This window comes from Ruditapes philippinarum, unplaced genomic scaffold (genome assembly GCF_026571515.1).
Source record: "Ruditapes philippinarum isolate M1 unplaced genomic scaffold, ASM2657151v2 ctg11_1_1_1_1, whole genome shotgun sequence".
Lineage (NCBI taxonomy): Eukaryota > Metazoa > Mollusca > Bivalvia > Venerida > Veneridae > Ruditapes > Ruditapes philippinarum.
The window spans coordinates 476,874-548,962 of NW_026857918.1; positions in this window are offsets into that span (position 1 = coordinate 476,874).

Consider the following 72,089-nt stretch of genomic DNA (forward strand, 5'->3'; position numbering starts at 1 on the left):
AGTTTACAGTATACGAACAAGTGGTTATAAGTAGCCACGACGCCACTCGTGAGAATACTGTTTTTAAAGTTAGTTCACGAGATGAAATTATTTTTTTTTATTTTATGCTAAAAGCAAATTTGAATGAAGTTTCCTCAATATTAACTTTAATAATAAAAGCTGTTTTCCCTACTGGTAGTCTCATTTTTAGTCGAATTTCTCAGAAATACAAGAAGTCTTGGGATTAGAAATAAGTTCGACAATCACCGTTAAATGACTATGATATTATTTATTTTATTCAAAAAATATGAATGATCGCTTGTTTTAATAATAAAAACAAACAATTTTTAGTAGAAGAAAAAAACTTATTTTTCTGTTATTTACAGTGAATTAATATTAGACCAGGCTGTGTGTAATGTAAGCGGCCGCCATTTTTAAATGTTGTTTATTTCACGGGAGGAAAATATTTGTGTTTGATTTAGAGTAATATCATTTAGATTTGTTAGTCATACATCACTTTATAAGAAAGAAAACGTATTTGAGGATTGTTACAGACAATAAACATGCAAAGTAATGGTAAAGTATTCATAAAAAGTTAGATAGCCATGTGACAGCAGTAATTGCAGAAAATCGGATAGCTTTCAACATCCGGATACTGGTACACTTTGTAAAAACAATCATGCTGTGCAATAGGTAAACGTAATATGGATGAAATCAATAGGATAATCGTTTACAACAGTTCCATTATCAATCTTAATACTCATTTACAGTTGAACGTTCTTCTTGTAGGAACATTTTGAAAATATATAAATGAATGAAAAAGAATACGGCATCAATGTAGACCACAACGATATTCGAAATCCGGGTTTTAGTATTGCCAATAAAGCTAAGGGACAAGCTGTTAAACTGAGCCTGCAATTTCGTGAAAATAATATCACAATGCACATGCTTTTAACATAAAGTTATTAAATACAAATATAACATCATATTAGTTTACTTGATTTTTACGAATCAAAATAAAACTAATTAACACAACATGACATTAACTGCTAATAATAACAGCTCCTTCTCTAGGCCAAAATAAAAAGCATTCCATAAGAGACGACGCCGCTCACCGGCGTCGCCAATAATTGTTGACAGATGTGTAAACATTGAAAAAGTGACTTAGAATTTGGAAAACATGGAACTGTTGAAAGGCTGTCGACCTAATGACTGTCGTTGCTTTTCAAGTTTTCATATTGTTTTAGGCAGTTAATGCTCGTAGGATTCTTAAATATGCCCAAATGTCATCAATAGTTTTACCGGATTATAATCAGATTTGATATAGCAGTATAATATTCAACGAGCAACATCAATAAATATAAGTTTTAATGCCGGGAATATATCGACGATATCCTTTTCTTAAATTTTCTTAACTTTCTCATAACCACCTTGCCAGGGAGATACAAGATTTGGATACAAAATAGCGCACTTTACTTTTTGCGCCTCGTGGTGACTTATTATTTGTATGCTGAAAGAAATAGCACATCATTATATTCCGTATTATTCTAAAATATGAAAGGGTTGTTTCAATATATATTTTGATTACAATCATTAAACAGAAAACTGTTATAATTAATTACACGTGTATTTGTTTTTAAACCTACTGACCTGCAATTATTTGGTTTGGATTTTGTTGGAAGTTAAGTATGCAAGAAAAATCAGAAGGAATAGAAAATCTGATTGTTTAAAAATTAACATTTTTCGTCTTGTCTGGCTCCCTACTGGTAGTAGAAGCATTTTTAATTATTGCAGCTGAGACTGAGACTTGATAATGATCAATACATACTCCTAGTTTAAGATGATTATAACACAATTTACGCAATTATTTCTGTCGTCTATCATATTAGAACCATTGTTTGAAATTTTGTTTTAGTGTAATCACGCCATTTTTGCTTTGACATAAGTAAAATGTTCTTTTGCAGTAGCGCAAGTAATTGTTTTCCCTTCTTTACAAGTCAGGTGTCAGCAATGTGTTTACAGTAACACGGATAATTGCTTTTGTTATTTACAATGAACTCTACTGATTGCTATAATGTACTGACGCAGACATAAAAATTATCTGCATTACTGAACTGCAAGCAAGCCTTGTATAAATTGTTACATTTATATCCGCTTACATTCAGATATCTTGCAGAATGTCTAGAAGTAAATAATTGCCATTGACAAACGTCTTCCTGTCTTGTCATTTGTTTGCAACAATGTATATCACAAGTACATAGAAAAAAAACTATAAGGCACGATTTGTCTAAAGGTGTAGAGAATGCTTTTTTATAAACTCAGCAATTTAAGGTAAACTATAAAACAGGATAAAAAAAAGATTAAAACATTGTCATTATGGTCGAAATTGACCTTTGACCTTGTGACCCCAAAATCAATAGGGATTTTCTACCCAATATGGACAATCATCCTATAAAGTTTGAATATTGTGGGCCAAATGGAACTTAAGTTATACTCAATAAACTGTTTTCAATTTCAAAGTAATAGTGGCCTTGACCTTTGACCTTGTGACCCCAAAATCAATAGGGGTCTTCTACCCAATACCTACAATCATCCTATGAAGTTTGAACACTGTGGGCCAAATGGAACTTAAGTTATGCTCCGGAAACCAAATTGCTAACAGACGGACGGACGGACAGACGGACGGACGCCAGGGGGTATAACATAATATGTCCGAAATTCTTTCGGGCATATAAAAAGGAAACAGATTTATAAGTAAACATGTATTTTAAACCATGCAACATGCGTTTGGCATGTCTCTTTTCATGTCCTTCCCCTTTGTGTCCTAATCTAGGAAAAAAAGACGGTGGGCAACCCACCAAGACAATCATGTTGTACAGACGTCAAATATTGCGGTACCCAAAAAAAACGTAAAAAATAGTTGCAATTACAAACTACATTTGTGTGGTAGACGGAGTTTTGTGTGATGTTCTCTTCAATGAACCTGTATAGGGAAATGTATATGGTTCGAAAGTCCGTCTTTGCAATGTCCCGGAATCGTATAGTGGACTTTTTTCTACAATTAAATGTTTGGGAAAATAAATTCATCAACTTTAGCGAGTTTATATACAATTATATTTATTTGTCAATTAATAACTTTTTTACCTGTCCATGATTTATACAGGAGATCTTAAGGTCGAATGTTCGAGGTTACGATAGAATCGTAGTAATACCTCCTCGAAACATTCCAAAACATTCCAAAACGTGACATATATAGGCCCCACCGTTTGCACGGGTCAGTGCACGTTGGTGCTTATAATCCCAGCCAATAGTCTTCTTGTATTAAGGTAACTAGGGTTACCGAATGGGAGTAAAGTTTCCGTACAAGATCGGTAGCCATCGGCATCATGCAGAAGATAAATTGACAATGAAACATTTGGCGGGAAAAAACGTCGGCTACTACACACCTCCGTTGTTTTTCTTTAAAATATTTTCAAAAACATTTTACTATATTTTACAAACATGATAATTAAAAAGTAAACTTATACAAAGCAATATAATACAATAATAGGTAACCACTATCTAAATGAATACAAAAAGAGTAAAATCCTAGCCGTATGAGCCGAATGAAACACTAGAACCTTTCTATTTACACCCAATAACGCGAAACACTGTCTATATTTACATTTTGAGACGAAACGCTAAAAATGTCTATGTCGTCTTCATCATCCAGAAACTTCTCTTCTGTTTGAAGCAACGGATACCATTGTTGTTTCAGACTCTTGGTAACATCCTCGTCCCTACAAACCAGGTTGGTTTTACATACCAGAGATGGGTCGACCTTCGGTGTGCTTCTCCTCTTGATTGCCTCAGCCTCCTTCCTTAACCGCTATTCCTGTTCTGCAGGGGTTTTGGAACGCCCGAAATGATACAATTTTTGTTCTGTTCCCTTTTTATCTTCTAGAAATGTTTTTTTACGGTATTCTGTCTGATATGGAGCTTAATTATCTGCTTCGATATAGCTGTGCTCCCACAACGCAACAGATATAAACGTTTAACGACTTAATGTGAGCCTTCTCCCAACAAGTGGTTCCAAAACCTTTTTGTGAAAGGTCGTATATTTATGGCGGAGACGAACTTCTCCGGTGCTGTGACCATAGCAAGTGCCAAAGCTAGGATGGGGATCAGGACTGTATGCACAGAAACTATCTTCTTTGTAAATAGGCCTGTAACTCAGACAACATAAGAATGTCTCATCATCGAACATGTACTGGTCAAGACCTTATTTAGATACTTTCAACCTCTGGTCGGATACAGATCTTGTTGTCCATTTTTTAAAGTGATAAAAAAGCATTAATTCTTTGTTTCTTTTTTATTCTTTTTTATTCGTGAATATGCCGAAGATTTAGTAAAATTTTGAAGTATTAAAAGAAACATCTGCATATGTCAACCTTCTACCAATCAATGTGGCATGTGTCATTCCATGAAATAAAAAATGAGTGTGTCCTAAACAAAAATTAAAGAAATGTTACTGTTTCCTTTCAAACTTCACTATGGAAATAATTAAGGTTATCAAGACTCTTTAAAGGCACATATGCCTCGGAAATGCATACATTTTTCAGTGCGCAGAAAGGACGAATATGTGTTACATAATGTTTTAATAATATATTTAGAACTTGCGAGATGCTCATAATCTGAATAAAATAATGTTGAATGTGAAATAAATTGTCGTAAAGGTAGCAAAATGTAAGCAAAGTGATATTTTGAGTTCCATACAAAATACTTATTAACCATAACTGTACTAATTACCAAAACACAAAGGAAACGAATGATAGCTCAGTATGACCAATGAGTAACATTTTACAAACTGTAACAGTAAATTGTATAGAGCTAGGGAATCCTAAATTTTAGCAGCGACACCAACCTTGCATTAATGTGTGTTGTTGTTTTTTTTGTTTTGCTTTTTTGTTGTTTTTTTTTTTTTTGGAGGGGGTTGTTTTTTGGTTTTTTGTTTTTTTTTTTGTTTTTTTTTTTTTTTTTTTTTTTTTTTTTTTTTTTTTTTGGGGGGGGGGGGGCTTTTATTCAGTTCTTTTTTATATTTAAGATTTTTTATGTACGTTTATTTGATGTCCTCTTTCAATGTAAACTCAAAGCTGATATAATGGCAATATATATTATCATAACTCACTGTAGAGAACAATTGAACAAGTTTTTAGGCATTTAAACACGTAACGGCCTAAATTTATGTGGGTTATAAAATTCTAAAAAAAACTGTAGAAATAAGTGCTTATACGATAACAATCAAGTGGTGACCGAATAGTCCAGAAATTATTCATAGAGAATCACTTGCATAAAATATCAAGTTTTAAGTAAAAACAATTAACAGTAAAATAGAGAAAAACAGAATCCCTAAAGAAAGCCCAACACGGCAAAATTGTAAAATGTTGCAGGCTCGGTTTGAGCCTGTTCATGGTACTGGAAAGTGCAAGTTACCGTTCACGACCCCTAGCACCGGCTTAAGCATAATTCAACATTTAAACATAAAAATGGTGAAATTTTGAATTTAGAAACATCCGCAGATGTGTTCATACGGCGGTTATCATGTAACCTTCAATGTGACACAGTAGTGTCATTCCATGAAAAGCTGCGTATGGTCCCCAAGTAAAAGAATGTGTGTGCCCTAAACGAGAAAACAATAACAAAATGGAATTTTGAAAGGGGATCTGAGGTTATGAAGCCTGCATATCACAGACAAGACGTCAAAATACAAATTTAAAAAGCAGGTAACATATCCTTAGGGTGATTATACAGTATCCAGGTAGGAATACTGGAACCACCCAAGTTGAAAAGTGCCAAATACAAGAAACTAAAAATACCATCTAAAATGTATACACAAAAATAATGTCGTGTTGAACGATCTTAAGGATCGAAAATATAACATCATTGACTAAATGTACGGACAATTAAATGACAATATGTTAAACATCTTGTCAGGCTGAAAGGTTAAAACAGGTAGCAAGTGGCCCTGTACTAATAAGTATAGCCTGGATCTTCACTGGTAAAGAAATGAAGAAAAAGGAAAACCTGAAGAACGCCAAAAAAAAAACAAAAAAAAAACTGAAAATGTTGCAATGTCATTTTCTGGCTCTACACTGGTAAGATTTGTCTTGTTTGATATTGTCGAAATATGTCAATCATTGTTTCCACTATCTATCCTATAGAAACTCTAACTTTCTTCTTGCAACAAAACACTCGCGTCTACAAAGTCAAATAGAAATAAGCTGCTTAGCTTCGCACGAAAAATGATGAAAGGAAAAATGAAAAAAAAATAATATATTATGAGGACATTAGAAAGGTTAAAATATAGTTAACTTGAAACTCATTTACTCCCCATAGTTTCTCAATCTTTATTTGGTTTATACACAAGTGTGTCTGGCATTCTAATGAGAAATATTGACCAAAATAATCAACCTGTCAGGAACGCCTGTCAACAACAGTGGTGTTCTTAATTCACTTCTGGAGGCAATAACCTACTTCACAAAATTGTAATAACATGGAAACTATCAACCTGAAATATGTCGGCGTCATTGAAAACACACCCAATATCATTAATAGCTTTCTATCGCATGAAAGGAAAACAAAAGTACAAGGAAATGACTTTCAGCATCATTAAAAAGTACGTGTATTCTATATGATTGAATCAAACAATCAAAGAATATTATCATTTTAAATTTTTCTCTTACTAGGTATAACATTATACAAGCATCACGAGGGATTCGAAGTATCTTTTTATGTAATTAATGGTTATCTATATCTTGGTCGGTGACTGATACAGACCGACACTAAGCCAGAGGAAACACTTTGATGATGATTTATCATTATAAATATGAATATGTTTCGTTGGGAGATTGTTGTTGCGCAGTTTCTTTGCAATTTGCTAATTATGATACGCAATTGATATGTAAATGTTAATAGCTCAAATGATTGAAATTAGAAATATACAGTTATTATGGCCAGTAATATGCTTTATTAGATTACTGTTATTTTATCTAAGTATCAATTCCATTAGGTATATGATTGTTTTATTTGATTTTTGTCTTGATTGTTTCATAACAATTTAATTGAAGAATGATGCTTTTGTTTAACAATTTTGAAATGACATTTTCTAAATAGTTCCCTAATGTATTCAATATGTAAGAGACCAGATTATATCTTATTCAATTCTCCGGAGGTATAGAACATCTTTTTACACAAGTGAAGTATACTGAAAATGACATTTTTCTTATTTCTTTTCTGTTTACTAAAATTTCACTTCTGACATAGGTGTGTTGTCTAGTGTCAGAAAGCTATATAGTTTACTTTTTTAAATGTTAAAATTATATGTCTTCCTGGCAGCTTTCATATGAAAAGGTAACATGTTGTCTTCTATCTTTTTCTCCATTAAATATGATTTTATATCCATGTATCGTTCGTATTCGACTGTTAGGGATGTTGCACTAATTCATTATCCCTCATGTACAGACTCAATCAAACCGAGTCTGCAATTTTCAGGTAATTTTGTTGTGATTAATACTTCCGAGATTTTTATATTTACTACTGTCATTTTCCTTTTGCTCCTAGACAAATTTCATTATATAGATGGCCTCTATCCCTGTTTGAAATGAAGAATGTATATCTTTGACTTAATTCAACAGGTGTAGTCTAGTTACAATATATAATGACTCTGATGGACTGTGACAGAAAAAAAAAAAGTAGAACATAGTTTTCAGATATTTTATAAATGTCAAAATATTAACAATAATTTTGGCGATGTCAGCATTCATTTCATTTCAAAGTTTTTTTTACTTTTTAGTATGACGGGAACAATGATCTACAGTTTTTGAATCAGGAATGTTATCAGTGTACAACAACATTGTGTTTACTTTTTAAAGCGTGGTCACCTCAATAAGCTTAAACAATCTGAACAAAAACAATAAGTTGGACATTGCATAGGCGGTTTCATTTTTTTATTCATAAGAGAAAACTGAGAATGCAGCATCACTCGTTCCCATCTGTACTGCTTCATGATGAACATTAGTAATGAATAAATAGTAAAAAGCAAAAAAATATTACTACAAGTCTGAACACAGCACTTGACACAACTATGAAAAACACTTCCCAAACTTGCCCATGACAATTGCATGCCAACAACAGTAATATCAACCTTTGTTCCACGTTTAAATAGTTCAAGCTGGACTGTTTTAGAAATTATTATTGTCTACAAGATATTTTACCAAATTTGTTATAAAAGTTACAAAAAATCTTATAAATAGAGCGACCAAGCACCTAGGACGACGACAAAAATGTCTAATATGAGTACAAGGTCAATTACTAGTTCAGATTAATCCGTTTTTTTCTATTATCTTTAAGCATAGATAACAGATCTGCTTTGAATTTGAATTGTTAACAATTGGCACATTTTCATATGAGTATTTCAAATATTGATAAAAACAAAGGATATGTATCATTTGGATAAACACCAATTCTCGTAATATGTGTTAAGCAACGCTGAAGTGAAAGTATATTTTTTTGTTTAAACATGTGTTTTGAATAGGTTGATTTATTATAAATGAGCACATACGCAGAAAAGATTGAGATTGCCGCACTACATAAAAACTAATTCAAAAACAATATTTTGATTTATCTACGTTGTTACTTCAAATATATCATGTACTATAAAGGGTGTTTTCCAAGGTAACTTGCCAGTTTTGTTGAAATTCCTAAATAATAACGTTTATGAAACGTTTTGTTTATTTATGTACTGCAAATAACACTTTTATGGCGCATACATAGACATTTTAATTAAAATTGAAATGTTGCGATCCAAGATGAAATTCTCATATTAAAAAGCTGCTACCACAATCGAAATGCTGTATGTCGAGTTTGTCATATTTTGTACAGGATTGTATAATAAAGAACATTTAAATTGAAATAATTTGTAACAGCATCAGCCAATGATCTCAGAGATGTCTTGCATATGTCTACACTATTCAGGAACCATACACAGTTTTGAACTTATCCCTGTTGAATAACGAAGTAAACATGTCACATTTGAATTGATTATGTCCAATATTAATCTAATAAATTTTGCCAGACAAGCTAAACAAATAAAACAGTTAAAGAAGAGTCAAGTAAGATGAGAAGTAAGCTGTGAATATTTTAAGAGAAAGACATTAGCACACTTTATGATGTTTGCATTACATAATATTTGCTAGCAGCTGAGCTCTGTGTGACTGAAATAATCCGATGAAACAAAATGCATTAACATTGTTAATAGAGAAAAGGCTTAAATTGTATGGATTGAGATGCAAACAAAAGTCTTTAAAAATGACATTGCATGATTTAATCTTACGGTTTAAGTGTAGTGTTTTGTTTTTTGTTCTGTATATATAAGTACTTGTTACATGCTCTTATGTTTCTCAGACAATTATTATATAACAAAGCTTCAGTGAACACATAAACTATGACTGAAAATTAGTTTTATACTCGCACAATTTATATAAATATGATCTTTTTTATCCTTCTTTCTTGCTTGTCCACATAATGTCTCAAAGAAATTTTTTAAAAATATGTCAAATGTTTTATATGAATTACGTCAATAAATTATTTGTGATAGAAATAACAACCTTTCCTTCATAACTATTTTGCTATAGTATATAAATACAATTGTAACATGGAAATGACGTCAATTTAAGAGTGCAGTTTATGCATAAAATCTGCCAAAGTGACGTCATTTTGGAGTCAAATTTTACCCCCATGCCAGATAAAATTTGCAGCATGGGTAACACTTCCGGAACACAAGTCTAAAATGCAATGGATATTCTGTACATCGTACTCTACAATTCTAAAGGGTTTCAAACAAATATTAATAGCAAGTGTTGGAAACGTGTGGAAATTATGTTGTTTGTTATTTGTTTATAACAAACTTTTTAAGGTAATTCTCTTCTCTTATCTAGAATATATTTATCGGTATTTGTAACAGCAGCAGCCAATGATCTCAGAGATGTCTTGCATATGTCTACACTATTCAGGAACCATACACAGTTTTGAACTTATCCCTGTTGAATAACGAAGTAAACATGTCACATTTGAATTGATTATGTCCAATATTAATCTAATAAATTTCAAATAAAACATTCCATAGCAAATGTACGGTACATTAAAATGGACTGTTCAGTGTTAATTGACTGTACTGACCAGTAGACAATGTAAAACAAAAACAACAGACATACAAAATCTAGATATACATGCAGGTTGGTGTGGCAATAATAAAATAAGCACCATAAAAAGTGATTTTAATGCAAATAACACTCTTATATTTTGAATTAGAAAATATAAATGTTTAGAAATATTCATTTATACTTTATTGAATTATGAATTCAAGACATGAATTAGGAAATTTCCTAGCGCATATTAATAAAGTAGATAAATGAATTGTAGACATCATTTGCTTTTAAAGTTAATAGAAGAATTATGTGGCTCAATCTTTATAAGTAAATTGAGTTAATATGATAAATCAAAAGTATGCAAGAATAACTTGCAGGCGTTAAATGCAAAAAGATATGAAAAACAAGATCAACAAGAAAGGGCGGCGTTCAATGAACGCAACTCCCACACGATCGCGCAACACAGGGCCACCGGCAATGAGCCCAGCAGGACGCCAAACTAAAGTCATACATTTTTAAATCAAAATTAGCCAGAGTAATATAACAACACTGAAGTCAAATTAAGCTTTGGTTAATTTTATTATTTTTATTCCGATTGCTTTTTATTTTCAGTTACATAAAATGTTGTTTATTTCTATTTTAACGTCTATCAATTAATTTTATAAATAATAAATTGCTAATTAAAAAGTTTTCTGAGAAACATACTTTAACAGGAAATACACAATATTTATAGTTATGTTTTAGAAACTCATTACCAAGAAATCATATTACGCGGAAATGAACATTTCTGCCAGACAAGCTAAACAAATAAAACAGTTAAAGAAGAGTCAAGTAAGATGAGAAGTAAGCTGTGAATATTTTAAGAGAAAGACATTAGCACACTTTATGATGTTTGCATTACATAATATTTGCTAGCAGCTGAGCTCTGTGTGACTGAAATAATCCGATGAAACAAAATGCATTAACATTGTTAATAGAGAAAAGGCTTAAATTGTATGGATTGAGATGCAAACAAAAGTCTTTAAAAATGACATTGCATGATTTAATCTTACGGTTTAAGTGTAGTGTTTTGTTTTTTGTTCTGTATATATAAGTACTTGTTACATGCTCTTATGTTTCTCAGACAATTATTATATAACAAAGCTTCAGTGAACACATAAACTATGACTGAAAATTAGTTTTATACTCGCACAATTTATATAAATATGATCTTTTTTATCCTTCTTTCTTGCTTGTCCACATAATGTCTCAAAGAAATTTTTAAAAAATATGTCAAATGTTTTATATGAATTACGTCAATAAATTATTTGTGATAGAAATAACAACCTTTCCTTCATAACTATTTTGCTATAGTATATAAATACAATTGTAACATGGAAATGACGTCATTCTAAGAATGCAGTTTATGCATAAAATCTGCCAAAGTGACGTCATTTTGGAGTCATATTTTACCCCCATGCCAGATAAAATTTGCAGCATGGGTAACACTTCCGGAACACAAGTCTAAAATGCAATGGATATTCTTCTGTACATCGTACTCTACAATTCTAAAGGGTTTCAAACAAATATTAATAGCAAGTGTTGGAAACGTGTGGAAATTATGTTGTTTGTTATTTGTTTATAACAAACTTTTTAAGGTAATTCTCTTCTCTTATTTAGAAGATATTTATCGGGTACGGGAGCCTGGGAGTTTCATTTTTTACTTATTAATAATAAATAATATTTACTCGTATTAAGTACATTTTAAAGTTATAACTTATTAATAAATATTATTACTTCATTTTTTAATATTTTTTGTTTCGTAGTTATTTCCAAGTATGCTAAGCAGACATTGCTCCTTTGAAACTGTGGATGCCCGTTAGTGCCTTTATTAATACCCAAAGGGTCACTAGTAAAACTGGAAAAACATTAAAGATTTTAGCAACGGCAACTTATTTTTAATCAAACATGACCGTGGTATTGAAATATTGTTTAACGAAATGAAGATTTTAAAGGATCATTACTTTTTAATTCAGGTAATGCAGGTAGGTCATTTTTGGTAAGGTTTCACATCTTACCATAACTGTCATGGTCATATGGCGACTTTCCAGTTTTACTTGTTAGAATGTGCTCCGTATCTCTCCCTAAAGTATATGTGTTCCGTATCCCTTTTAAAAGCACTGTGTTCCGTAGCATTTCAAATAATGCAAAAACAGCGCTGCATTATTGCAAAACATCACCAAGAGTAAATCATAAAAAATCATATATTTATCTATAAAACAGTGAGAAAAAACAGGCCCAAGTGTTTTCGAAAAAATAAATAAAATATATAATTTTGAAGAAAAAAAACACTAGCATTATAGGTATTATCAAATTTTCGTATATTTTTTTAGATTAATTTAAAAATGATAACATTTGTGTGTACCGTATCCTTTAAAATAACTGTGTGTTCCGTGCTATTTAAACATAACTTTATGAAAGTATGCTTAAGATCACTGCATTCCCTAGATACATTGGACAAGAATGTCTTGCAGGCGTTAAATGCAAAAGAAAATATGAAAACAATATAAACAAGGAGAAGTGACGTTCAATGAACTCAACCCTCACACGACCTAGCAACACAATACCAGCGGCAATGAGCCCAGCAGGACGCCAAACTAAGGTCATACATTTTATAATCAAAGAAATGATTTTCCATACTTGGCAGTCAAAGATTTATTTTATGTTACAATTATCTTCCTAGTTTAAATGAGAACTGTCGTACTATTGAGGAACACATAACTTATCGCTTCCTACCTTTTCCTTCCGTTTGAGTTTCATGATGTTAAAGTTTATTTTCACATCAATTTCAAATATGTTTATTTCTAAATATAATATGAAAATAGCAGACACGGCTATATTGAGACTGTTCATTAATTTAAAAGATAATATTAAATCTCTCACGCCCCCTAGCTCCGGTTAAAGCGGTATTAAATCTTCAACACAAAGAGTGACCAGAATAATATAGCAACACTGACTATAGTCACTTTAAGCTTTGGTTACTTTTATACATAGTATTTTTATGTACCCTTATACAAAATGTTTTTATTTTATTTTTTAAGTCTAGCACTTAATCTCTATAAATAAAATATTGCTTATTTATATTTATATAAGCTTTCTCAGTAACCTACTGAAACAGGAAATACCCCAACATCTAATATGAAAAGTTATGTTGTAGAACCTCATAAGTAAGAAATGATTTTAAGCGGAAATGACAATAATGCCAGACTAACTAAAAAATAGAAACATTTAAGGAAGCTTCAATAAGCTGTTAAAATTGTTAAGAGAAAGACATTATCACACTTTATGGTGTTTACTTTGCACAATATTTGTTAGCAGCTGCGCTCTGTGTAACTGAAATAATCTGATGGAACCAAATGCATTTACAATGTCAATAGAGAAGGTATAAATGGTATAGACTGAGCAGCAAACAAAAATCTTGGAAAGTGGCATTGCATAATTCAATATTACGATACGTAGAGTTTTTCTTTGTTCTGTATTTATATACAAGTACTTGTTACATGCCCTCATGTTTGTCATACTCTTATAATATAAGGAAGCTTCAGTAAACACATGATGACTGAAAATTGGTTTTATAGTCACACATTTTATAAAGATTTATAAAATATCTCAAATGTTTAAATGGTTTACTTATAAATAATTATCTTTATTATCTTTCATAATTATTTTGCCACAGTATATAAATTGGAACAGCGAAATGACGTTATCGTTCTCGTAAGAATGCCGATTATGCATAAAATCCGCCAAAGTTACGCCATTTTGGAGCACAACTCATATTTTACCCCCATGCCAGATAAAATTTGCAGCATGGGTTACTCTTCCGGAATCACCAGTCTAAAATGCAAAGGATATTCTTCTGTGTGCAACTTATTCTACAATTTTAAAGCATTTCAAACAAATGTAAATATTAAATGCACTTTTTAGGTTTAAAGGTTAAAAAGTTTTAAACCTTTAGCCATTTTGTTATTTGTTTGTAACTAAATTACTAAAGTTATTCTCTTTTTTTTTCTTCAAGCACTTGTTCTACATTCGCAAGCCCTTTTTAGTCTTCTTGTGGCAATAATTTTATACAAACAATTTAAAAAATATTTTTAGGGAGCTACTTAAGTTGGTGATATAATTTTCCTGTTTGGCAGAGACACATATTTGTAATTGGAAAGATAAATCCAGACAAAATTTAATTGTGTATGTTTCCCAAAGGAATCATCAAGTACTTCCAAAATGATTTCCTACCTATTTTTAATTTGAGTACGGTATTAATTTCCAGACACTGAGGTTACTTGTTGCTCTGCAGGGATTTAGTGATGCATGGTGCTTTATTTTCAATCATTTCTAATGAACTAGACTGCTTAACCAGATTATATCCTGGGTAAACAGCGTTTCACATAGATATAAGCCCATATTATTACCAGCGCCTGGCAAAATTAAGTTCTGAGTCAATCTGAAAGGAATATTTTTTAGAGAAATAAATGACATGATATGATTCTTAACAAAATGTTTATGATGGAAGAGGGTATGTCAAATATGACCGGGAAAATAACCTGCATCATAATTTTATCGAATTGTTAATTTTATAAAAAAAAAAGAGATTTGCATGATTCTGTTTGGGTTTTTTTTCTTTTCTGTTAACACCTTGAAACAAATCACTGCAAATTATACATATCCTTCAAAATATCCAGGTTATTTATGCACACCTGACAATCTAGATTTCATTATACATCCCTATTTAATTCTACATGTACGAGACCCATCAATTACATTTCTAATGACATTACACAGAAATACGAACCCTAAATATTGTACAACTTTTACCAATCTATATTATATTCACATACCTTTTATCTTATTCTAATAAAGTATACATGAACTGCAGTCCATCTTTGTTTATTTTGCATCCCTATCCCCTGCAAACAATTACTATTGATCGCTAAGTAATGAAATATTTTTCTTATAATTCTTCATTTTCGTTAAGCCATCGCTATTAAATCTACATGTGTTGTGATTTCTAAATATAATGTAAACAGTCTTTTAATTAAGTTGTACTGTTATTCATTTCTATTTTGATTTATCTAGAAACCTAATTCTATGTATGCCTTGCAAGCCATCCCTGTTCATTTTACATGCCCTTCAACCAATCTATGTTTATTCTACATGTACTGTGACCCATCGCTGTTATATTCTACATTTACTGTTATCTCTTGTTTTACTTTACCCATGGATGTTTGTTATACATTTACTGTAATCTATCCATTTATATTACACATGTACAATAACCTACTGATAATAGAATAATGTTAAAAGATATTTTTACTTTATATGATGTTAAAGTTTATTTTAAACTAAACTATTGTTTAATAATAGATATATTATTCTTATTAATCTTCAGAAGGAAATAGTTAAAAAAATGATATTTGATTGACCAATATTCTGTTTATGATTGTTACTTGGACAACATTTAAAGATAAACAATATATAAATGTACTATTTAACTTAGAAGATTGGTCAATGCAAAATCTTCTTATTTTTAATATAGTTAAAATATATGGAATAGCAAAGTTGATAATCCATTACGGAAAGCATCAATTCCCAAACAAAAATATACAAGATAGAAATTGCCAAGAATCTGGATGTATGAAATTAGATCTTAGAATGTCTTCAATTTTAACGTTAAAGGTAAATTCCGAAAGATATTACAGAAACTTTAAGATCGATAAGTCTGCTGTGAACATGACGATTTTCTGTAATCTGAATGAAGTTAAGTAACAAATGAATAAATTGTACAACACTCATCTGCATTTTGTATTACATTTTTGTATTAATAAAAAGTTTTTATACGAGTAATGTTGTTCGCTTATTATCCCGGTATCTTGTAAGTATACTATTATACTCAAAATAGTCATGGCTCCAATGTTATTCTTTATATTGATGTTTTTTATTACAGTTTCCGTAAATCACGAGAAATTTAGCAGAAACTAAATTGAACTTACCATGATACTATTTGCAAACTTCAAGTAAAATCCTCCCATACTTTTTAGTTTTGTTTTTAAACAGAATAAACAAAGTTCAATGCTTCACAAGTTGACATAAACGATGTTTGCAAAATAATGCATGTTAATTAATTTTTTTTTGATTCATAAAGTACACTAGTAAATATTACATAAAACAAGCAAAGATGTAATTTATAAAAAAAATGCCTGTGCATTTAAAATTAGGAATACTATATTAAAACCTCTAGTGCACTATTTCAAGCAAGAACGGACACGTGAATAAAATCACCGACGTTCATAGGGTTAAAGTAAAATCTTAAAAAAAATCCTTTTCTTAAACCAAAATTGTACAGCTTATTTATTTGGAATGAACTACAACTAGTAAGGTCCTAAATCATGTTATAATTACGCAAATCTGTCAGATTTATTGCACTTGTAAACCTTAATTTCAAGCAAGAAAAGTAAGACAAGAATTTCAAAGAAATTTATGAAGACACGAATTGTCTTTGTGGCATGATGTTGCCTGTCAGTTTTTGTTAAATTTTTGTGTCAACGTTGCTTGATTGTTCTTTATTGGTTATGTTTAATTGGGTTTACGTCACACCGACGCATAATAGTTCATATGGCGATGTTCCAGCTTTACTGGTAGAGGAAGACCTCAGGCATTATTTCAGGCACGAACGGGTACCTGAGTAGAACCACCGACATTCCTTAAGATAGCTGGATAGCTTCCTCACATGAAAGAATCCCTGTCAAGATTCGAACCCACAGCGGTGATGGGAGAGTGGTTCGAAGTCAACGACCTTAACCACTCGGCCACGGATGCTCAGTAAAAGTGGAAATTTTTATTTTAGCAAGATAAACAACCTGTACAAAATATTTTTTTACATTTCTTTAAAAAATGTAAGCATTCTGAACGAGTTATTGAACATTCCCATTTACGTTTGATTCTTGCCACACAACGAAAAAAAAGCACAACATAATGATAACCATAACGAGAAATGTGCGTGTTGTGAAAATATTATGTGTTTTGTTGTCTTTGTACCGTAGTTTCCAAAGTCGGAGAAGAAATGTTGGCATAACGTAGGAGTGGTTTATAATTGGAAGATATCTGTACGTTGTGAGAAAATTTGTCAGTTATGCACAAATTTTAATAATTATAAATTTATATTATTGTACTTTGACTACCTGAAATTATGCAGATTGGAAATAATTTGAGTCATACGTTAGACATAACATACATTTGATTAAAGCAAAATATTTCTCGCAAATATAATTATTATAGTAATTGCCTTCTAAAAGAAACATTTCGATACATAGAAAGTATTGATTAAAAAAAACTTTTAAAGAGCTTTATGACATGAAGGAACTTAAAATCTGTTTTTGAGATTATTAAACAATTTGATGAAATTCTATATCGGATAACTCGTAAGAAAGATTATTTGCTCACTTCGTTTTTCAAGAATATTTTTTTTACTTAAACCTTGCATCCAAATGGCTTTGTTGAACTTTTTTGGCATATATTTTAATTTAAGTTTTAAATGTTTAATAACTCCGTTTATTTGTAAATTTACGTAATTTATTTATTATGTATCACAAAATCAAAGTGAGTAAATACCGACATACAAGCGCTCATAAAAATATTTCTCTCTCCTCAGTGTGATGTAGAGCATATTTACTATGAACAAATACCTTACATATATTTTTTGTGTATGACGTAAAACAGTTAAATCAGTAATGTATCTCAAAATTGGCACTTTCAACAGAAAGGCGAGCTATATTGTAAAAATTCTCTAGGATTTTGAACGGTTTCTACAACAGTTGATAGTAAAACGTAAAATTATGTCAAATATTATTCATTAATCAAACTCTAAACTTCTCTTCCCCGATGAACCTTTTTTTATTGAAGAATTATACCTAACGTGACCACACGAAGGCTTATAGCAAAAATAAATATGTCATGATCTGAAACATTTGCATGTGGGTCACGGTCATTACGCAATTATCATCGTAAGGGCCTGTGTTTGACAAAGGTGTCGTCATATGCCCGTAAATTCTTAAAACATTTGCACCGGTATAAAACATTTCAATATGTTTAAGTTCGAAATAATTAATCTGTTTATTATATAAATAATCTGTTTGTTTGTAGTCTACGTTTAAGCAAAATACTTTATCTGAATTGTTGAGCATTTAATACGATAAACAAGTTAATACAGGAAGTGTTGCATCTTTTATTCCGTGATAATTTATATGATATATGTATGACCGTCATTCATCTTTCATCACTTTCGCAGATGCAAGCGACTTTGGGTTAGTGCATAATTTCAACAACAAATAACTAAGTTAGGGATCTGAGCATACTTGTGTTTCACTATGACAAAATACAGCTGTATGCCTTCATAATAGTTTGTTAAGCAAAAAATACCAATTTTCCTTTTGAGGAATAAACAAAAGGTAGACTTAACACTGTATGATATTATAATATATGATATACATGTAATATATGTAATATTTTACTACACATGAACCATAAACAACTCAAATGGCCAATGGCAGTTTCGGTAAATTTCTATTACGTTTAAACTATAAAAAGCCTTGGGATCTATATTTCAGACAAATTTATTTAATATCCTATACATTTTTCAATATCAAAAGTTGGTCAATCACCATTACAACAGTCAGTCTCTGGAAATGTAACTCAACAATGTTCACTAAAAAAATTCATTTTTTTTAAATGAAAGGATCACTTCAAAATTTAAGTACTTTAACATTCGATTTTTATCATTATGCAGATAACATACGACACAAGTTTCTTGCATTATGTTTCAGAAACTATCTTCTTATATGTTTGGAGCTTTTTGGATTTTTTTTTCAAATTCTCTACCCTATTCATAGCTATATATGACATGTATTTCCACCCTTTTATATTCTTTTTAGTATAAAACCCAAACATTCCCACAACTCTTTTTTCTATTTCAAATATCGAAATACATCATTGAGAGACACTCTACTCTGTAAAGTGATATATATATATAGTTTGTTTGCTAGAGGGAATATTTTTGCCCATAAGAGGCATTTTCGAAAAATTCTTTTGACTTTTTTAATGTCTAGTGAGGAAACTATAATTGTTCTATCAAATGAATATAGTAGCTGTATTACCATTAGTTATCAAATAATGAACTGGGGACCTTAAGTCTTATTTGTAAATATCTTATTTCAAAACAAACGTTTAACTGTAGCAAAGTTTACAGGAAATATTAGTTGAAACAAAAAACATTGGTGAGATCGAAATGCATGAGTATATGTTGTTTAAATACATGTTAAATAGTTGTGGTCATCATTCTAGTATATCGAAATTTACACACAATGTGTTTTGATAATTAATGGCAGAAGGTTTTGGACGTTGACCATACAAAGTGTAAGAATCAACGAGTAAAGAAGTGTGTCTTCACAAAACTGTTGTTGGGCCTTTTTAGAATACAATAATCACAAAAGACAAATTAGAAATAAAACAAAACCTTAACTGAAATTATCTTTTTCTTCGTAATTAATTTCGATCATTCAAGTCATATGACTCATTTTAACTCTCAATTTAGTTTGTATTCTCAAAGAGTTTCTTTTGGGTCAGAATTTACATTAAGGGAATTTAATATAAGTTCAGCTTTTTAATCCAGTTGCGTGGAAACGAAATGTTAATTTCGTGCAAATCAGTCGTACACATTATTTAATATAGGACAAGATGCAAATATCTCTGCCTAGGACTTTAAAGAACCCTGAACAGCTAATTACTTAACATATTTCGTATTTTTAATATAAAAAAAGAAATATTGACAATTAATTAAACTTTAGGTGATACTTCATGGTTAAGTAACGATTGGTCAGGCTCCTTTCATATGACTATCTTATTAATGGTTGCGTGTCTATTCTGAATTTTAGCAATTGGCGAAGCGCTAACTTTAATAATGATTTTTAAAAGATTTTTGGAGCATGTCTGGATTTTCGCAATTTAACTTTTTTGTGAAATAAAACACATTGTAAAAATTGAGTAAAGATAAAAGGTCAGATAGGCACTGACGTTGATTTTTCTAAATAAAATAAATGGAAATTGAGTGTTCAACAAACAAATTAAACGTAACGAAGAATGGGTTATTTGTTTGTTTGCTTGCTTGTTTGTGTATTTTGTTGGTTGTTGGTTGGTTGGTCGGTCGGTTGGTTGGTTGTAAACACCGATTGTTACATCATATTTTGGCGATGAGTCCATCAAACCGTAACATGTAATATATAGCATATATAACATTTAGCTCTATGACTGTGGTAAATTTTCACGATAAAAATTGCCTTGCCGGAAGATTGAATCGGAGACAGCTGGATCATTAATCCGATGCATTCCCTATCATACGAAGCGGGTAACTTATATTGAAACTTTGGGACAAATGTTTTATGTTGTTTAGTCATTCTTCTTTATAACAAATAGAGCAAGGCTGCGTTTATATTTTTCGCTTTTAATGTTTCAGTCGCGCAGTTCTCTGCTTTTTGTTAAATTACAAGCAATTGTATTCATTGAAAGGTTTTTACATGATACAGACATAATGATTATCTTTATAACATAAAGATTTGCAACTTTGGTATCAGATATGATGGTATATCCGCTTACATCTGGATTAATCACAGAATGTCCGGTAATAAATAATCTACTTCCTTTTCTGTCTTTACTCTGCAATCAGGCATAACAAATATTCAATGAAACTTTTTTTAATGTGTTTCTTATTTGTTTTTATTCATTATTTCATTGTAAACCTAAATGCATACATGTTATGTACTGATAAAATATCATTCTTCATAGTATTCTAAATATACATAAATGATTTATTTATTTATTTATTAATTTATTAATTTATCAATTTATTTATTTATTTATATTATTATTATTATTCTTGGTATTATTATTATTATTATTATTATTATTATTATTATTATTATTGAAAATGAAAGGTGGTTGATACCCTTTTAACTTTCTACATAATAAAGAAACTCTAATATTTCATTCATTTGTAGCACCTTTTAAACTGTAACACTTTTATTCAAATATAAACAATTAAAGTATCTTCTAAAGATGTATTAGCTTTAACTGTTCTCTATGTTTTGATATGAATATCAATTATTGTATGTAAAATTCCGGTCAGTCTCTATTACGGTGTTTATAGTAAGTTAGTATACAGAAATTCGTGATATACAATATTGCCCTTTTTTATTTAAAAGCATATACATAACAAATGTTGGATATTCCCTAGCACTAATATAATGAAATATCTTTATTGTTAGTAAAAGGAGAACATCAAATGGAAAAGATGTAATATAGTTATATATAATGCAGGGAAAAGAAAGACAAGTACTTCAATATCTGCCTTTTCTTCCTATCCCAATGATCTTAGTTATTGAATTTTAAATTGAAAACTGTTTAATTAAACTTAATGCTGTCAGTCATATCATCTTGCAACAGTTTTTATATCATCATGCAACAGTTTTCAGCATTTTTTCTTGAAAACATTTTTGAAACATACAAGTGAACTATTTTTATAGTATGCTGTATGTTTATCAAAATTAGATTATAAATTAGACGCAAACTTTGTTCAATGTTTGAAATTATATTCTAAGAAAATGAATTTAACATAAATTAGATATCAGGCAGGTTGTTATAATATAAAAAAAACAGACATTCATACTAGATTTTAACGAGTCGTGGCATGCCGGAGATTATCTTGTAGAAAAATCTCATTTAGAATTATGTGGGGAAAATGATCAGAATTTCACATTTTGAACAGTTTATATTAACGTATATTACTGTTGTCCACATGTCTCATTTGTATGCCATACAAACTATGAAATAAAATAATATGTACTTGGAACGAGCATTTAGAAAACAAATTGATTTTCTAGATATATTCTTCTTTTTATAGCAATATTACCCATATTCCTTTTTGAAAAGGAGTTGTTCCTATTTGTTGATGATTTTGTTAAAATGATGATTAATGGGGGAAAAATTAAAGTAACATGAATGCAAGGTCAACATTTTATATAGATTAAGACTTGTCCTTTAAGCATACCCAATTCTATTCCGTGAGTCTAAATATGCCTTTTTCCTACCTCTTTTTTTTACAAACGCCCCTATCAGGTACACATTCAGCTATAGATACAATGTGAAACTTAATATAAACCATCTCGACAATTATTCAAAGAAAATCATGACAAATATAGATGAGGCAAAGTAACAGTTAAAGTATGCATTACTTGAATTGAACTGCCATTCAAATTTAAATTGAAGAAGAAAAGCTTTGAAATATCATTGAAAATTACCATTGAATTAACTTTAAACCAATATAATTATATAAGTAATGGAGAATGTGCATGGTGATGTAACATTTAAAATATATTCATACGTTTTCAATTTAAAAAAAACTAGACATGTAAGGAAGGTTACTGATAACAGATAACTCTTGTTTTATTGCCTTATTAACAATTAAGGATACTAGTACACTTATAAAGGAAACATCACCTGACACTGATGTGATTTCAGGTTATAAAGTAAAGTTTGTTTGGCTATGTGTTTTCTATGGATAACAAAACATTGTCGTTCCTTGGCAAGAGAAAAAAACTACAGGATAAATTTTGATTCTCTTGTGATATTCTTTTTATACTGTGAATTCAGTTTGAAAGTTTTTTAACATTAAAATCAAAGGATTTAATAGGTTACCTTGGTGATTCAAATCATCTCTGTATAGATTGTAATAATCTATAGCTATTTGAATGACACAAAATGTATATTTTATGATAAATGAAACAGAAGGATAGGCGACAATAAAATGTATTGTCTGTAAATTGTCGCCTAGTGTATCGTTACCCAACTAAATGTAATTCATTTCTGGTAAAATCTTCTCAAAGGACAATATGTCATGTTCACAATGACGGAGTTTGTTATTGTCATATCTATATCCAAGAAATTGTAACAATGTCTATTTGATAGTTTAATAAGTTTGATAAGAAACTATGCAATTATTCAATATTTTTTAAACTGACATGAATATATAAGTGTAGGCAGAAGGTATTAATTCTTCTTTTTGATCAAAATTTAAAGGTTTGGGTTTTTTTTTTTTTTTTTTTTTTTTTTTTTTTTTTTTTTTTTTTTTGAGTAATATTTCACAAATAAGTGTGATTCGTTTTTAGAACTGCCAGTGATAAAACAGAAATCACTTTAAATTACTCATTTAATTAAAGGAACTCCACTGAGGACCAATGACCTTAAAACATTAAAAATGTTTTTTTTTCATAGAACAACTGGGGCACTTAAAACAGAACGAATTGCAACGATAATTAAGAAATATACTTAGAATCCAATCAAAAATCATATTTATGACTTTTTCCATCACGATTTGAGTGGAAAAACGTTGTAACGCTTTCAATTTTAGGTTTTTGGCAATGAGAATATTTTTTTTGGAAAAACGGAGTAAGCGAATGATCTGAAATGTTGCTCACAAGTTACTGTTCTAGACCTACATCAAATGAAACATTAACATTGAAATATTATTTCAAGTCCCGTCATGTAAAAAGAATAAAGTGGAGTCCCCGTAAGGCAATAAATGCGATCTTGTAGACAAGTTAGCAAAGTTAAAGTAGATGGCCGATTTTTGTGATATGATTTTGATTGTATTATTAAAAGAATCATTTTGTATGTATGCATCTTTAGTGCTAGTTACATGTAACCCCACTTCTAAAGCACTTTAAATAAATTGTCCATCATTTTTTCGCAGGAAGGCCAATGACAAAGACAAGTGACTACATGATGATTTTTATAGAATTAATCATTGTTTGGCATGCAAGCTCAGTCTCTACAACTATAGAAAGAATTCGCTAAAACATTTTAACATTTTTTTATTGTCTCAAGGGTATGATTGTAGATTGTAGGCCACGGAAAAAATCAATTACCCCAGTAGCATAGATGTTTATCTCATTATTCATTCCCCATTTTGTACATTAATTGACCTACAGCTTTTTATTATTGCTACGTTTTGAACGTTCTGAAAATAATCACATGTGTTGTTGTTTTTTACAGTTGTTGTTCGTCTTCAATTAGTTTTGTCTTTCTGTGGAAGGCTTCTTTGAAATAATTGCCGGTTAAACAGAAAGAAGTTATTCCTTTTTTTAATTAATGAATTCTTATTTTTCAAGCATGTGGACTTGGTAATCAAGTTATTTCATTCGTTATGTTCATCTATGCTTTTGGGCATTGTTGTCTAGAAATTATCTCACTCATTACCTTTTCCATTCCTTTAACTAGTACCTTCACCAAAAAGGATTAGTGATATTGTGAATGTATATGCAAATCTTTCTGCAGGCTTTTTATCTACCTGTATCTTCGGACGTATCTGTCCATTGACTTTCATTGATTTGATTAGAGACTGTAATGAAATTTAATCTTTATACAAAAAAGTTGTTTTTCTTTGAATAGTTCTTTTAAACTAACGTGCAGAAAAATGAGATTTTAGTGTACTGATGTTTATTTTATGTTATGGAAAAATCTGAAAATCTGTTACAAATATTATTTTGAAAAATATATGAAGAAGAGCTAAAGACATGGTAACAAGCAATGCATTCTGAGTCGATCTTATCGACTTGAACACATGTTCTTACTCTTATTTTCAAGTATGTTAGACAGTGAATCCGATTTGTATCCACTTTTATGTTATTAAGCGTGTTTGGCCTTCTACATTTCTATTGGGAACTGTGCTAAAATACTCAAAACATATTGCCTGCAATTTATTAAAGTAAATATGGAACTTATTCTTTGGTATTATTTATTCAGAAAATTTAAAAATTGTTTTAGTTACAGTGAAGTATAAGTGAAATTTTAAAATTGTGTCCAGTATAATTGTTTTATAGGACATAATTATGTTAAAGAAGATTATTGAAAAACGTGACTTAACATGCAATGATACGGTAATAATTATAAATAATCATTTACTTTAATTACAAACATTATTAGCCTGTACGGCTCATCTGTGTTTTAACAGAAAAATCTATAAATAAATAAGATATTTTTATAGCAAGGGGATAACTTGTGACGAAGTGGTTACTGTATTGTGAGATAAGTTATGACGTACTTTTAATATGTTAATACACATGATTTTTTGTTGTTTTATAGCGTATTAATTGACAGCATTTGATAACATTCATTATTGCAACATTCATCAATATATGTACTTACAGAAATTTATCATGTTGCCTAGTCTCTTTTTGTTTGTGCACGTATTATATATTGTAGGTGTACATAATGTATCTATTGTTTAACCTATATGGTTTTCTCAGCAATTCTCACCATTAAATTTTTACATTTCTGTACATTGCATGAATTCAATTGATGCCATATCCTTAAATTAGTTTATATTTTCAAGAAGAATTTATTTTTACAACTTTTTGAAATGCCAAGGGTTTGGACAAACCCATTCATTTACTTATTTACATATAAATACACAGGAGAAAAAATGAAACTTTGAGAAAGGCTAGTCCTTCATGAGATATTCTATATTTATAAAACTTGAAAGATTTCATAAAATGATTTGAAAAAAAAACCTTCGACAGGCAAAAATTATACACAACTGGCTGCCGGTACAGACCGGAATATCTAGCTCGAGGGTAACTGTTTACGGCGGTAACGAGGCACTGATATTCTCAATACGCATTTCTTTTCTTATAGTAGCGTATAAACTTACAATTTCATTCGTAACGGTATAATGACATCATCCTCAGAACGCAATGCATTCAGAAAAGGCGGGCGGCAATGACATCATTTTAAGCACGCGACTTGTCTTACATGGGGAGTGTAAGAGTGTTTTTCACGCCGGTGTAAACTATAGATAAACCTGTCTGATATGCAAGAAATAGTGTATTACTTAACTTTGTTTGCATTTACACATTGCATTGTTAACAATTGTGGAACAAAATAGATGTACTAGTTAATTAACGCACAGCGACCTGAAAGGTAAAAGGCGGTATAAAGGTATGTGTTTCTGTTTTAATATATTATTATTCTATGTTCACCAGATTTGCTTTTGCGCCTGGTTAAACCATGTACTGTTGTCTCCTTCTGTGCGCCTACCAGTTTTTGAATGAGTGCTGTAATCGATGTAGATGTAAGATTATATGATGTCGTGATCAGAAATGTCTGTGATATTGCAATAATATTGCAGATAAAAGCGGTTAATATAACTTGCTGTCAACTAGACGATGACAGGTTCGATATATATAGAACATAAAATATGTAGAGTAACAGATTTAGTTCTGTATTTGAAACGTATCTTCGACATTAGGATAAAATTGCACTTTGTTTCAGGTAGTGATAATTATAAACACTGTTATTATCAACTAAATAATTTAGTAAGTTCTTTTCTAAAACTAATTAAGCCGATGTTTGCAGGAGGTGCTATATAATTGCTTAGCTGCAATTTAATGTTTCTGTGCGATTTATTTATGTTGGTGACAAAAATGCAGTTGTCTCCCTCCTGTAACCTTAAAGTATTAAAATGATTATGTGTTACTTTATCACTTATATGAATACATCCTTGCTCAAAAAACTGCGCACACAGGAATAGAAAACATGCTGTAATCAATGAAATTACATAAGCATGCAAACTTGTCGATTCCAAATATGCGTGACTCAATGTGCCATGTAAAAACGCTTATTGTATTGACGGTCCCATAAAATTCATTACCAAAACATGACTGTCAAATGACATCACACTAGCACATGCAAAGCATGATTAAGCGGTTTATTTTTAACACATAACGAAACGTGGAATTACCGAATCAGACGTATACTTATGCACAAATAGCGCTAGTGCACCTTTTTCTATACATTGAATCAGCAGAAGCAAAATGACACATTTATAGCCAACGATTATATGTTATCAGTTTCATCAATTACTTTGAAATATGTATGATTTGTGCTCTATACCTTTACAAATCAGTGACATAAGAGTAATTGTCATTGCTGAAAATACGAACTGGTGTAAATATTGTTTATTCCCATTAGAATGTTTGAAACACTTGTATATTAACTAACTGAAAATCGAGCTACGAGAAGTAAATAAGTTTCCCCGATGACACTGCTCATGTCCTTTAATTATATCTTCTTTTGTGCTACAAAGTTTTTGATATAATAATATATATTAACTGACCCCTTTAAAGTGCATATTTCCACGTGAAGTGAAATTTAATGATAATGTTTTACTTCACATCTGATGATATTTGTAAATGTTTTACTGAGGAAATAAATATCAATTCTGAGTGCATTGTTGTTAAGTTCAAATGCGTAGGAATACAATGTATAATCACGAACGCTGATAGGCCTGGGTGATTAATTACAAAGCATTTGGACGAAAAACCGTGCATAATTATAATATAAGCACGAATAATTAATATCTATTTCTATTCTAACAAGTCAAAAAAAATATAGACTATATCATCGGTGGTTTAATTTTTTTTCTTTAAAGGCTGTGCCGGTCGGTTGAAAAAAACACCTGTCGTTAATCTACCGTTTGCAGAACCATTTTGAGAAAACCTTGATAAAATTTCTGTGTATTTATTTTACTTCAAGCGAATCACAGAGTATCTATAGTGAAATAAATGTGAAATTTAATTGGTTCGAGAAATTGAATAAGCGTTCCTTTTTGGGATTGTTTTTTGCACGCGCTGTTTGGCGCTACATTGTGGCGTCTTGAACGTCCGTACAGCATTAATGACTGAATAAAGGATATTAGTGTTCGATTTTCTTTCTTACTGAGGCCATTTTATATTCTAGATAGTTTTCCGAACAAAATTCAACAAAATGTTTTGTTTTTTTATTTATCAGATTTTTCAAACAAAATGGCACCGTCAATGTGTCGGTTTGAAAATACAGAGGGAGGAAATAAGAACGGCGAGTAGAATGTTGTGAAATATATCACGTGCCTTCTGTTTGTTTGTTTAAGAGAAATATCCGATATTGTTAGAATGTTGAATTCTGCATAAGCTGATAAGTCGAGATACGATTTATGGTTTTGAAAAATTATGTTGGTAAAATTGAAGGTGTCCAAACCACTTCCCAATATGTTTTTTTATTAATACATATTTCAAGTCACTTTTAATATTAAACAAGAAGCTAATTATAATTTATATATTACTTAACTTTGTTTTCCTTGTATTTCTTTTAGATAAATATAAAATTATATTATTGACTTAATAATTAAAATCAATTCCAGCGCTTTTATAATAAATTTTTGTTTCTGGGCTTTTTCGTCGGTTGAAGTTTCGGAAAGTTAAGGGATTTAATCACGAACTTCAGCATTAAAATATTTAGAATAGTCCAACCGTACAGATAAGCATGATGGCTGAACTTTTTACTAAAGACGTACACAAGTAATGTATTCAGTTTATTATATTCAGTGTTATTGCAGTATAGTAACTGCGAAGTGTGGAAACAAAGAATATTGGATACTCGTTTGGGCTATCGACATTTCTGATTTTTATGTTATTTCATAGATTTTATATATTTTAAAATCAATTTGATCAAATAGGTAAACTAGAGGTCATTGCTTTTACTTCCTGGACAGGCTTGTGGATTTTCTTTTATTTTACAACTGTTTATGCACAGATACATGTTCTCTTAGAGGAGTATCCCCTTTATATCTGTGAATAAAAAATTCTCTGTAAATGATGAATTGTTAGTGCAATTTTATTTTCATATTTCTGAAAAGACTCATAAATAAGTTGCTATGTTATTTTGGGTTTGTAAGTTAATCTAAACAAGAGACAGATGATCTATTTAAACCATATATTTCGTTTTGTAAGTTCTTAAAATATATTGCCAAATAAATGGAAATTGTGTTAAGTGTCGCCCGAATCAGCGACCCTCATGTCTTTTTCCTTATTTGTTAATCGAGTTGAGGTTTTACATAGCTTATATTGAATCTTGGTACAATAATTTTGTGTTTAATAGAACAGACTGTGATTAGTCATTCTTCTTTATAATAACTAGAGCAAGGCTGTCTGGGTTTATGAGTTTTGCTTTTAATGTTGCAGCCGCGCTGTTCGATGATTTTGTAAATTACAAGCAATTGTATGCAAACCTAATTATTATCTTTATTGTATAAGTTCATGCAAGTTTTGTATCAGATATTGCCTGTATATCCGCTTACATCTGGATAAATCACAGAATGTTCGGTAATAAACAATCCACTTCCCTTTCTGTCTTTACTCTGCAATCAGGCATAACAAGCGTTCATTGAAACCTTTTTATCTAATTTATTTCATATTATTTTTAATCAATATGGTATTTAACACCTGAGTGCATTACATGTTACGCATACGCATTTGGCAATATCAATCCGCATAGACAAGTTTACATATGAACATTAATTATTGTATGTGAAGGTATCAGCAAGAGATTAACAATTGCGATACACATACAATAAAATATACGTTTGTATAAACAAACACTTACATCGAATATCAAATTGAAAAAAGTAATCCTTATTGTTATTATAAGGAGAACATGAAATGGAAAATATTTATTATAGTTAAATTTCATACAAGGAAAAGAAAAACAAGTACGTAAATATATTCCTTATATTTCTTTACCAATGATCTTAGAGTTCGTTATTATATTACTGAATAGAAAATTTCAAATTGGAAATTGTTGATTTAGAATACTGTTTAAAACTCAGTGTTGTCAGTGACAACCTTTTGCAAAATTTTTAGGGTTTCTCTAAAATAAATTGTTGTGACATACAACTGAACCTGTTTTTATAGCATGTTATATCAAAATTCGAGTTTAAATTAACGCCAAATGTACTCAATGTTCGAAATCATGGTATGGTCTAAAAGGAATTTAACATGAATTAGATAAAAGACAGGTTGTTATAAACAGAAATTCATACGAGCGTTTAACAAATAGTTGCAAATAGATAATATCTTGTAGAAAGGATCCCTATAATTTAAATTCTGTGCAGTGGACGATGGGATAAGGGAAGTGATCAGAATGTCACAATTTGAACAGTTGATGTTGACAAGTAAATTACTGTGGTCCGCATGTCTTATTTTTTTGCTATACTAACTATCAAATAAACAATATGTACTTTGACGAGTATTTAGAAAACAAAATAATTTTCTAGATGTATCTCTTCTTTTTATAGTAATGTTACCCACGTTCTTTTTTAAAAAAGGAGTTGCTCATATTTGTTTATAATTTTGTTAAATTGGGGATTAATGAAAAATATTTTTTTAAGTAATACGAATGCAAGGTCAACATAATTGTATATAGATTAAGACTTGTCAATTGAGCTTACTCATCTCTTTTCAGTGCGTCCAAAACTCCCTTATCTTATCTCTCTTTTCTAAAGACTACCATCTATAGCTAAAGATATATAAAGTGAAAAAGAAAACAAACAATCTCGATAAATTATTGAAAATAAAAGTTAGAAATTATTTTAATCATGACACATTAGGGCCAGGCAAAGTTATAAATAAAGTATGCTTTACTTGCATTATAGAATTGACATTCAAAATTCAATTAAAGAAGGAAATCTTTGAAAGAACATTGAAAATTGTCATTCAATTTACTTTTACTAATATAATGATACAAGTAATCATGGAGAATGTGCATGGTGATGTAACATTTAAGATATATTCAATATAACTTAGCAATTTAAAGGAACTAGACTTTTAAGGAAGGTTGGTGATAACTTTTTTTTCATTGTCATTAAAAAGTAACTGATACACAAATAAAGGAAACATAACCTGACACTGAAGAAGCAAAGGGTAAATGATAATGTAAAATTTGTTTGCTTATTTTATTCAATGTTAAAAAGAAATATAGTTTTATGGCAAGAGAAAAAAATATCAGAAAATATTTTTTTGATTCCCTTGATATTTTTTACTTTACTTTATACTGAATATTAAGTCTGAAAGTCCTTTAACAAAAAAACTCAAGGGATTTAATAAGCTGCTTTGATGATTTAATTCAGCTATTTGATAAATATACGTTGTTAGCTAACTAAATGAAACAAAATGCATATAAGTTGATAAATGGAACAGAAGGACAGGCGACAATAAAATGTGTTATCTGTTAATTGACTCCTAGTGTATCATTATCCAGCTATAAATTGCATAATGAATCTAATTCATTTCAGGTAAAATCTTCTCCAAGGACAATATATCATGTTCTCTTATGTTTTCATGGTAGCCATAGGAGAATGTTGATTCACGATAATGTCTCAACAATGACCTGTGCGTTTGACCTGAATACAGTGGCTGTTTTATAGTTGTGATAAGAAACAATGAAATTAATTTTTCAACTGAAATGAATATATACATTTAGGCAGGAGGTATTTCTTCTCCTGGATCGAAATTGCTCTTCTTTGAAGGTTTTTAACTTCTTATCAAGTTATACCGTATTTTCTCAAATATATTTGTTGGCTTTAATGAGTAGCTGCTAGTGCTAAAACAGAAATTCCTTTAAGTGGCTCATTAAAGGAACACTCCACTTAGGTCCAATAGCATAAAAACATGAAATTTGAATTTCTTACATAGAATAAATTTAGGTACTTGGAACAGAAAGGTTTGCAAACGATAATTAAGAAATATACTTAGAAATAGATCGAAAGATCGAAAATCGTGCTTTTGTCAGCTCAATTTGAGTGAATTTTATTTTTGTTGTTGTTGTTGTTTTTGTTGCTGGTAAATAAAATAGAACTTAATCATGGAACAACGAAATGAGCGAATGATGTGAAATTTTCCTCAAAAGTTACTGGTCTAGACCTACATCAAATGAAACATTAATTTTGACTTTAAAGGCGATTATTGCAATCTTGTAGACACGTTAGTTTGCAAATTTAAATAGATTGGGTGCTGTTTTTTGTGATATGATTATTTTGACTGTATTATTCAAATAATAATGTTGTATGTACGTATCATTAGTGCTTTTTAACCCCACTTTGAAAGGAATACAATTAAATTTTCCATCATTTTTTTGGCGGATAGACCAATGACAAAGGCAAGTTTTTATAGAATTACGACAACCATCGAAAGAATAGACTGAAACATTTTAACATTTTCTGAAGGCTATGATTGTAGGTCACGAAAAAGACCAATTACCCTAGTATCATAGATGTTTACCTCATTATTCACAGACATTTCATATCATTATTGTATTCTGAAAGTTCTGAAAAAAGTCACATGCGTTATTTTTTATAGCCAGCTCTTGTTAGACTTCAATTAGTTTTGTCTTTCCGATGAAGACTTTTTCAAACAATTACTGGTTAAACAGAAAGTAGTTACAGTATTCTAACTTTAATTTAGGTAACCCTTATGTTTCAAGCATGCGACACGGCTGATCAAACACCATTCTCCATGTTCAACATTTCTTTCAGACAAGATTGTCTAGTAATTATTTCTCTCATTACCTTTATCATTCCGGTAACAATTTCACTAAAAGGAGTAGTGATAATGTGATTGTAGCTGCAAAGTTGACTTCAGATTTGTCTATCTGTCTGTATCTTCTGGCGTGTCTGTACATTTTTTTAGTGGTCTGATATTCTTTTTCTGATAAGGGAAATTCTATTAAAATATTTCTGTTAATGATATGGTATAGACCTATCAAACACGTAGCAAGCAAATTATTGAGGGTAGAAATAATCGACAAACAGTTCTTACACTTAACGATTGTTTGCCATGTTCAAGTAGGTAAGACAAGGATTCCGTTTTGATGTTTGCTCACTTTTATGTTATTGAGCGTGTTCTTGTACTTCTGAATATATTTTAAAGAACTGTGATAAAATATCTATTTAGAGATGATCGAAAACATATTTCCTGCAAAAAATATGATATAATTAGGTAAAAAGAAAACCTATTCTATGGTAAGATATATTCAGAAAATTTAAAAATAGTAATTAAAGTGATTTTTTAAGAAGAAGAACATAATTATGTTAGTTTAAAATTGTAAATATAGAAAAATGTGACTTCCTTCGGGATCATTGATGCCAGCACTAATAAGTGTTGTGAATTGAGTACCGCTCAAGCCGGTGCTAGGGGGTGTGAGGGATGTTGCACGTATTCATTATCCCTCATGTACAGACTAAATCAAACCGAGTCTGAATTCTCTTGTAATTTTGTTGTGATTAATGCTTCCGGGGGATTACTTGTTTCCAGAATTTTATACTTCACAACAGCAGGTGTCAAGTGCCGTGTGGTCGCTGTAAAAATTTGCCCCGTACTTCACTTCAGTGTTGTTATATTTTTCTGGTCCTTCGGGATCATTGATGCCAGCACTATTAAGTGTTGAGAACTGAGTACCGTCCAAGCCGTTGCTAGGGGTGTGATGGATGTTGCACGTATTCTTATCCCTCATGTACAGACTCAATCAACCGAGTCTGCAATTCTTGTGTAATTTTGATATGATTAATGCTTCCGAGGGATCACTTTGTTTCCAGAATTTTATACTTCACAACAGCAGGTGTCAAGTGCCGTGTGGCAGCTGTTAAAAGTTGCTCCGTACTTCACTTCAGTGTTGTTATATTTTTTTGGTCCTTCGGGATCATGGATGCCAGCACTATTAAGTGTTGAGAATTGAGTACCGCTCAAGCCGTAGCTATGGGGCGTGAAAATATCGAAGAATGTTAGATATTTTCTTGATTAAACATCCTTATTGTTAGTATAAGGATAGCATTCAATGGAAAAGATGTAATAAAGTTAAATCTTATAAAAGGAAAAGAAAGACAACACTTCAATATCTGCCTTATCTTTCTATCCCAATATCATTATATTATCAAATACGAAACATTAAATTGAAAGCTGTTAATATAGAATACTGTTCAAAGCTCAGTGCTGTCAGTCAGAACCCGTTGCAACGTTTTAAGGGTTTCCCTAAAATAATTTTTGGTACATACAAATCAGTGTGTTTTAAATTTTACTATTTCATGTTTAAATGTTGAATTCTGCTTAAGCCGGTGCTAGGGGGCGTGGACGGTAACTTGCACTTTCCAGTACCGTCCATGAACAGGCTCAATCAAACCGAGCCTGCAACATTTTCAATTTTGCCGTGTTGGGCTTTCTTTAGGGATTCTGTATTTATCTATTTTACAGTATGCTGTCTGTTTATCAAAATTTGATTTCTAATTAAACGCAAATTTGACCCAGTGTTTGAAAATAAGATAAAATATTATATTCTACAAAGGACATTTTCTGAAAAGAAAACTGAATCTAACATGAAATAAATAAATGACAGGTTGTCATAAACAGACATTCATACTTGATTATATTCAAATAGATGCGTAACGGAGAATATCTTGTAGGAAGGTCCTCGTATAATTATAATTCTTTGAAGTAGATGATAGGATTAATCAAAGGGCTGCAAGCTCTGTGGTATTTTCTGATCTTTTCAATCTAAATCGTACTGTATATCTGTATTTGTTTTCCTGTATTTTTGGCGTCCTCGGCGCGGCGCCTCTTATGGAATGAGAAAGGGCGACAGCAACTTCTCGAGCCTTTTAGTCGGACATAATAAAAGCCGATCATTCCAATCAGTATGAGGGTACTTGATTCCCTGAGGTCTGGAGACCGCAGGGTATTGGTACGCGTTTAACTTTTGAGGCATGGAGGAGCATGTGACCTGTTTTCGGTACATAGAGGAGCATGTGATCTGTAAACCGTACATGATTAGTTAATTGACCTTTTCGGAAACCTGGATAAATACCGTTTGCCGGTACGTTACGGATAATCCTCTAGGGAATAAGACACCTAATTAAGAACAAAAAACTATTACGTGATATTTTTAATTTTCTATAATTATGTTACCGTTTAAGGTGGAAAAACTTGAATGATGTGTTTGAAAATTATCAATGTTTTTTTAATATGTATCTCAAAATGTTACAAACAATAAATTGTTTATACTGAAAATCTACAAAATTAAAATATTCGTAGTGGCTTCTGCCATAATAAATAATTGTGTGTTTACTTTATTATTTTTTTTGCTCGGAATTATTCATAAAATGGTAGGCCTATTTAATTATTTTCTTAAAAAGAAATAATTAATTTATGTTCGACCTTCTCCGGTCATCAACGGTCACCAGTTTCCAAAGACCTCCTTCTATATTAATCGATTACTGTCAACTATATTCCTAATACAAACGTTTATTTATCCTCGCCCACCCCCCCCCCACCCTCCCCCCCCATTGAAAATAGTTAAATGAAATATATTTATATCATTAAAAACGTTGCCCGCAGGAAACCATTTTACTTGTTATTAATTAAAAATGAAATGTCGCGATATGTACAATGAATAGCGAACTGGAGAATTTCTCAATGCAAACACTTTCAAATGAAATAACCTTTTCCGTCAATATATCGCGCTCTTCGGGGTATTTTTATTTATCATTTTGTAGTACACAGTGGGTTATTATGGTACATGTATCCGAAAGCTGAATAGAATGATGAGTTGGTGACCTATATATTCCGAAAATCTATTTATAGAGGGATGTATTCCTATCGTTAATTCCTGGTCTCTCCTGGTCTATTTTGACCGGAATTTACTAGTGACCGGCGAATAGTACCACACGTTTATTGTCCGGTCTCTCCCGGGTTTGGAGTAGATGTTTGATATCGTTACAGAACAGAACAAATATTTACAGTTATATAAGTTTTTTTCAAAATGAATGTTTGTCACTTAGTTTGGTTACAATATTTAATAAACACAGATCGACTCTCAAATTTATTGATTATTATTATACATAAACATACAATTCGAAAAAAAACCAACAACAACAATAACATGTTTTATTTTATCTATATGAGATAAAAACAATAAATATGTACAATAATTGAGAAAAAAGGTACATTTTTATGGTATTAATATGACACTATCAACATTGAAACATTTTATTTAATTTGTTATTCGTGTTTAGTAAAGATGCCGAGGAATTATTCAAAGTTACAAATTAGATTTTATTAATTATTCAATTGATTGATAATTTAAAAAATGATAAAGAAAAATACAAATGTACATGTATATGTTTTAAGAATAAACAATATTATATATTAAAAGTTTAACCATAATTTACTGGCTTTTTCCAGTTAAGTTTTTACTTATAATCGTCGGTCAATATGACAATTGAATTCTTAAAATAGTAGTAAACGTAAAAACTCAGTATTAAAATAGCACATAAAACACAAAAAAAGGAAAGAAAACAATATTCATAAAATCTGTTGTTTTTTTTATTAAAATAGATATTACAATTATTGTATAATAAACAATAATGCTCAACATGATCAACATGGTAATGTAACCAGTGTCATATTGTTAGTAAGTGTGAACAGATACCTTTAGAGGGGGTCTTCGCTAATAGCGATAACACAGTAAGGGACAATTACACAAGTGTGGTGTTGATCATGCATTACACATATGGATTATAAATGATTGTATACATGTATATCCGTTGCTAAAAAATCATTTATGTTCATTTTTTATGATAGCCACACTTTATCCTTGCATATCGTGGCTATTTCCTTAACAAGGACACTAAAAAAAGAATTTAAAAAAATGTTGACTCGACTGGGATTTGAACTCCAGACCTCTCACACATTAGACGAGCGCGTTACCCCTGCACCACGGAGAAGTTATAAAAACAGAGGCTGAATAAAATCAAGTCATTTTAATTTAGAATTTCCATTGCATTTCGGGTTAGGGTAATTTCGAGGTATTTTGTTCAGGGTAAACCTATTGTTTAAAATTGAAGTAAATAATTTAGCAAAAATCTTCTCGCCCAAACAGTCCAACATGTAGAAACTATATATTCAACTACTCGGCAGTCAGATTTATTTGTGTAATATTCGGTAATCGACATCGCTAAAAATAGCATTTTCATTGATTAAAATCATATTCATCCGCGTAATTTGTGAGTGTGCATTTATTGACAATTCTATAAGCCAACGCTACTTTTAAAGTTTGAATTTGTAGTAATTTGTTGGACACTTGTAACAAAAAATTGTTCTTTCTTTTAAATTGCTGGTTTTTAAGCAGTTTTGAGTGAGAACTACTTTGCGTTGTTAGGACTGTTAGGAAATTTTGTGTTTGACCGTGGATGTTAGCTATGTATTTACTGATCTTGCGATCAGAAAATACAAAAAGTGTCCTAAATGTCACATGGAACAGCTGATGTTGATAAGTAAATTACTGTGGTCCACATGTCTTATTTGTATGCCATACAAACTATAAAATTAATAATATGTACTTCGGCGAACATTTAGGAAACAAATTAATGTTCCAAATAAGATAAATATCTTCTGTTTTATGTTACTTATGTCCATTTTAAATGTGAGTTGTTCCTATTTATTTATGTTTTTAATTGAAGATTAATGGGAAAAAGATCTTTTTTAAAAGTAGCACGAATACAATGTTAACATAATTTATATAGATTAAGACTATTCAATTTAGCTTACCTAACCCTTCTCAGTGCGTTCTCAAACTACCTTTTTATATTACCTCTCTTTCTACACGCCCTTATCAGATACACTTTGAGCTACATTATGTGAAAAAAAAATTATAAACCAGCTCTAGAAGTATTCTAGTAAAATTAAGAAATTCTTTTAATCGTGAAAAATATAAATTAAAGCAAAAACATAAATAATAGGTAAAGTATACATTAAATACAATTTGAACTGACAATCAAATTTAAATTGAAGAAGATAAACATCATTGACAATTCTGGTTCAATTTACTTTTTCTTAATATAATGGTAAAAGTGATGGAGAATGTACATGGTGGTGAAACATTTAAGATATATTCATATGAACTTGACATATAAGGAAGGTTACCGATAACAAATTACTTTTTTTAATTGCTTTATAACAGTAAGGGGTACAAAAATAAAAGAAACGTCACCTGATACTGATGTGTCTTAGGTAAAATGAGAATGTGAATTTTGTTTGCTTATGTTATTCTATTTAAAATACATCGTAATCTATGACAAGATAAAAGAAACAGAAAACTTTTTTTTCTCGTATATCTGGTTGTAATATTTTTTCATATTGTGTGTTAAGTCTGAAAGTTAATTAACAAAATAATGAAGGAAATTAATTGGTGAGAAAAAAAAATGTTTTCAATTCAGCAATGTATACATTGCTAATTAATTGACCCAAAAAGCATATTGGGTTATGAATGACACAGACGGATAGGCGACACTAAAATGTATTGTCTATTAATTATCACCTAGTGTATCATTATCCAGCTAAAAATTGGATATTGAATGTAAAGATTTCTGGTAAAATCTTCTCCAAGGATAATTTGTCATGTTCTCTGATGTTTTCATGGTAGCCATAGGAGAATGTTGATTCACAATAATGTCTCAGCAGTGACGGTGTTTGTTTTTGTCATATTTATATCCTATAACCTGGTTCGAGAGTTTACATTTCAATACACTGTCAGTGACTGATGCAAAATTATACATTTTGGTCAACTGAAATAAATGTATTCATATGTAAGTGTAAGCAGGAGATATAAGATGTAAGTGGACATATGGGGGTCCAATATAGAGATTGTTGAAACGTTAAATTAGTTCAGCGACCAACACACTAAAAGGTCAAACACTGCGGGCTTTGAACTCATTACTTTATGTAACAAAAGTAAAGCAAATTCCCATTGATATTATGTTCAACCTGTTGGATTCATATGTTCTACCAATTCTAAATTATAGTTGTGAGGTATGGGGTAGCATGCCATTGGAAAATTTGGAAATTGTACATAGGAAGTTCTGTAAATGGTTGCTCAATGTGAAAATGTCAACAAATACTCTTTCATTGTTTGCAAAGGTAGGCCGATGCCCATTATATATTTCACGACATGTAAGAAATGTTAAATAGTTCATCAAAAGAATATCAAAATAAAAAAAGCAATTGTATGTTAAATCATATTGTTAATTGCAAATAGAGTCAAAATCTAATACAGTAAATTAGTTGTCTAATTGCAAAATGCGGGATTTAATGATGTGTGGATGTATCCAAAATCAGTTAAGCTCAGTGCCAAATTTAGTTTCAAAGATATGTATATCACACATTTGCATTCTAGTGTACATATTTGTCCTTCTTTGACATTAAAACGATTTTAGCTGGCCTAAATACCTGGATATTGTTTACTCTATGAAATTAAGAAAAACAATTGCTTAACTCAGATTAACATCTCACAATTTATTTATAAAAACAGGTAGACATAATAATATTGATGGATTGAATATAATCTGTTTGTGCAACAATATTGACATCGAAGATGAATATCACTTCTTATTGATTTGCTCTTTGTATGATTCTCTTAGGAAACAGTATACATGTATATCCAATTATTTTGCAAGAAATCCTAGCATGTTTAATTTTTTTGAAATTGCTGAGTTCAGAAAGGAAGTCAGTGTTAACAAAATTAGCTATATAAAAATTATTGTAATAAAGAGGTTATATTATGATTTGGTTCATTGAATGCCCGATAATGATATATAAGCCTACATTGTTGTATTGTTAAAAGTTATGGAAAGATTTTATATATTACATGTGTTGCATTACACTCTCAATGGTTTTTTTCATTGATTGATATGCGTTACCATTTTTCATATTTATGCATGTATATATTTGTTGCATATGAAGATGAGATGTATATGCATATATCAAAATAAAATATATGTTCTGTTCGGTTTCTGTTCTGATATCCATTCTCCTTCATCAAATTGCTCTTTTTTGAAGGTGTAAAGCTTTTTTAAAAAAAGATATCAAGTAATATTTCTCAAAATATTTGTTGGCTTTTTAGTAGCTGCCTAGTATGCTAAAATGCTAAAACAGAAATTCCTTTAAATTCTTTTTCAACAAAGAAATTCCACTGAGGTCAAGCGGCTTAAAACTTAAATTTGAATTTTTACATTAATCAACTGGGGCACTTGAAGCAGAAATAATTGCAAACGATAATTAAGGAATATACTTAGAAATAAACCAAAAATCTTGTCAATGTGCTTTTCCATCCAGATTTTATTAAGATGCATTGCAACGCTTTTCAACTTTGGGGTTTTTTTTGCAATTAGAATATTTAATTTGGAAAAATGGAATAAGCGAATGATCTGAAATTTTGCTTACAAGTTATTGTTCTAGAACTCATCAAAGGGACTTTTAATTCAGTACATAAAAAATACATACATAAACATTATAATGCTTAATGCATAGTGTAATACATCCGATGATCTACGAAATTCTCTTAATAATATCTTAAAATATCTTTAAATAAAATTGTGATATGATGTCTACCAATGTTCATGTTACAATTTACTATGTATACTGGTCTTATGATCACCTTATTGTATTTTCAATTGCTATGTCATCTTTGTTGTATTATGTTGTATTTTGGGCCGGAGGCCTATGTTACAAGAAACAAACTTTACTTTACTAACTTTACTTTACTTTACTTTACTTTACTTTAATATTGACTTATTATTTCCAGTCCCGTCATGTTAAATAATCACAGTAAAGTCCCCTTAAGGCAATTAATACAATCTTGCAGACAAGTTAGCAAAGTTAGAGTAGATTGGGCGTCTTTTTTTGCGATATATTTTTTACTGTATTATTCAAAGAATAATTTTGTATGTATTTATCTTTAGTGCTAGTTACATGTAACCCCACTTTTATAGGACTTCAATTAAATGTTCCATCAATTTTTCGCCGGAAGGCCAATAACAAAGTTACTACATAATGATTTTATAGAATTAATCCTTTTTTGGCATGCAAGTTCAGTCTCGATAACCATCGAAAGAATTCAGTTAACATTTTAACATTTTCTCAAGAGTATGATTGTAAATTGTAGGTCACAGAAAGACCAATTACCCTAGTAGCATAGATGTTAACCTAATTTTTTATTCCCCATTTTGTACATTAAACGACCTTCTGCCTTTTTTATTATTGCTACGTGTTGAACGTTCTGAATATAGTCATATGTGTTGTTGTTTTTTACAGCTGTTCTTTGACTTCAATTAGTTTTGTTCTTACGAGGAACGCTTTCTTTGAAATAATTACCGGTTAAACAGAAGATTTTTGTTCCTTTTTTGAATTAGTAAATGCTTATTTTTCAAATATGTAGGCATGATAATCAAGTTATCTTATCCGTTTAGTTCATCTTTGCTTAAAGACATTATTTTCTAGTAATCATTTCTCTCATAACCTTATCATTCCTTTAACAATTTCACTAAAAGGGGAAGTTATAATGTGATTGCATCTGCAAAGCACAAACTGTCTGCAGATTTGTCTATCTGTCTGTATCTGAAGAATGTAATAAGGCTTCAATTCAATATATATACAGAAATGTTTATTGTTAGATAAGTAGAGAGAACATAGAAAATAACGTTTTGTGGTCTGATATTCATTTTCCGTTATTGGAAAATTTATTAAAAATACTACTAATTCCCCCCCCCCTCCACCTTTTCACTCGTACAGCCCTTTTTCCTTTAATTCCCTTATGGGCCTGTTTTTGTTTATATTATGTCACATAACATGTCCCGCTCCTTTCGCCCTTGTGTCCACTCCAGGTACTTGTTTGGTGCCTTCTGGGTGTCCTGCTTGGGTGAGTCCGGGGGCGGCGTCCTGTGAATGTTGCCTTTGCCTTGTTGATCTTTATTCTTGTTATTTTGTACATTGCATTATATTAATTAATGTCCTTAAATTAGGTGATATTTTAAGAGGAGTCGTTACTTCTTAATACTAATTAAAATACCACGGGTTTGGACAAACCCATTCACTAACTTATGACATAGGAATATAGAGGAGAAAGATGTAACTTTAAGAAAAGCTTGTCCTCCTTTAGATATGCTATAGTTGTAAATATTGAAAGATTTCATATAAAATTAATTGCAAAAAGAGCTTTGACAGGCAAATAATCTATGCAATTTAATGGTGTATTAATTAATGTTTTCGAAACCAAACTCTTAAATTATTGTGAATACGCGTAAAAGATTCAATCCACGGCATCAGAATTATTCCATTCAATATTGGAACTTAACCTTGCAGCTACACTGATTTACGGTTCATACACATGACTTAGTGTGTCTGACAATCTAATAAGAAATCTTAACCAAAATAACCTACCTGTCATAAACAAATGTCGACAACACTGGCGTTCTTAATTTAGTTCTTGAGATAACCACCTACTTCATAGAATTGTAGTTATACAAAACCAATGCTCTGAACTTAAAACCATCTGTTAAAAACAAAAAGAAGGAGAAATAAAGAGAATAATGTTTACACCAGACCGTATTTTCAGAAATTATGAAATACCCCCAAATTATTGATTCTTAAGAATATAAAGCACATGTCATAAATCTACAAAGATAATTGGTCGGAAAGACAGTATAAAATCATGGGCTCGGGCATTAAAGATGTTATTGGGCTTCTGCAGATGTAACAAAGGGTGCATTAGCGCTGTTCTTCCATAAAGGTAAAGGTCTGCTTGAATAGTTTTATGTCTCGTTAACTGTTTTTCGTATAAATGATTATTATATATTTCATTATGATTTCCGTGTGTTAGTGCCAGTTATGTTTTGATAATGAAACTAACTGGGTTGTCATTGCAATTAACTTTTTAAACTCATATAAGAAACGTGCAACAATGGCTCTTGCTCACGTGTCTTTAACCCTTTATGCATGTTCTTTTTTTCGTTGTTGTATACCCGTGTTAATGTAAACCAGATTAAGCGCAAGAATATATCATTAATATAATAAATTAAATCACAATCAAATTAGTAATTAAAATTTAGGGAGGTTGACAACTACATATTTTATCAACTACAATACACTCTGAAACATTAAATTGCAGCAAAACAAATAAATATCAACTCCTGCAAACATCTGCTTAATTGGTTTTTGAAAGAATTATACAGTTGATTATAATAGTATTCAAAATTAGAACTACCTAAACAATGTTGATTTTTCTCTGTTGATTTTTCTCCTAATGTCACAGGATACGTTTCACATATGTCTGTTACTAGTTCTCTATACATCGAACCTATCACCGTCTTGTTGACAGCTCGATATATTAACCGCTTTTATCTGCAATATTGATGCAATATCATAGACATTTCTAGTCAAGAGGTCATATATTGTTACAAGCACTCGAACAGATTACAGTTGCTGAATTAAATCCATTCCTGGGCGCATGGGCCAAGAGTTATAATTCCATTTGTTTGTAAAGCACTGTTAATATGTGTAGTTCAAGTTTCCATTATAATTAAGCTGGATATTTCTGATGCCGTGGATTGAATCTTTTTGTCACATTAGTTTAAGACTATATTTTAGAAAAAGATAATTAATACACCATTAAATTGCATTTATTATTCGCCTGTCAAAGCTCTTTTTCCAATGTATTTTATATGAAGTCTTTCAGTATTTACAATTTTAGCATAAGCTCCACCTTGCTCCTGCATATTTCTTTGTCATAAGTAAAAAAAGGGTTTGTACGAACCCTTGGTATTTTAATAAGCCATAAGAAGTAATTAATTACTCTTGAAAATATCACATAAATCAAGGACATGAACTAATTTTAAGCAATGTACAAAACTGTACTTTGTAATTTAATTATTCTTGAGAGTACCATATTGGTCAAGCAACATTACGCACACCTGATAAAATAAATGAACGGGGGAAAAAAGAGGCAACATTACAGATTTTCTGTAAGAACACATATTGATGGATGTTGCAATAATGAACCAAAGTTTTACATGTTTCAATTTTTAAATTAAAATCAATAGGTTTATCACGACAAAACTGTTGGCAAATGCTTAAAACCAAAATGCCATAAAAAAGACAACAGAAAATGTAAATCAACATGTTAAAAGTATTCAAATACAATAATGACTCTTGACGTGACGTCAAAAGTAACCCTCTTGCTATAAAAATACTTTATAATAGATTTATCTGTTGAAATGCTGATGAGCCGTACATTCGAATAATGTTTGTAATTCATTCAAATAATGATTATTAGTAATTATTACAGTATAATTGCATTTTAAGTCATGTTTTCCTTTATCAGTAATCTTATTTAACATAATTATTTTCTATAAAACATTTAAACTCTTAAAAATTCCCTTGTATCTCACTAGAACTAAAACAAATTTTCTGAATATTTCATTCTTAAGAGTAAGTTTTCCTATTTACCTTATAAATTTAATTATTGTAGGCAATATGTTTTGGGTATTTTATCACAGTTCTTTAAAGGAATTTAGAAGTACAAAACGTTTCATGATGTAGAAGTGGGTAAAAATTGGAATCACTGTCTAACCTATTTGAAAAAAGAGTAAAACCATCTTGAAAAAGAAAGAACACTTTGTCCAAGTCGATAACTTCGACCCACGAAACATTGCTTTCTACCATGTATTTAGCTCATGATCATATCTTTTTCAAAATAATATTTGTAAAAAAATCCCTTTAGAGAAAATTAACACCAGGCCAATAAAACACTCATTTCTCTGCACTTTCTTCTTAGGTTAAAAGAACTATTCAAATATTAAAATTTTTGGATAAATATTAAATTGCACCCTAACTACATTTACAGTCTCTAATCAAATCAATGAAAGAAAATGGACAGATTCACCCGTAGATACAGACAGATGGACAAAATAGATAGAAACCTCCTCGGAAAGGCAAAACTAATTGAAGACAAACAACAGTTATTAAAAAAACACATGTGCCTATTTTCAGAACGTTAAGAATGTAGCGCAGGATGTCTTTTAAGGTACAAAATTGGGAATAAATAATGAGGTAAACATCTATGCTACTAGGGTAATTGGTTTTTTCCGTGACCTAAATCTACAATCATACCCTTGAGAAAATTTTAAAATGTCTTAGTGAATTCTTTCGATGGTTGTCGAGACTGAACTTGCATGCCAAAAAAGGATTAATTCTATAAAAATCATTATGTAGTAACTTGTCTTTGTGATTGAACTACCTGCGAAAAAATAATGGAAAATTTAATTGAAGTCCTATCAAAGTGAGGTTACATGTAACTCGCACCAAAGATGCAAACATTCAAAATTATTCTTTGAATAAAACAAGAACAATCATAGCATAAAAACTGTCCAATCTACTTTATTTTTGCTAAATTGTCGACAAGATTGCATTAAATGCCTTAAGGGGACTCCACTTTATTTTTTGACATGACGGGACTTGAAATAATAATTCAAGTTTAATGTTACATTTGATGTAGGTCTAGAACAATAACTTGTGAGCAAAATTTCAGTTCATTCGCAGGTTAACACCGTTTTTCCTAAATAAATATTCTAATATAATTTAAGGATTCGACACGAATGTTCGTGCCTCAGCTTGAATGACATGTCTTGTAATTGAAATTATGTGCAGTAAGTGCAATTGGGGAATGATACTTTTAACATATGAAACACGATTTTAAAAAATTGCTATGCCCAAAGTGCCTCTCTGTGTGTTCACCTGTCTCGTTTCCTTCCTTATTCCTTATTCCTACTGAGTAAGTCATTGAATCATTTGAAGGTTAGATAATTCATAGACATCATAAATTTAATGTCAGTTTTAAGAATACTTATGCAATACTATCTTATATTAGCTTATATTAGATTTTTTAAGATTAAAGAAAAGGATATGCAGGATGGTATGTTGAATATGTACATTGAAGCATGAAATGTTTGCTCAATCGATTATTGATTTATTTACGATTTGAATTTGGAGATAGCTCAATTTTGTTATATGTTGCTCACTATTATAGTGTAACTACATTATACTTCAACTTACTGGAGTTATTACAGTCTGAAGCATAGATAGCAGGATATACCTCGATCTTAAGTCAAAGGTTCTGCCTATATCAAAAAGACATATAAATGTAATATTTTGCCTAAACTGAACTTTGGCACTATACTGTAATAACTCCAGGACATACCACAGTCTAATGCTAACAACCTCTTGAAAAACATGGAGATAGCGCAAAATTGTAATTGAAAAAAAACCTTTTAACTGGGGGTTCTAATTGCTTTGAAAAGGGCATGAGGAGATAGCTATCTCTAATGCAAATCCAACGGTATAAAAGAAAACTAAAATTTTCAAAATGGTGGTTAACCACTATAAGGCTAAGGCGACGATTTGTAACCTTCTTCTATACTATCAGGGTGACTAAGATCCAAAATATGGCACATCAGTTAAATAATAAGATTTCCTGTTGTTATATCCGGATTTTTGTTCTGATATAACACATAACCTTCATAAAATCATTAGAGTACCAAATGAGAGTGTGAAGATGACTTTTGCATTACTTGTACTCATTAAAAAGTCATATTAACTTTAAAACTCTTTCCCTAGAAATTGTTCTTCGATCACTTGATATTCAAATTGTAACTGTTTAGATGTTGTATATTTATAACATTTGTTTAGCAATATAGATGTATCCACAACTAGTTTTATTTCAGTACGTCGCCATGACACATATTGATATCTTTTGAAAAGCCGTTTTAATTTGAATATATATGAACATAGTTTTACATCGTTAGTGTTGTCACTATGTCTACTTAAGATAGATAAAGATATGTACATCAATATAAAATATCTACTTATTTGATATCTTGTTCTTGTTTTATTCAAAGTGTTTAGTACAGATTGGCTGGCCATATGTTACGTAATATTTCTTTCAGAACATTAAGAAACATAAATATGTCTTTTATCTCTTTTATCACTCTGAGGATCATAGACAGTGCTACAGTCCGCTCTGCTTTAAGATGAAAGTGAATGTGAGAAAATATTTCGAACTTATCATAGCTTCGATCATTTAAATGACCGATATTGATCATCATTCATTCATTCCTTCATTTATTCAGCTTTTGTGTTTTATCTAATAACAAGACTGGCACAAACTCTGTTGTATATATAAAGTGTAAAATGTAAGGAAGAATACATTATTATGTAGACAAGCAGATTCCCCTGATCAGTAAAGGAGCAATGCGCGGTGAGTTGATGCGTAGGAGATTTGTTGTAGAATGCCAATTAGAACCTATTGTCAATGCGTATAATGACATAAATGATCTTTGGTTTCCGGCAGGTGACCTTGGTATCAATAAACAGAGTCGCCTCCCAAACTTTTTAAAAAAATGGTAACTTTGGACTATTGATTAATCGCCAGCCCCAAAACAGGTTATATTTTATCGACCATTTACATTTTTCACATTCGCTGGCTGTTCAAAGAGGATGTCTTCCGTTATACACATCATTGGTTGACATGACATGACAATTATCAAATGTTTATAACGCCTGTTTCGCGCAAATTATATAGCCTGTACCTTTAAATATTTCATACATTGATTGCAAACCAAATTATCAAAGCGCGTATATTCTGTGCAATGATGTTTAAATGGCAAAACCATGAAAACATATTAAAAAAGCAACACGATATAATTGCAAGGAAGTGGTTTTATCAAACAAATTAAAACAATATTGCGTAGAAACATAGAATATGATTTCCTCTTTAAGATCGAAATGCAAAAGAAATTTTATACATAGAAAGTTTCAAGTCATCCACAGTTTGAAGGGTTTTTTTAAATTGTTTGTTTTACCATATTCTATATTTTATATAATGAATCTGCTTAACCTGCTGTACGGGCACTTGCATACCAAAGAGGTCTATGAAATCCTGCAAAAGTTAATTGTTTATTTCGCCGTACTTAAAATATGAACAGCAAATTCATATAAAAGAGGGATAGAAAATCAAAATGACATAAAGCGTGTTTCCTTTTTTAACCTTTTTAAAGAAGTTTCCTTTAATTGATAAATAGATATGAAAGCAAATAGTTTTACACAAAAACATCAGCGTTTTTCTCGGATTATCAGCCAAATCATGCCATCTCCTTCTTTTTTTCCAATTTGTACCTGTCTTACTTAATATTATGCATACCCGTTTTTCAAATTCTGTCATTTCAAGATAATTATAGAGCAAAATAACATTAAGACATGAATGTTTCTTAACTTTAACTAAAAATAGAAAAGTCAAATATGACTTTAATTACTTTCCAAAGTATGGCATTCGTCAACTTCAAGCTCTATTCCAAATTTATAACATTACTTGAGTAACGGCGTACTTTGTTAGAAATACAAGGTCGTAAATACAAACAACTTAATCTTGTCATAAAACAACTTTACATGTTCATAAAACAGTATGAAGATAATTCAGTTTCCCTTAGGTTTTTCAAATTTGACGCAACAAGAGCATGACTCTGTCCTGAATTGTTAAAATGCCAACCAATTTTTCTGTGTTGGAGTGCAACAAAATAACATTTGTCATTTTGAAAACAATGTAAGCTATATTCTATGAAATTCACATTTTTGTGACAGGTTTACGAGTATAGAATCTGTCAAATATTTATCTACTTTGCGTGAATTTATATTAAACACATTTCAAAAGCTTTCTTGCACTTGTGAGATTCCTATCAGAAAACAACATATTTAACAAAACTATCACAAATTCTAAGAAACAATCTAGCTTTAAAATATGTCTTATTTACGATTTTGTGAAGGGATAATTAGAGCTATTTTGGGCTGGCTTGAAATGGTTGAAGATAAACCTGTTTGTATCTTAAAGTTAATAAAAATCTCCTAAAGTAGAAATAAAAATGTTTGTTAATCTAGACGTGCTTGTCGTGAATTATCTCTTCGTTTTATACACTTTTTTTTAGAAAAAATGAAATATAAGTGCTACATTTATATGAAGTTTTAAAATTCATATAGGTAGCCTTCATCATGAACTTTCTTCATACCAAAAACATAGTGGATTAATTCGTATGCAAAAGATCATCTTTTTAATAACCTGTATATAGACCAAGTACCATTAAATAAGACATTGTATGCTTGTCTGCCAGTCAGTTATCTATATTTGTACCTGGTCATTGGTAATATCTTAATGTTCTTCTCATTATAAATACTCTTCATAAGTCATATTCATTGCAGAAAGGTTTTTTTCTTTGATACTGGAAATACAATTTCCTCTATGTGCTGATTTAGTATCAATCTTGTTACCATACGTCTTATAGGTTTTTGATATCCGTGTCAAAGTTTTTATTTGCTTCCTATACTCATAAATGAACCAGGTACATGTTGTATGTTATTATTACAACCGCGTAACCCAAACACGGGATAATACAATATACATTTTAGTTCATCTCAACATTCGACATAATAACATTTAAATCATTATGATATACTCTTAAATTGTACATGAAATGTCTTTATACGTAACCCGTTAACGTTCAGCGCGAGTACAATGCTTACTTTGCGCCTTTGTCTGTCAAGAACATGAAATAATTTGTCGAAACGTTATCTTCATAAATAAATTGATCAATAAGTATAAGTGTACATCTATAATTCAATTGAAGGGAATATCGTCCTGTATTTTAAAATGCCCTGTGAAATACAACTTCTGTTTTCTATTGATAGCTTTCGATTGCTGTTTGAAAGGCATTTATATTGATACCGTATAGATTAATTTATATCTTAAAATCATAAAGGTAATTTGATTTACCTATCTTACATGCATTATGACATAATGACAATTATAACTAATTGTTGTAAGATTGAAATTATTATTGGAATATTAAATTAATTATTTTCTCCCTGTATTTTGCAGGATTTAAAGTTCTATTATTAAGTTCTTCTTATTAACCGCGAATTATTTGTGGAACATAATGGCACAATGTTGTTTTGTGCGTATGTTTATTTTAGGAAAATAAATGACATTCTTATTATTAAACTAAACACTTTACAAACTACTTCTTATCATTAGAGATTTATATTAAAAAATATTGACCACATAAAAATACGATGAAATCATCTTTTAAATGAGAAGCAAATGTTATAATTATATCGTCTTTACAATAGTTTTCGCGTTATCATTATACGAATCCGGAAAATTAATGTGAGAACTAAAATAGTTTGCTCTCAAAATTTTATCTGATTCGTGTTTATATACATGTTTAAGCCTATGTTCCAAAAGGTCTGCAATAATCATGGGCTATATATGTACAAAAAGTTTTGTTCTGGTTTTTTTTATCAATTTTTGTGTGTTTTTATCAATTCTTGAGGTAAAGGGAAGCACAATAATGCTTTGTACTGTTAATTCTATCAATTTTGGGTGTTTATATTTGTTCTCCTTCACTTTACAGAATGGACATGGAAAATAATCCTCCTGTTTAGGAAGAGGTGGCTATTTTCATCAGATTGTACCACGTACTAGCTACCCTCCCTTGCCCCCCCCCCCTTCACACACAAAGACTAGTGTTGATGTGATGTTTTAATTAAATTTGAAATAATTATAAGAATGTGGTAATAGTTTGCATGTTCACAAAGAAGACTAATGTAATTATTTTCTCCAAAGAAAACACAAGTAGTGTTAACATGCATAATAACAATTCGATCACGGCAATTTGAAAGAACACAATTTCTATTGTAAATTTCATTATGAGAAATAAATTAAAAATTCTTAAGCCATAAAACGAACTTGCCGATATCCCCTTCTTTATAGTCATAACAATTTTTAAAGGGTATTATGTCATGTTAATCATTTGATAAATGTCATTTTGACAACATAGTTTATTGTGTACATTTGATATTTATTTGGCAATTGAAGAACATTATTGCTAATGTAATAAAATAATCGTAAAGGTTAAACATTATTACGTTGTTATATCAAAATGAGACAATACGGATGAAAACGTTTATTACATACTCTTAAAGGTCACATAAGAAAGCAATAAGTTTCATCAAGCAATATGAGTCCAGCAAAATACTTAATGATTCTTACTGAAATTATCTGAAATAAATATTTACAAGAAGATAAGAAGAGTGTAGGTGTAATTTAGAACATAAATTTTCTCCGAGGAGTTGCCAGTTGACATTAAATAGATTTGAACACCCATTATCTGAGTGCAGGTGGTTTTTGGATTGTTTTCTTGTTACTCATAAGACATACTTCTCATCTTTGCTTGCAATCAAAGAGATACATTACTCCAACCCTTTCTTAAAGGAATAAAGCTATATCTAATGAAATAGTTTATATCATGATTCAACAATGAAATTATTGCTTTTTATAACAATGTGGTCAATTCTCGAAAAAGTTGTGACATAGAAAAGTTATGTTATTTAAAACACATGATTATTTGTAGGTTTCTTTGGGGTTTTTTTTGTTTCATTTTACGCCTTTTCCCAACAGTGTTTCAGTCATAAAGGCGGGTAGTTTCCTAATCATCGTTCCTGGAGAGTTACACCAGTACTAGACTACCTTCCTCCGCGCTAAACTACCAAAGCATTTCCCGGGGATCGAACCCACGCCAGAGAGGTTACTGAATTAGAAGTCATCGACTCTAACCCCTCGACCACGGAGGCGGTTTATTTGTAGGTAAACAGAACAAAATGTTCGGAACAAAATATTATTCTACTATTTTATGTAGTGTTTTTGCTTCTGTTAAGCAACGAGTTTATACATGTGCCATTTGCTTTGATAGTAATTTACTACCATATTTCTATCATAAATCATTGTTTTAAATATTCGTTTATAATTCAAACAATATGTTTTGCAGCAGATATATATCTTTATACACTTCAAATGTGAAATTTTAAACAATTTCTCTAAGATAATTTGATTACATATCTAAAGACAAAATGTTTTATTGCTGTTGGGTTGTTGTTTTTTTGACAGCTAAAATGTAATGATTTTTTAATTAAAGATGCCAATAACCTACCTTTCAAACTCTATAACAGAAAACATTCATTTTATGTCATAAGTAAGTCTGCACTCTCAAATGTAGATTACAAGATAGCTGGTAAACAATTGATCTGTCATCATTGCCTAAATTGTTATCGAGATATTTTAATAAGTGTGATATAGCCTTTTAAACGGTTGTTAACAGCCTCAAATCTACATTTTTTATTTGATCTTCATCAAAACTGCGTTAGAATGTTGTTTTTGGTCAACTCGTCCGAAATGGGTCATGTTGTGTTTGAACATTAAATCATCACATTAGATCAGTGATGAAAATATTTTGAAGGTTATACGTTTCATCTAATATTCATCAAAATTGTCAGATGTTTTGTCTTCATAATATATTTTGTCAGAAAAGATGAAAGTTCATACTGGGTTTAGAAATGTTTCATACAATCAAATGAAAGGAAAGGAAGTCTAAAGCCACAATGTTCCTTTATTTATCCTCAAACCGTTTTTTTCCGAACTTTTGTCTCGTTCATAGTATTGACAATATCTAAGTTTAGTAACTTTAAGTCAAAACTAGGTCAATGAACAGAAGAGAATCCTTCAAGAAATCACTGTTGTATTTTAATTTAACTAAAGACGAAATATGTGTTTTAAATTAAATAAAATTGAAAAAATAAATTCAGGTGAGCGAATAAGGGCAATCATATCCCTCCAGTTCAGAAGCGGAACAAAAAAAAATTTTATTCAGAAAATGGAACAAAAATGAGATATACGGAATAAAAGTTTACTTTTTCAGTTATATCACAGGATCTCAGTTTTGTTTCTAATTAAATCGTTCTTTTTTCTAATAACCATGACAGCTACATTTTGTTCTCCGCTGAATAATTATAAGAAAGTGCATAATCTCAATATGTTCGTTTATCATAATACCAAGTATCATTAACCTAGATTTTATGTTTTTATTAGTTAAAACAGTAAACACTGTATCTAATTAACTAAGAATAAAATAAACGACAGAAGAATAAAGCAATATGATCCTACTTCCACAACACATCCTTAACGTAGTGTTTGTATTATTGAGAACCATAACTGTTTGGATGGTATTGCAGACAGATAGATGAAAGGTGAAGGTCACATGTACTTTAATGTATTTTTTAAAAAATAAAAGTGCATTGGCTGTCCTGTCGGGTAAACAATTTTAAGTCATAGGTAGATTTTAAAATAAATTTGCATAAATGTGTTACACATTTATAAAACGTGACCGGTGCATAAATGCAAAATCTTGCTTAAAGATCATAAGTGTATGTTAGAAAGTATTATAAGACATTGAAAATATCGTAGTTCTTGGTTCCGTACTTCGATACTCATGGATGCAGGATATATCGCATGCAAGATCAAGATTTATAGCTTAAAGGTTAAGGTTATACTTGTTTGAAAGATAATGTTCGTAGAAATACATTGATAGCTGTTCCAGCTAACAACATGCCATTCAGAATTGATTTTAAGATATTTTGGCATAAATTTGTTTAACATTTAGAGGTCATGTCATGTAGATTCAGCATCTCAAAGATTATAGCCACATTTAAAAATCAAAGACTATGATATGTTTGTACAATTGTTAAATCATGGTGGGTGGCATCTTGTCTTTGATTTTAACACTTAGACCTTAAAGGTAATATTTCACAAAAATATAAAAGAATGAATTGATGGTTGTGTCGGTAATTATTTTGTCATTCATAGATGAGTTTTTATATCACAACGCATAAATATTGCAGCACCTGTAACGTGCAAGCGCGTTGTTTTTTTAATTGTTTAAAATTAAGTAATGAAACTAAAATGATTATTTTTGAAATGCAGGCTTGACAAGTACTACATGTAAACGATGAACACGTTCATTTGTTGTGTTCTATCCAATGAAACAATATTGGGTCTTGCTGATCGATTATCTCATAATGTACAATTACATTTCTCCTCGGTGACCCAATACCATTGTCACACCAGTTTGATTCAAATTATTGGCAATGAAGTTGAAGATATATCTCGATGTCTCTCGATAACGACTCTCATGCGAGACACGCCGGGTAAGTTGTGAGCGTTACGATGACGAATTAACCGCATTACCAAAGGTTCATAATTGTTTAATGTTATAGTAGATTTAGTCAATACGATTTATACATATGCGGCACACGGTAATTGTAAATCAATCAAATGTTTGAATGACAAAATATCGAATAATGTTCTACAGCATTACCTTGGATGGTGAGGTTTGATATTGCTTGTTACTGACGTATCCGCCATTACAATTACAACTTAAATTACAAACAATCCGCCTTATTTGTGAATCGTACATACTAATTGGTGTAGCCTATTTTATTAACTTATATTGCTTACGCCCCTATTAACATTATAATTCTTTTGACGCTGAATAAGTCAATATGATTTTTATTGACATACTCCTGCAGATGTTAAAATATAATATGTATATCAAAATGAGGAACCCTCTTTGGAAACCCCTTTTAACAGAATGATAGATACAAATGGAGTAGTTTACAATATAGTGTTGTTTAGCTGACTTCAAACAATTGTTATATTAATTTTCAACAACATATATCGATCATTGACACATATATTTCAGTGATACTAGCCTATAAGGTACTTTTAACTATCGGCATTGAACAAAACTATACTTAATTAGCATTCCTATCAAATTAAGGTTCACATGTTTTACCAAAATATCAAATCAGTACCTTTTAAACATAGATCTGCTTTGCTTTGAACAATAATAACTTACTTGATAAACATTCATGTACAGGGATTGTTACATGAAAGTACTTTTCAAATTGGTTGCATAGCTGGAGTCGAATGTTTAAATTTGGCTCCTGAAGTAATATTTCGTATATTATTCACATTTTGATGCAATGCATATGCATTAACATCGGTATTTATACAATTTTGATATATTTCGGAACCATAGACCAACTTACTAAACATTTTGAGCAAACTTAACGAGATTCATTATACGGAGAAGCAAATAAATCTGTTTTAATTCATTTTCTTTTCAACATTGATTATATGGAATATTTTGAGATTTTACATCGTCATCATTTCTATGTGCCATCACATAATTTGAATATAAGAATGTAAAAAGTACATATTTAATTAATGGTTATAAACTGATACAAGCATTAAAGAAAAATAACTATCACATAGGTACTTCTCGAACCACATAAAATATGTCTAGTGCAATCTCGCACGAAGTGATCTCCCCTTACAGGATTGAATCTCTGCCATCACAACATTTTCGTACGATATGTTTTTTTAAAATTTTGATATTCATTTTAAAAAGTAAACACGGTTTTGCTTATGTCCAAACACCGTAAAGTGTTATATGTGAACTAAAATAAAAAATAATTTAGGAAACATAAATATTATGAAAATAATTTTTTTAATTTTTAATACCGTACCGTTTTCTTTCCAAAATAATGTCCCCTTTCGAAAGAAAAATCATTCAAGTAACAGTTAATTTCGATTCTTCACTTAACAAAAATGAAATATTTTCAATCATATCGACCGACTTGACACCAGATCTCAAGTTATATTGTCGCTATTTATTACAGATAAAACAATTGTTCAACGCTTTCATTGGCGTATTCGCCATCTTGACACAATCATGTTATAAGACCATCATCACGTGATTTGTGTGACGACAGTGGTTACTGGCCGTAGTGTAACCGGTGCGCGGAGTTTGTGTCTAGTGATGAAAGATAGAATTGCGTTTTGTGTAAACCGAGACTACAACTTTTTCGATTGTGTCGTTTTTGGTTTTTTAGTGATTCTATTTCTCTCTCTTTCAAACACTAATTCAAATTAAGGTGTTTTCGTATGATTTTGCATTGGCTGAAACCCCGTTACTTGTCCGGTAAATAATCGTATTGGTATACCTCATTATGACATGTAAATGCCATAGTAAAAGTATTTAGTCTTTTTGTTCAATCTTATATCATTCACCACGTTTTTTTCTAATTAGCTAATTGTATGGGGTTTTTTCGACATCATTCTATATGTATTAATCAGAATAAAAACAAGTGAATAACCACAAAAACAAAAGTTCATGACTCTTAATGTAATGCTATTTTGAACAAGTTTAAAGATTACGGACATAATAATAATTATGATGTATACCTAAGACCATAATTATAGACTCCTTTAGCAAAACCATTGATTTTCCCTCTGTCCTATAATTATATCTCTTTAGGGCTGATGGTGACTTGTAAATGACATGAAAGGTTTTCAGTTCAGCTTCAACATGCAACTTTCTAATTATATAATCAAAGGAACATACTTATCAATTGATTTTTCAGCATTCTATAGCTAATGAACCCATGATTCTATGGAAACGATTCTATAACAGTCTTGTTTTTGTGAATCGAAATTATCACACGATATCTTAGAAAAGAAAAAGATTCACTTTAACTGTATTGCTAGCCTAAAGAAAGGAAAATAATTAATAACCCTGCAAGGAAATATTTTACCAAACCATCACTAGACCACGTGAGATTATAATTGAAAAGCAATTTTCATTTAAGATATGACAATTTGTTTAAAGAGAACATGTCAATCAGAACACACTAAAATATATTTACTGATGAACGCATTTTTACCTGCATTTAAACGCTGAATACATGTAAGTTCATGTTGTAAAAGGTATTTTATCAAAGCCAAATTCGTAATGTAACAACCGACTTAAAATAAAACACATTTTTTGCAAATTAGAGTTGAAATATCTACTACATGTATATCAGTTATTAATAACTACATAACCTTTTTAATTCAAAATAGATTGATAATGAAATGAGATGTATTTTATGAAACTTTCTCACAGTCTTATCCTCTATCGGTTTTGGTTCGGTGCCTTCCGGGTGCCCTCCTTTTATGACTGGTTTGTTTCGTGCTGCGTCCTGTGAAGGTTTCCTTTGCCTGGTCATTATTTGTTTACTGTTTTAATCTAGCTGTAAAAAATGTCTTGTGCAGCCCAAAATTGTATTCATCTGCTAATCATGACTTCTGATATGTAACAACATACATTGTTTTAAGTGTTAGTTTTTATTTTTATTTCATTAGATTACTTTTAATTTGTGTGCAGAACATTTTGTTCTTTCCCATAAGTTGGTCAATTTTATAACATATATTTACCACTGAAAGGTCAATATTCCATTATCATGTTTCCTTATATTTCATACGTATTTATAATTCTATCATGCTGCCTTCTGATATACATTTTTTCATGACATTTGAATCAATGTTGTTTATAAAACGACATTATTATCTGAAACACATCATAAGAATATAAGCAATATAAACACGCTATAAATTAAATAGACCATTATCAGTAAGCAAGTTTTAATCTTAGTATAGGTTTTAATTCATATATTAGAATTATATACAAATTAAGTGCAAGGGAGTGTTTACTTTAACCGGCTTATAGTTCACTCCGCCACTTTTTTGTCGATTTCTTTCATTTTACTTACACCAAGCCGTAACAATTTAGACCGACGGTCTAAACTTGTTACTATTGGCCAGACGGACGATTTCATATTACTGAACAGGAAGAATAGCTTAACATTGATAATTTGCGGGTCACAAGGCTTTGTCGTACGAAATTTCAATCTAATAAGAGGAGCTGATGTTGAATTCTTTCAGGATTTACTCTCAGAGGGAGAAAATATTTCATTGGCGCAGTTACAGATGGTGAGCTCATGAATTACGAAAAATGTTCATTTTCTTTCAGATGTGCCATTATTTTGTATCCTAAAATATTGTGGACCAGGGTTTTTTTTGTTATATACGACGGCCGCCCTCCGTAAAGACAGCCATCTATGTAATATCAGTTTGTAAAAAGTCGGTCGAACTTATTTGATTCTAGTCATTTTATAGAAAAAGAACTATGTTGCGAGAAAGCACCATGCGTGCTTCAGCAGATTATTTATATGCATTGATATAAATATTAGCAAAACAAATGCATGAGGCATTTTAAAAATATTCTTGGACTATTGCTAACCCTATAAATCTAATAGTGCGCAAAGGGCTCTTTAAACATATTGAATTACTTTATCATGCCCCAGCTCACCACATGCATCAGCCAGAAATATAGTAGATGTCAGTACGTAATATTGGTTTGCCTTTTCGCAGGCAACATACTAAGTCTAGGACAGTTTCCTGATACACTTGTAGGTTAACTTGTAAATAACATGCACAAAAAATAAGTCATACCTTGCTAAAACCGACCTTTCTACAGCCATTCATTTTTTTCTGAATTTGAATGTTTGCATCAAGACATTACGCAATATAGTTTACCATATGAGAATCGACCATTCTTGTAGGCGGAGCGTATTTCCCCATATTTTGAAACTGCACTACTGACCACTTAATTATTTAATTTTAAAGATTTTATGCACAATATCAAAATATACAGATAGGTGCAGCAAAAAAATTAAAATCTCTCGGGGATAATTGGACAAAATCACTGGAAGGGGCACAGTGAACTATAATAATATAACAATAATCATATAAAATAAAAATAAATGTTTTAGATGGTCTTGTATTTACAGCTATCGTCAGTCTTTGTATGATATTAATATATTTGTTTGTGCTACATAAAAAAAATATTGTAAATGCCAAGAATTTCTTTCTAAGCCAATAGTGTCATTAGTTTATATTGTCAATGTCATTAGCCTTTAAAAATGTAAAAAATAATATGAATATGTACTTTGAGTCATGTGGATTTTTGGGGGGAAACCAAATTTTTATTTGCAATTATTTTAAGTATTGTAAAAAACTCAAATGTTCAACAAAGTAAACTAGTAAATAGTAAATACTGTAATTCATATGAAACTCATCGTCTCTTCAAAACAATGACACGTCTTTAAGTTAGTTAAAACCAGGCAGTAGTTTTTAAACAATCATTTAACCTTTTCTATTTATAATGGTGGGAAATTAATTATACATCTCAATTGTAGAATTATATCGGCATCTTTTAAAGTAGATATTATTGTGTTGTCAAAGAGCGATAAAGTGTAATGACCTTAAATATCTATGATGTATTTTGGTAGAACAATTCTTGTACATATAATGATAATGCTTTTAATGTGGATTGGTCTACAAGGGGCACATTTTCCATAGATAAATAAAATAATGATATAAAACAATACAAATGCATCATTTGGAAAGTCGCATAATGTTTATTATGATCGAGTTCAAAGTGATTTAGTATGAACATTTATATGAAGAATAATGATATTTTTTTCTAGAACAATTTATCATCTGCTATATTTGACTTGTCGGATAATGTATTTAAATGTATTTTTGTATCTTTACGGTCATACACTATTCAATAAATAATGAGTGAGAATACAATAAAAATAAAATAGCCTGGACAAGAAAATTTCACTTAAATCTACTCACATATTTTTAATTTTTACATTTTGAAAAATCATAATGTTTTGTACTAGATTTTACAAACATTTAGATATTTCTTTGAGGAAAACCCATATGTTATAAAACAAACAGTCAATAGGATATAAAATGATCAACAAGACAAGGCGACATTAACTTAAATAACTTGTATATTTAGATATTAAGTAACTTGTATATAGATAAAGCAGTAAGGAATCCAATTCATAAAATCTGATCTGACCAAATTATGCTTTGTCAACAACAATTGAGATGCTGAAGGGCTAAAAATAACTTACACCTTGTACTTTTAGTCTGCGCTACCTCTTTTTGCGCGACCTCCCTATATTTAGAATTAGCATGCCTGACAAAGCTGATTCTGCGCTACGTTTGCTATTGCGCGACCTTTAGTGTCGCGCGATCTTTGGCTGCGCGAGCTTACCAAATTTGGAATGAAGTATGCTCATAATGAAAGATATTAACATAAACATTTTAACCAGCTTAGAGATGTTGTCGAGATATACTATCCTAAAAGAATACTTCTAGTAAAGGACTAGTTTCAAATTTCACAACACTATACATGTACAAGAATATGTTTAAAAAGGTCTGCACTGTAACTTCCAATCATTATGGGAAATGCTTTGTTCTGTTTCTTAATCAATTCTTTGCGTATAAAAGTAAGCACAATAGTCTTTTTTGCTGTTAATTCTGTCAATTTTGGGTGTTTATATTTGATCAACGATCTGTATTCTTCTCTCACTGTACAAAATCTACATGCAAAAAAATCCTCCTGTTTAGGTAAAGGTGTTTATTTTCATAGGTTGTACCAGTTACAAGTGTATCTTAGGAGGGCCAATTTTAGGGCAAACCATAAAAGATAACGTACTGGCTACTCCGCCCCTATAAAGACTTGTGTTGGTGTGATGTTTTAATTAAATTTGAAATAATTTTAGGAATGTGGTAATAATTTGCATGTTCACAAAATAAGACTAATGTAATTAGTTTCTCCAAGAAAAACACAAGTAGTTTTAACATGCATAATATCAATTCGATCACAGCAATTTGGAAGAACACAATTTCTATTGTAAATTGCATTACGAAAAATAAATTAAACAGTATCATGCTATTAAAAGAACTTGCCCATATCCCCTTCTTTATAGTAATAACAATTTTAAAGGGAATTATGTCATGTTAATCATTTGATAATTGTCATTTTAACAACATGGTTTATTGTGAACACTTGATATTTATTTGGCAATTGATGAACATTATTGCTAATGTACTAAAATAATTGTAAAGGTTTAACATTATTACGTTGTTATATCAAAATAAGACAATTCGGATGAAAACGTTTATTACATACTCTTAAAGGTCACATCAGAAAGCAATAAGTTTAATCAAGCAATATGAATTCAGTAAAATACTAAATGATACTTACTGAAAATATCTGAAGTAAATAATTATAAGAAGAGTGTATGTGTAATTTAGAACATAAATTTTCTCCGAGGAGTTGCCAGTTGACATTAAGGAGAGTGCAGGTGTTTTTTTTTTTTTTTTTGGATTTCTTATCTATGCTTGAAATCAAAGAAACCCTTTCTTAAAGGAATAAAGCTATATCTAATGATTTTTTTTTTATATCATGACTCAACAATGAAATTGTATTGCTTTTTATAACAATGTGGTCAATTCTCGAAAAAGTTGTAACATAGAACAGGTCTGTTATTTAACACACATGAATGTACGTAAACAAAATAAATTGTACCTCTTCTGCTATTTCATGTAGTGTTTATTAGTTTAGCAACGAGTTCGTACATATGCCATTTGCTTTGATAGTAATTTACTATCATATTTCTATCATAAAAGCATTCTTTTGAATATTCGTTTTTATAACTCAAACAATATATTTGCAGCAAATATATATATTTTTATACACTTAAAATGTTAAATTTTACGATTTCTCTACGATACTTTCATTACATATCTAAAGACAAAAATGTTTTGTTTTTGGTTTTTTCAGCTTTAAAATGTAAAGATCTTTTAATTAAAGATGCCAATAACCTGTCTTTCAAAATATATAACAGAAAACATTCATTTTATGTAATAAGTCAGTTGTAAATTGCACGAAGATGGTAATCAATTGATCTGTCATCATTGCCTGAATTGTTATTGAGATGAATAATAAGTGTGATGTAGCTTGTTTAAATTCTTGTTAATAGCCACAAATCTACAATTCTGACTTGATATTCATCACAACTACGTTAGAATGTTTGTTTGTTTGTTTGGCGTTATTTCATTCGATAATATCTCGAACTCGTCCAGAATGGGTCATGTTGCGTTAGAACATTAGATCATCACATTAGATCTGGGACAAAAAATATATAGTTTAAAGGTTAAACTTCTTATGTAATATTTAATAAATTTGTCAGATTTTTTGTCTCCATCATGTATTTGGTCAGGTAAGATTAAAGCTCATACTGGGTTTAGAATATGTTTCATAAAATCAAATGAAAGAAAAGGAAATCTTAGGTCACAATGTTCATTTATTGATCGTCAATTCTTTTTTTCGAATTTTTGTCACGTTCATAGTATTAACAATATCTAAATTTGGTAACCTTTGGTCAAAACTAGATCAATGAACAGCAGAGAATCCTTCATGAAATCACTGTTTTATTTTAATATAATTAAAGACGTAATAAATGTTTTGAATTTAATAAAATTGAGAAATTTAGATTCAGGTGAGCGAATAAAGGTAATCATGACTCTCTTGTTCAGAGCCGGAACATAACAAGGAATTTTGCTTTTGTTTTAACAAAAATGAGACATACGAAATAAATGTTTACTTTTTTAGTTATATCACAGGATCTCAGTTTTGTATCCAATTACATCGGTTTTAATTTCCAATAACCATGGCAACTATATTTTTTCTCCCCTGAATAATTATAACTCCATATGTTCCTTTATTATAATACTAAGTATGATAAAATAGAGAAAATAAGAATCCCTAAAGAAAGTTCAACACAACCATATTGAAAATGTTGCAGGCTCGGTTTGATTGAGCCTGTTCATGGACGGTACTGTAAAGTGCAAACTACCCTCAACGCTCTCTAGCACCGGCTTAAGCAGAATTCAACATTTCAACATGAAATGGTAAAATTTTGAATTTAAAACATCCGCAGATGTGTTCATACGGCGATTATCATGGAACCTTCAACGTGACACTTCCGTGCCATTCCATGAAAAGCGGCGTATGGTCCCCAAGTTATAGAAACCTGGATTTAATGGTTTTATTAGTTAAAACAATAAAACAGTATCTAATTAAAGGAAGAAATAAACGATCAAAAAAACAAAGCAATGAGAAATGATCACATGAAAAAGTTCCATATGATCCTCTTTCCACATCCAAACATCATCAACATAGCTTTTGTATTATTGAGTGCCATAGCAGGAAAAAGATTCAAAATGGATGGTATGACAGACATATATATGAATGATGAAAGTCACAATTTAAAGAAAAGATTTGATAAAACTGCATTGAATTTGCCGACCGGTCAATAATCTTGTAAGTCATGGAAAGATTTTTAAATTATTTTGCAAAAAAAAAAAATGTTACAAATTAACATGACGTATGCATGAATACGGAATCTTGCTCAAAAGTCACAAGTGTATGTAAGATATTGGAAATATGGAAGTTCTGTATGCCGTACTTTGATATTCAAAGCTTAAAAATACATTGATAGTTGTTCCAGTCAACAACATGCCATTCAGGTTTTAAAAAAAATTTAAAAAAAAAATTCCCCCTTTGGCCCCTAAAATTTTTTTTTTTAAACCCTTTTTGCGTCCCTTCATGTAGATTTTTTAAACATCTCAAAAAAATTTTAGCCACCCCTTTTGGGAAAACAAAAAACCCTGATATTAAAAAATAAATGATTGGGGGGCAAACCTTTTTCTTTATTTTAAAAAACTTTAAAAAATTTAAAGGGGAAATTTCAACCCAAAAAAATAAAAGAAAGAATTGATGGGTTTTTCGGGAAATTTTTTTGTCATTAAAAGGAATAAGTTTTTAAAATTTTACAACGCATAAAAATTGCGAGCACCTGTAACGTCAAGCGCTTTTTTTCTAATTTTTAAATTTTATAATGAAACTAAAAATAATTTTTTTTTTGAAATGGCCCGGCTTGACAAACTAATGAAACGGGTGAACAGTTTATTTGTTTTTTAACAAATTTTTGGGGTTTTCTATCGATTATTTTATAAGTAAAAATTTCATTTTTTCCTCGTTACCCAAATCATCTCCCCACCAAATTTGATTCAAAAAATTTTTGGCCATGAAGTTACCCAAACTATCTCGAAAGTCTCCCCGATAATGATCATGGGGAACACGCCGGGTAAGTTGAAGCTTTCGATGACGAATTAACCGCCATTTCCCCAAAATTCATAACCCGTTTAATGTTATAGTAATTTTGTCAATTTCGAAATTTTTAAAATTTTGCGGCCCCCACGGGAATTGTAAAATCAATAAAAGGTTTTAAGACAAAATATCCGGAATAATTTCTACACATTTCCCTTGGGTGGGGGAAGGGTTTTATAAATTTCTTGTTTCTTTACGGATCCGCCATTTAAAATTTAAAATTACCCAAAAAATCCGCCCTTATTTTTTGGGAAACCTAAAAATACTAATTAGTATAGCCTATTTTTATTAACTAAGTAACTATATTGCTTACGGCCCCTATTAACATTATAATTCTTTTGACGGCTGAATTAAGTCTATATGATTTTTATTGAGCATATTCCTGCAGATGTTAAAAATATAATATGTATATCAAAACTGTGGAAAACCCCTTTGGAAACCCCTTTTTAACAGAATGATAGATACAAATGGAGAGTAGTTTACAATATAGTTTGCTTAGCTGACTTCAAACAATATTTATATTAATTATCAACAATATACATCGATCATTTGACACATATGTTTTCAGCGGAAGAGCCTATAGTAACTTTTCCACTATCGCTATAACTATTCTTAATTCCATTCATATATACCAAAAAACTTTATCGCATTGAACTTATAAACAAACAGATCTACCTTCATCTTTCTATTCTTTATCTTTTTTGTTTTTCCGTTTTCACTATCTCACAACAGACTCTTAAATTTGATTCTTTTAAAATTGAAACAAAACCTAATGTTTTTTTCTTTGAAAATTAAAAACTTACCCTTTACAGGGAAATATTTTTTAAATTGGTTTCATAGGGTGGGTGGGAAAGTGTAAATTTGGTCCTAAGTAATATTTTGTATGGGTTATTCACATTTTTTTATTCAAAATTCATAAAGCAATTTCTTTGGTTTTTTTAGACCAATTTTTTATATATTTTCCCCACCATTTGACCAAAATTTTAAACCCTTTTGAAAAAAACTAACGAACAATTTTTCGGGAAAGGAAAATAAAAAGTGTTTTAAAATTTATTTTCTTTTTAAAATTTTAGGGAATGGGAAAATTTTTTTGAGATTTTTAAAAAATCGTCATCATTTCTATGTGCCTTCACATTTAAATTTGGGGGGTAAAAAATGTAAAAATATATATTTTAAATTTAAAGATTATAAACCCCGATTTCCAAAAAATTTAAAGAAAAATAACTTCACATAGGTACTTCACGAACCCAAAAAAAACTATGTCAGTGCCAAAACTCGCACGCAGTATCTCCCCTTAAAAGGATTAACTCTTCCAAACACAAACATTTTTGTCAAGATTTTGGGCCCATATGGGTTTTTTAAAATTTTTTATATTTTTTTTTAAAAATAAACACCCCTTTTTTCCCATTTTAAACACCGTCAGGTTTAATATGTAACAAAAATAAAAAATAATTAGGAAACATTAAATATTATTGAAAATAATTTTTTTAATTTAATTTTTTTTAATTTTTAATACCTTACCGTCTTTTTCCCAAAACAATGGCCTCTTTCGAAAGAAAATCATTAAAGTAAAGTTAATTCGATTCCTTCACTAGCAAATGAACATATTTCAATCATATCGACGAACTGACACCAGATCTCAAGTTAAATGGCGCTGTTTATTAACTGATAAAAGCAATTGTTCAAACGATTCATTGGTATTCCCATTCTTTACACAATCAGTGTAAGACATCATCTCGCTTTTGTAGGCAGTGCGTTACTGCCGTAGCGTAAACCGCTGCCAGTTTGATGTCTAGTGGATGACAATAAAATTGCGTTTTGTGTAAACCGAGACTACGTTTTCGATTGTGTCGTTTGGTTTTTTAGCGATTCTTTTTCTCTCTATTTCAAACATTGATTCAATTTAAGGAGTTTTCGTGTGATTTCGCATTGGCTGAAACCCTGTTACTTGTCCATTAAATAATTGTATGGGTATACCTCATTATGACATGTTGGTGCCAAAGTAAAAGTATTCAGTGTTTTTGTTCAATCTTATATCATTCACCACGTTATTTTTCTAATTAGCTAATTGAATGGTTTTTTTTCCATGTAATTCTATATGTATTAATCAGAATAAAAACAAGTGAATAACCACAAAAACAAAAGTTCATGACTCTTAATGTACGCTATTTGGAACAAGTTTAAGCTTAAGGGCACAATAATAAATATAATGTATACCTGAGACCATAATTATAGAATCCTTTTGCAAAAACCATTGATTTTCCCTCTGTCCTATAATTATATCTCTTTAAGTGACTGTACTTGTAAATACATGAAATTTCAGGTTAGCTTCAAATGCAACTTTCTAATTATATAATCAAAAGAACATACTTATCAATCATTTTTCAGCATCTAATACTAATGAACCCACGCCTTCTATGAAACGATTAATAAACAGTCTTATTTTGTGAATTCGAATTATCACACTATCTTAGAAAAGAAAAATCACTTTAACTGTATTGCTAGCCTAAAGAAAGAAAATAATTAATACCCTGCAAGAAATATACCAAACCATCACTTAGACTACGTGAGATTATATATTGAAGCAATTCATTTAAATATGACAATTTTGTTTAAAGAACACGTCAATCAGAACACACTAAAATATATTTACTGCATGAACGCATTTTTACCTGCATTTAAAACGCTAATACATGTTAGTAACGGTATTTTATTCAAAGCCAAATTCGTAATTGTACTACCAACGACTCTAAATAATACACTTTATTTGCAAACTAGAGTTATCCTCTGAAATATCTACTACGATTAGTTAATCAAATAACTACTATTTTAGTTATCAAACAGTACAAACCTTTTTTAAAATGATTGATTATGACATTTTTTACCAGTACATGACTGGTATTTTATTAAACTTCTCAGAGTATATCTCTCGTGCCTTCTGGGTGCCTCCTGTTGTCGGGCTGCACCCTTACCTTTCCCTTCTGCCTGGCTAAATATTTCCTCATTTGTTTACTAACCTACCTGTAAAGAAATGTCTTGTGCAGCCCGAAAGTGTATTCGTCTGTATAATCGTGACTTCTGATATGTACATGTAACAGCAAACATTGTTTTAATTGTTAGTTTTTATTTTTCTTTTAATTTGTGTGCAGAACCTTTTGTCTTTCCCATAAGTTGGTCAATTTATGAAATACCTTTTCCTCTTAAAGGACAATATTCCTATATGGTGGTTCCTTATGCTTCATACGTATCAATATATCATGCTGCCTTCTGACATACATATGATTGTCATTTTATCATGACATTTGAATCAATGTTGTTAATAAAACGACATAATTATCTGAAACACATCATAAGAATATTAGCAATATAAACACGCTATAAATCAAATAGACCATTATCAGTAAGCAAGAGTATAGGTTATAATTCATATATTAGAATTACATAAAATTTAAGTGCAATGGAGCGTAAACGACCGCTGCACTTATTGTGTCCTATAATTCTAATATGTGTACTATAACCGGCTTATAGAGCGGCGGTGTAAAAGTGTGACTATTAACGGACGATTACATTTTATCGAACAGGAAAAATATATTAATATGTATAATCTGCCATGTCGGACGAATTAAATTTTAATCTAATAGGAGGAGCTGATGATGAATTATTTTAGGATTTACTCTCAGAGGTAGAAATATTTTATTGGCGCTGACAGATCATGAATTACAAATTATGTACATTTTCTGGCTCAGATGTGCCATTATTTTGTATCCCAACATATTGTTAGCCAGGGCTTTTTGTTATATACGACGGTCGCCCTCCGTAAAAACAGACATCTATGTTATATCAGTTAGTAAAAAGTCGGTCAGTATTTCAGCCGAACTAATTTGAGACTAGACATTTTATAGAAATAGAGCAATTTACGAGAAAGCACCATTTTTTGGGGTTTTAGCAGATTATTTAATTTTGCATTGATATCAAAAATTAGAAAAAACAAAAAGTTTTAGGGGTTTTTAAAATTTTTCGTTTAACGCTAAACCCCGCCAAATTTTAATGGTTTCGCCAAAAATGGTCTTTTAAAAAAATAAAATTTCTATATCCCCCCACTCTCAACTCGCCCCTCAAAAAACCAGAAAAATGATAGAGTCAGTACGTAATTTAAAGGTTTTCCTTTTCGAAAAGGGAAAATACCGAGGGATAGGGGCAGGGTTTTTTGATATTTCCCTTTTTGTTAACTTGATAAATAACATGCACAGAAAATGAGCCACACCGTGATAAAACTGACCTTTCTAAGGCCATTCATTTTGTCCTGAATTTTCCTGTTTGCATCAAGAAATTGTGCAATATTTTGTACCATTTGTGAATCGACCATTCTAGTGGGCGGAGCAAAATTCTCCATATTTGGAAACTGCCATACTGACAATTTCATAGTTTCGCTTAATGATTTTATTTAATAGATATTATGCACAATATCAAAATATACAGATACGAGGAGCAAAAATTTGAAAATCTCTCGGCGATGATTGGACAAAATCACAGAAAGGGGCACAGTGAACTATATTAATATAATAATGATCATATAAAATTAAATTATTGTGTTAGATTCTTTTCTATTTACAGCTCTCGTAAGTCTTTGTATAATATTAAAATATTGTTTGTGCTGCATATAAAAAAATGTAAATTAAATTTCTTAAGAAATATGTTTTGCTCTCATCAGATTAAATATAATAGCATACTTTGAATTGTATTTGTAGGTTAAGATATATATTGTTTGTTCATACAAAATGACTAAACATAGACTATGGTAATAAAGTATGTAAGCAATGATAAGAATATCCACAATTAAGACCACCCCGCAATTAAGACCAATTTGGTCCAGTCCTGTTGTTGGTCTTTATTTAGGGTTTTTAATGTAAATGATAAGGATATGTCTTAAGCCAATAGTTCTATCGGTTTATAATGTCAATGTCATTGACCTTTAAAAATGTAAAAATGGTATGTACACGTACTTTTTATTATTTGGATATATTTGAGGGCGGTTGAACCAATACTTTTCTTTGCCATTATTATAAAAAACCTACCATGTTCAAAAACGTAAACAAAGAGACATACAATAGTAAATACAGTACTGTAATTCGTATGAAACTCATCGTCTTTTCAAAACAATGACACGTCTTAGTTAAAAACCAGACAATCATTTAACCTTTTCCATTTATATTGCTGGGGAATTAATTATACTTCTCAATGGTAGAATTATAACGGCATCTTTTAAAATAGATATTATGGTGTTGTCAAAGTGCGATAAAGTTTAATGTCCTTAAACATCTATGATATATTTTGGTAGAACAATACACGTACATATAATGATAATGCTTTTAATGTGGATTGGTCTACGGGGGGCACATTTTCAATAAAGTTATATAAAATATTAATATAACACAAACCAAATGCATCATTTGGATAGTCTTATAATGTTTATAATGATAGAGTTCTAAGTGATTATATGAAGAATAATGATAATTTGTTCTAGAACAATTTATCATCTGCTATATTTGTCTTGTCAGATAATGTATTTAAATGTATCTTTTTATGTTCCTCGAAGCAAGAGCATATAGTTGAAGCTTTGTCCGTCCGTCCACATTGTCTTGTCCGGGACGTAACTCTGAAAATACAAGAGGTATCAACAAGAAACATAGTAGGTAGATAGATCTCAATGTGTAGAAGTGTAATGCCTATTTCTGGTGTTATTACCAATTTTCATTTATAAATTTTGAACTTTGTCCGTGACATAACTCTGAAACTAAAACAGCTATCAACAAGAAACTTTGTAGGTTGATTAAGTCAAAGTGCATTATATTAGAACCGTAACTATGTCTTGCCTCATTCTGGAGTTATTGCTCTTTTTCCATTTTTACACTTTGAACTGCGTCACCCGGTTCGATCGACTCTTGTTTGTATAACGTTACTAGGCAGAAAATTTAGAAAGGAATATATTGTAATGGGACACCACTAAAATGAATTGGCCCATGATAGTAGGCATGTAATACCATATATAATTATGCTGATAGTATATGGTGTCATACGTGACAACAAACCTTATCATGTATGGATGTTCCATTTCTTTTTATTTGATTTAGAATAAAATAGTTTGGTCCGTTTAACTTGAACATTCGTGCGTTACTGGATATACACGGTGCTATTGCTCTGTCTGTGAAAAAAAATCAATAAAAGGAAACATAATTTAACAAAGTCATCATTACGCATACCTTGATAGAAAATATAATATAAAGAATCATAATCAACTATATCAAGGCAAATCTCTTAATTCTTGTAAAATTTTTGACAAGCTTTTTCATATTAAACTTCCCAAAAACTTTACAGGTTATCAAAAATTGTTTAAAACCATTAAAAAAAGCTTTTTTTAAGTTTAAAATATTTAAAAAGGTATTTTACCAAAAAGTTTACGTTATTGGTTTGGCGAAAGCTTTTAAAACAAATATGAACATATATTTTGATATTTTTATAAGAAAAAGCGATGTGGGCTATATTCTTAGTGGGGAAGAATCGGGAAATTAAATTTGATTTTGAAGGAAAAAACTTTTTTTAAAAGCCTGCCTTTTGGTCATGAAGGACATTTGGACGGCAAAAAGGTAAAGTGGTTGCTTTTTAAAATATTTTGGTTTTGCGTTTTTTTCCTTAGTCAAGGGGGGAAATTATTTGTTAACGCCCCTTTTAGGGTTTACATGGTAACAGTGTTTTTTACAGTTAATGTCTGGTCTCGTGGCTTACATCCGAAAACATATTGCTATTGTTCTCTTGATTTAACGTCCAGTGCACTATGTATTTCCTGGAGTGACTATGCAGTTGTTTATAAGTCTTAGACCTCCTTTGGTTGAATAATGAATAAAAGGGGAACAAAGGAGGATTCTTACCGAGTTTTATCAGTGCAGTTGAGTCAGTTGTGGTAAGTAGATTTTACATATATTTAGAAGTAGGATATCGTAGATGCACATTAAGAAAAATGGAGGGTAAATTATTATGATCAGATTAACTCTATCTCATAACCTGGACAAATAGGTTTGTGTTTTTATTTCTTAAAAAAAGCATAAATAGTAGGTTCTTTCAGCGGATCACTCTTGTTTGCAAAAGTTGTGCTTTCCTTTTAACAAATATTTTATGTCTGGAAAGTTTCAACATCAACATATACGGGAACGTTGAAGCTGCAAGAATTTAGGTATTTTTTATTCAGTTTTGTTAGTTCAAAATTTACAGTATTTTTTTCGAGGTTATAAAAATAGATTTATGAGTTATAGTATAATAACATCCTCCACTGAAATACTGTTACTATTGATTCCAGCTTCTGTTATGCACATGTGATATTTGATTTCTTCATCTATATGTCTGTTTTAGCAGCGGATTCAATTTGATTATCAAATAATCGTTTAAAATGAAAAAGTGATATGGAACTTTTAATCGGCGATAAAGCTTGTCTTAATAATGAGGAGGCAATATTTTTAATGAATAAAATATCAAAATATCTTCGAAGCTTATTTGTCTCATATATGATTTACAATTAATACAACATAAAATCGTCAAATGTGTAGACTACCTGTTACAGTATATTAAGATATATTTATAACTCAATAACAACTGTAATGTGTAACTGTCTTGTATAAATGTTGTTTTGTTATTACTTTTTAATTGATTGCATTAGCATTTGAAACAAACGAGCCAACGTTTTATAATAAACTTTTGGATACTTGTATAAAACATTCAAGCAACCAATTGTAAAAATGTCTGCATAGAATCATTAAAGTCAGGTTAAATGATTAAGAACAAAATTAATTGGCGCTGTTAATACTCTCTTTTTCATTTGATGCACTTTATACTATATTGTTTGCTACTTTTCATTTTCATTTGCCTTTCATATTTAATACTTTTGTTGTGCGCTAATCAGATTAATGGAAAACAAGACCACGAGGTGTTAAAGCTTATTCAGAAATGTTGTACCCAAAGCATGCAAGTATGGAAACTGAATACATTTACCATTGTGAACATGCTGGAAATTTTGTAGCTTGAAAACAGTTAATTTCAAGACAAACCTTTTAGCAATAATTATGTATAAAAGATATTATTTCCTATATGTGGCATATTCACATTTCTAAGAAAATATATTTATTGAAATTAAGGTGAATCTATACTTTAAAATTGGATAAAACATATCTAAAGTTTAAGTTGAAAATAAGCAA